This window comes from Labeo rohita, chromosome 12 (genome assembly GCF_022985175.1).
Source record: "Labeo rohita strain BAU-BD-2019 chromosome 12, IGBB_LRoh.1.0, whole genome shotgun sequence".
Classification (NCBI taxonomy): Eukaryota; Metazoa; Chordata; class Actinopteri; order Cypriniformes; family Cyprinidae; genus Labeo; species Labeo rohita.
Genome location: NC_066880.1, coordinates 16772560 through 16831123, shown reverse-complemented (window position 1 = coordinate 16831123; position 58564 = coordinate 16772560). Strand labels below are relative to the sequence as shown.

The 58564-nt window shown below is 37.0% G+C and overlaps 1 protein-coding gene across 2 annotated transcripts; it reads right to left on the bottom strand.

Annotated features, from left to right (window-relative positions):
- Positions 1-14586: 14586 nt before the first annotated feature.
- On the bottom strand, positions 14587-49262 carry thrab (thyroid hormone receptor alpha b). 2 transcript variants are annotated; one of them, XM_051124587.1, is made up of 8 exons: positions 49117-49262; positions 35987-36048; positions 34599-34699; positions 32797-32944; positions 30470-30675; positions 25398-25544; positions 23148-23406; positions 14587-22454 (listed from the first exon to the last, which is right to left on the bottom strand). In XM_051124587.1, exons 1-8 carry the CDS (start codon positions 49170-49172, stop codon positions 22204-22206), a joined length of 1230 nt encoding a protein of 409 aa, XP_050980544.1. In that variant the 5' UTR covers positions 49173-49262; the 3' UTR covers positions 14587-22203. The 2 variants fall into 2 exon arrangements, with proteins under 2 accessions (XP_050980544.1, XP_050980545.1); XM_051124588.1 differs by lacking the exon at positions 49117-49262 and adding an exon at positions 40236-40758.
- Between the last annotated feature and the right edge of the window lie 9302 nt (positions 49263-58564).

Genomic DNA, 58564 nt, shown 5'->3' with positions numbered 1-58564 from the left:
TATGTTAAATGAATAAAACATTGTACACTGATCTACACTATTTTGATGTTGCTGTGGGACACCCTCCAGGGATTAAATATCACATTATTTAATTAGTTTGATTACTCGTTACTGAAAAACGTAATGCCGTTGGTAAAGGCGTTTATTTATAACGCCATTATTCCCGTTATTCCAAAAAGGTAATAAGGAAATCATTAGAATAATCCATTCCACTGTAAAATAGCTTTATGATGGTCTGCAAATTTTATGAAGCTACACAAATACTTTTTGTGTGGAAGAAAACAAAAATAATGACTTTATTCAACTATTTCTTCTCTTATATGTCATTTTTTGCCACACGTTAATGAGAGTACCACGGCACACGAATGTGGATTACTCACACATGTGCCGTGGTACTGTCATGAACACGAAAAACTGTCACAGAAGAGAAGAAATTTTCATATGAAGTCATTATTATTTCTTGGATTTCAGCAAAAATATTCTAATTTGTGTTCTGAAGATGAACAAAGTTCTTAACGGGTTTAAAACAACATGAGGGTGAGTAATTAATGACAGAATTTTCTTTTTCTGTCTCTTTAAATATGATTAATTTTGCTTTTCATTTTTATTTTTTTGACACAGTGAATGCACAGTGTTAGTCACAACTGCTTTAGATTTTTTAAACCGTGTTTCTAGCTCTCAACGGGTGCTTTTGCACTGATTTTCATGTAGAGCAGATTTATTTGTTTGCCTTTGATTTCACCACAATCAGTCTTTGGGGACACAAATCTTGTTGTATATCAACAAATCTGTTTTATTTTTTGACAATAAAATTACACGGCCATCCAAACTGTAGCTTAAACATCAGAAAATTTGCATTTTTTATTCAAGATATCCTAAAAGGGTTCAGGTTAGTAGAAATTAACAAGATGAACTGTAGACTCTTCAGCTTACATTATTGCTCAAAATGAACATTTAAAGGGATAGTTCACCTAAAAATGAAAATTCTGTCATTAATTACTCACCCTCATGTCGTTCAAACTTGTAAGACCTTCATTCATCTTCAGAACACAAATTAAGATATTTTGATGAAATCCAAAAGCTTTCTGATCCTCCATAGACAGCAATGTTGTGGTATTCTCGTAATCTTTGCGTACACTGACGTCACATGGACTATTTTAACAATATCCTTACTACCTTTCTGGGCCTTGAACGTGGTAGTTATGTTGCTGTCTATGCAGGGTCAAAAAGCTCTCAAATTTGATTAAGAATGTCTTAATTAGTGTTCTGAAGATGAACGAAGCTCTTATGAGTTTGGAACGACATGAGAGTGAGTAATTAATGACAAAATTTTAATTTTGGGGTGAACTATCCCTTTAAGTAAAACAAACTTAATTGCATAATTTTTCTCCCCTAACTGTACCAACAAATTCAGTCTTAAACTGAAGCCTAATTCATCTTTCAATCCTTTTTAAAGCAATTCAGTCTGCTAACACTTCAAAAAATATATATTTTTAAATATATATACAATTTTATTATTATTTTTGTTTTTGGTTGCAATATCCAAAAATCTTTGAAACGAGACAAAGATATCAGTGAGATTCAGAATACATTTTTGAATGAACCATCTCTTTTAGACTTGTTTTTCAAGTTTGCCATGTTCCTCAAGTGTCTGCTAAATGACAAATTTCTCTTGATTTAAAGAATATTAAGTATTTTTTTATGGACAACATGTCAAAAAAGACCAATTAAATACAAATTGTTTGTTGAGGTGAATATATTCTCAGCACAGAAGATCCCTAATGCAACCACTAGATGGCACTAACATCAAACTAATATTTTGAGAAGCGCAAACAGGCTTTGCCTTCCGAGTCCTGATTTCAGATTCTTCCTAAGATCAGCAGCCAGTTGCAACAACCCGCTTAAGCTAAGAAACTCCTTAGCGCTAATACCCGTACAATTATTACGAAAGGGTTTTCTCAGCTTAAGGGGTTTATGAAGCTGGTATGTCCTCACATCCACTTTTAGAGCAGACTGTTACAGTAAGCAACAGACGACCTGGCCGTGTGCCTTCCCTGAAACCTATTTTTAAATTCAAATACTGGTTGATTCCAACAGATTTTCATTTCAGAAGTATCATGGCCAAGTGTCTAGGAAGCATGGGGATGCTTCCTGTTTTAATGCTTCCTGATAGCCTAGTAGAATCTGGTTTACTTGTAAAATAAATCAGCACTGATTAAACGCATCTCTCGCGATTCAACAACAGATGCACAAAGAAGATTTAAGAATGAGCATCAGAAAGAGAACACACTATACAAAGTCCCTATTCTCTCTTTCCCTTCGTATTATATAAGAGGCATAACCCAGCGCATGCAGGCATGATGTAACCTGACACAGTCTGCAGTCCTCGTGTAAACAGCCTTTGCATCCCAAAGGCTTGACCCAGTCCCAAGACCTCCTGCCTTCCGCAGTCCGTCTACCTCTCAACATCCCCACATGTCCCCCCCTTGCTTCGCCCCCCCTGTTGCGCCTAAGCTACTTATTGTTCGCAATATTCCCATACAACCATTCATAAACACTGCCTGTCGAAGTGCTTCTAAAAGTGGAGACGGGGCTGGGTTTTATAGGTTTTTCAGTGTGGTCAGGCAGTTTTAGTCACATTTTGTTCAAATTAGGTTTTGTATTTCTATTGAGAGAGCATAAAAACTTTACCTCTCCAACAGTCTAAACTTTCGTTGGCCTCTTATTTTCATCCTCTTTTGAAGGCCCACCTCTGGAACACATTTTACTCTCTAAATGGCACATCATGTTCCCTTTGCTGGTTAAGATGAAGAAAAGAAATCTATTCTTCAGCACTTGTGTCGCATTTTCCAGTAAAAATGAAAAGATGCTAAATAAAAAAAGCACAAACCTTACTAAATTTTATTTTGCTAATGATATTTGGTCATATATTCTATAAAAATAAAAGTATTATTATATATAGCCAATTTTTCTTTGCCATCTGTCTCGTTTTAAGAATGTTTGAATATTTTTACTGGAAATGAGGCAAAATTACGTACACATTTTTGCGGTGTAGAGGTAAGTAGAAGATGGAAGGATTTGGAGGCCCCATTTCCCTCTTTCTTTCACTCTCCCTCTCTGTGCATGTCCTCACTTGACCCTTGTGAGTGGAGCTGAGGAAATGTGGGGAGAGAGAGGGAGGTTCTTACATAATGGGTTTATACGTGTGCAGTTATAAACACGTGTGTGTGGGAGGGAGGAGGGAGAGAGACAGACAGACAGACAGAGTGGGGATGTGTCACAGTCAGTTTCTGTGTGTTACAACAAGGCAGCATGAAAGCTGGGAGGTCATGGGCACAGATACTTGTCTATTTTTTATTGTAAGGACAGGACATCTAGAATGTGATCAGTTGAGAGATTGTTTGCTTTTTGCTTTTTATGAACCCAAAATGAATTAGGATTTACCTTTAAATAATGTAATAAGTAGTCTTTAATGCATTAACTTAATGAATTAGTTATGAAAAAAGTAACGCAATTAAAATATTTTAATGCAGTTAAATGCCCCCAGACCTGTACATCATCTTATATTTCATACAGTTGACTGTTGACAATATGATGCAGTGCAACAACTCCACAAATGCAGTTATGCCCTAAAATTCAAGACATTGGTGCAAAAAATGCCCCTGTATGTGTTTTGTCTCATATACAGGTGCATCTCAATAAATTAGAATGTTGTGGAAAAGTTTTCAGTAATTCAACTCAAATTGTCAAACTTGTGTATTAAATTCAATGCACACAGACTGAAGTCAAAGTCTTTGGTTCTTTTAATTGTGATGATTTTGACAGTTGTCTCAGAAGACAATCATTGACACCCTTCACAAGGAGGGTAAGCCACATTCATTGCCAAAGAAGCTAGCTGTTCACAGAGTGCTGTATCCAAGCATGTTAACAGAAAGTTGTACCCATTTACAAAGAAATTTTAGAGCACTTCATGCTTCTTTCTGCTGACCAGCTTTTTAAAGATGCTGATTTCATTTTCCAGCAGGATTTGGCACCTGCCCACACTGCCACAAAAGTTGGTTAAATGACCATGGTGTTGGTGTGCTTGACTGGCCAGCAAACTCACCAGACCTGAACCATATAGAGAATCTATGGGGTATTGTCGAGAGACCAAAAAATGCAGAGGAGCTGAAGGCCACTGTCAAAGAAACCTGGGCTTCTATACCACCTCAGCAGTGCCACAGACTGATCACCTCCATGCCACGCTGAACAGAGGCAGTAATTAAAGCAAAAAGAGCCCCTACCAAGTATTGAGTACATATACAGTAAATAAACATACTTTCCAGAAGGCCGACAATTCACTAAAAATGTTTTTTATTGGTCTTATAAAATATTCTAATTTGTTGAGATAGTGAATTGGTGGGTTTTTGTTAAATGTGAGTCAAAATAATCACAATTAAAAGAACCAAACACTTAAACTACTTCAGTCTGTGTGCACTGAATTTATATAATACACAAGTTTCACAATTTGAGTTGAATTACTGAAATAAATGAATATATGAGTAGTTGATATTGTGCTATATTTTTCAACTCAATATTATGTGTTTTTGCACAATTTTGCAAAGAAAATACTACCTTTGAAGCCATAGCAGAATTGTTGCATGTCTCCAAGCAACACAGCGGTGATTCGTTTCTGAATGAATCCGCATTTTGAATGAATCATGTGAATCAATGTTTTAAAAGCCTATTTAAGGGCCATTTACTTCATTATTGGATGAATTCCGTTTGAACGAATTGAACGAATAAATGAATGACTTATAAAGACATTTACCGCCACCTGCTGGCAGATTTAGTTTCTTATTTAGAGTATGATTTCATTAAAAAAAAAAAAAAAAAAAAAAAAAAGAAAAACATAAAAGGTATAGTTCACCAAAAAAAAAAAAAAAAAAAAAAAAAAAAAAAAGTAAATTCTGTGATCATTTACTCACCCTCATGTCGTTTCAAACCTTTCTTTTGTGGAACATAAAAAAAGGTATTTTGAAGACTGTTGGTAACAAAGCTGTTTTGGTTACCAGTGACTTTCATTGTATGAACAAGAAATACTGAGATGTTTCTCAAATTATCTTCTTTTATGGTCCATATTAGTTTACATTAGGCCGTTGCAGTCTAAATGCTTATGTGTGATAAATTCTATGTTGAATCAAATAAAAAATTTCTTTCTAAAGCTGCAATTTGTAATGTCTACTCGATACTTTCTGATTTAACACAAAAATAGCTTAAAATAATCTTTTGTGGGTATTTTCACAGTCAAATTTATTTTGCGATTAATTAGATTAATTAATCGAAACATCATGCAATTAATTCGATTAATTCGATATCTTAATCTACTGATAACCTTATAGGTAATAATAATAATAATAATAATAATGTCATAAGTAACGTACTGTAAAACCACTTTCCCGTAAGAGTGGACACGCCGTGTGTAAATTTAATGAGTCTGGCTATTTTTAGCAGTAGAAAACAAGTTTGTTTTTCTGCTTGATATTGCAAACTGGTGTGTCTTACCATATTATTTTGTATCATCTTAATTATGAACACACGGGTTTGCAGTGCAAACAGTTTTACCATTTACTGCACTTTGTTATTCTTCTCGTTATATCTCAAAAGCGGCTAATGAACCAAATGTCTCGCACATTCACAGAAAACGGCTTACTTCTGTGTTAAAAAAAACAAGGTGGATACATATATACTTAAAGGGCACCTATATGCCTCTTTTTACAAGTTGTAATATAAGTCTCAGATGTCATAGAATGTGTCTGTGAATTTTCAGCTCAAAATGCCCCACAGATCATTTATTATATCATTTTGAAAATGCCTATTTTAAAGAAAGCAATGTTTCATGCATGTTTCTTTAAATGCAAATGAGCTGCTGCTCCCCGCCACTTTTCTAGAATAGGGCCGTTCCTTTGCAGCTTGTATCTCAGATATTCTGCCAAAAAAACATCTGTTCGGTTTTTATTATCATGTCTATCGCACTAAAATCATGCGTTTTAAAGCCATGTCAGTTTAAATTTCTGATATACAGTTTTCTGAGCACACACATCCAAAAGACACGTACAGAAAGCGGCTGACGCACGGCATGTGAGTAGAAATATCTTAATTTGTGTTCTGAAAATAAACAAAGGTCTTACGGGTTTGCAATGACTTGAGGGTGAGTAATTATTGACAGAATTTTCATTTTTGGGAGAACTATTCCTTTAAAGATTAGGTCTAACTCCCATATAGTAAAGCTGGTAGTATTGTAAGAAATATGCTCAAGTACCAATAATAACTGATAATAACTGAAGACCGATTCATCATTTTATATAGATTTTCCATAGTATGGACATAAATGAGTACCAGCAACTGTTTAGTTACCCACATTCTTCAAAATATCTTTTTTAATGTTTAACAGAAGAAAGATCAACTGAGGATTAACTTGAGCATGAGTAAATGATGACAACATTTTCATTTTTAAGTAACTACTGTAACCCTTTAAGTTTGGGGTGGGGATACCTGATCGTCTAAAAAATGGCAGATGAGAAAACTTGTTTGGAAAGTCTTATATTTTTGCAGTTCTTAGTGGTGCAAAAAATAAAATTTCATCCTAACATTCACACCAGAGCAACGTTTTATTGATTTAAGACTTATCAGAGATCTCAGATGTTTCTTCTAAACTTTAAAGACACAAATGAGAAATAAAACAAGACAGGTGAGAAAACTCCGTTTAGTCTCATTCCTCTGATAGGAGAAACAATCAAGATATTTTCTCTTCATGGAGCACTATTGCTGAGTGGAAAAATCCTGCTGAAGTGGAATATGTAAGAGTAAGAGAACAATATAAAAGCAGCAAAGAGGTGGGATGAGAGGCGGAGCCTCAATGTACAGTGCGAGATGGTGATTGGCTGTGCAGAAAGCTGCCTTTGTGAGGTCACTGCCTCCACAACAGCTTCCACCCACAATTGGAATCAAGCTGTGTGTCCAGTCAGCCAGCACTTTTCTCAATGAGTAACACCTACTACTGTTTCAGTCAGTAGCATCCTGCATAGACCTTTATTTAAAAGTTCTCACAATTTCATATGGGAAATGAAGAAGAAAGAAAGGAATAGTTCTCACCTGTATGATTTCCTTTTTCTGTGGAACATAAAATAAGATATTCTAAGAAATCTCTATGTCCATAAAATAGAAGTCAGTAGTGAGGGTTGAGGGTGAGGGTTTAAAGGTTTGTTTTGAAATCACGATTAACAGTTAGCATAATTGAGAAGGATAATGATGTATTATCCAGTGCTTGCGTGTGTTTATAAATTATTTACCTTGCAAATCTGATGAAATGGCCCACGTTGTGTTCCCAGATGAACGTTATAATAAACCCAAACTCACAACAACATGCAGAGATGTAAATAGTAACAGTTTGTGTAGCAGCATTTACCCTAAACAGAGCCACTCTTGAGATGCACGTACATAAGTTCCACGCATGTAAATAATTAAAGTGCATATATTAAACCTGCACTGCATACTTATTTAATTAAATCGTAGCGTTTGTGAATTCGTAAAAGCATTATGCTTTATTATGATTTTTAAATCAGTTTAACATGTGAAATGCGCCACTTCCGGTATTTTGGTGATTAATCAACACTGCTGGGATGCTGGTTAGGTATGTTTTGATGGTGGTTTATGCTGGTCCTTTGCTGGTTTATGCTGGTCATGTTGCTGGTCAAGGACCAGCATCAACCAGCAAAGGACCAGCTTAAACCAGCACCAAAACATACCTAACCAGCATCCCAGCATCAAAACACACCTACCAGCATATGCTGGTTTTTTCACCAGGGTATTTACTTACTGAAAGGAATAGTTCACCCCAAAATGAAAATTCTGTCATTAATTACTCACCCTCATATAGTTCCAAACCTGTAAGACCTTTGTTTATTTTCAGAACACAAATTAAGACATTTTTGATGAAATCTACTGAAAAAGTTCGCTCAACAAGTTCTTCTCTTCCCTGTCAGGCTCCGCCACACATTCACAAGAGTACCATGACTCACAAAGCATAGCAGAGACTGACGAGGAAGAGAAGAAATTGTTGAGTAAAGTCATTATTTCTATTTTTTGCCCACAAAAAGTACACTTGCAGCTTGATGAAATTATGGTTGAAACACTGATTTCACATTGACTATTTTATTGAACGTAGTAGTTGCAGAAGAAATTGTTGAATAAAGTCAGTATTTTTGTTTTCTTTGCGTACAAAAAGTATTCTCGTAGCTTCATAACATTACTGTTGAATCTCTGATGTCACAGACTATTTTAACAATGTCCTTTTTACGTTTCTGGGCCTTGAACGTATCAGTTGCGTTGGCATCTATGCAGGGTCAGAAAGCTCTCGGATTTCATCAAAAATATCTTAATTTGTGTTCCAAAGACCAATATGCGTGAACTAACCCTTTAAGGCCCTTTTGGTCTAATTTAGGAGCACATGAGAATGAGAAAGAAAGATTTCACCAATTGCTGATACACAACATCAAAGCTGAAAAAGTGCAGACATACTTAAATGAGAAACATATTTTCATATGAGACTTGTACTCGCAGTACAAAAGACAGATGGAACAAAAGAGAGCTGTACCTTCTTGAGAAGCACACTCGATTCACACAGTGTTCATAAGTCTGCTCTTATATCTTATAAGCGATCTGTCATTGCTATCCATCTATACAGTAAGCTGTTGAACAGAAGAAGTGAGCAGACTTTAAATGAGTCTATGTAAAAACCTGACATCCACAGAGACTCTCTCTGGCTACCGGCTCTCTGACAACCCGTCACAGACTGCAACATTTGCCAAGTCTTTGTGCTGAGGACAAATAATCAGAATTCCCCTTCAACCAAGGGCAGTTACGCTCCCTTCGCTCTTGGCATGCGGTGAACATCGCACCCCGGGTCCTCAAGAGGGATGATTTGTCATCAAGTGCTTTAGAAGTGTTACAGCTTATGCTGAGTGATAGTAAAATAACCAATACGTCAGGTGGTGTCCTGCACCTGCGACCTTGGATGAACTCTATATAGAGAGTACGGCCAGAACAGCAAAAGCAGGAGCTACTGTACAGGATAATAGCAAAAACAGACCAGGGAGTCCGGGATGTAAATTGAGTCACATATTTATTACATAAATATATAGTAAAATAGACCAGCGACAATTACCATAAAAATATCTTCCTTTAAAATCCTGACCATAAACAAAGAGTTTGAAAATCACACATTGACATTGACAAACACGCTGATTGTCTGGACCTGTCGAAAACAGCCCACCACAAGAAAACCTGACATCACACCACCCAAAAAACTAGGACTGATAGGTGCAGATAGGGGAAATGGGGGTGGTGATGGAGGTGTGGTGGAGTGAGAGGAGATCACAGTAGATATTTAGAGGTTTTGTGTGTATGTCTGTTGAGATATTCGGAGATACACATGTCCATTTGGCCCAGAACTTGCATAAGCTTTCCTGCTCCTCCGTACTAGTTGGGAATGCTTCCTAAAGACTTCCTGAACCTGATCCACTCAGCTGACGGTTGAAACATGCTGTGCCGCTGACCTCCGTATTGAACGCTACTGCAAAGCAGCTTCACATCCAGACTCACTGTATGCCTTTAGCTGCATCCAAGTGATGTGACAAGATTCCTCAAGGCCCTGTACAATTACAACGAGGTCCAGTCATAGGTTAACACACTCTCAGCTCTCTCAGCCATCCTGCGTTAGCTGGCCTCTGATTGGTTAGGACTCCTGAGTGACTGCAGACTGTAATGTTGTGATGTTTCCCAGTTGAGTTTTTAATCACAGTGAAGCCATGAGTTGTTAGGTTTTCGAAACCACAAACGCACCATTTGCACAATGTCTCTGTTAACAGTAAACAATACAATATAAAAGATCTGCATAAACACAGATTTAAATTTGGTTTGTACCTTGCCAGTAGGCCCACACAAATCAAATTAATTCAATATTTTGAATGTTTTGCTTCCAACTGCCAATTTCAGCTCTTTTAACACATTTTAACCATAATTTAATGCATTCTGCATATTTCCCCACCAAATTAGTGAGGAAAATGTGCAGGTTCTGTCTGGGCCTACATATCAGGTACATCATCCAAGAGCAGCTGAACATACGGAAACTGTGGCATGTGGCCAGCGGACCACTGAGACGGAAAACTAGCAAAAGCAGTACAAACATGACAGCAAAAACAGACATGCACATGTAATTTAGAGCCCAATGGGAACGCTAGCTTTAAATAGAGAGAAAGAAAAGACATGGACCCTTTTGTTTGCACCTGGATCACAAACTAATTTTGCAGAATGTCCAAATGTCCAGAAGCGGTGTACTGGAAATATCCTGGCAGAGTTTTTTTTTTTTCCTGTAAATCTCATTTATTGTAATTTAATAATCATGCATGCAAATTTGGAATCATCCAGTGTGTAAACATGGTTTATATGTCTTATAAGAACCAGCACAGATGCTGAAGAGCTTCAGGAGGAAACAGGGAGGAACTGAAGCACCCTTTGAGGCCTTATGAGCAAACCTGAGCAAGCCCGCACTCAAACCACTCGCCTTGACAAACATTGCATAAGCATACGTGTAGCTGTTTTATTGCATAATCTGTGTGAGGTCATTCCTTAAACTTCCTTATGTTTGGCAAGATACATTCCTTGCTGTCCATGCATAACCTTTTAACCATCTCTAAGAAACACCATGTTCTAAAAGCATAATACCCTCAGAACATCTAATCTCAAAACCCAAGCAAACGGCAAAACTCTAGTGCAAAATGTACTTGGAACGACATTTGGTTTTGTGGGTAAAGTTATATCTGAGAAATCAAGTACCGTATCACTTCAGTCTCCCCTACCCACTTTAAACAATAAGCCGAGCCCTGGAGACAGGTCTGATTGCAGGTTTGATCTCTGTGTGCACTCAATAAACTGCCATTTTGACACTTGATATTGTCTCTGGAGTCCTCGAGTGCGCTAAATTCACTCCAAGAGGCTCTCGGTTGCAAGCAAAATAAAGAAATTAGTAATAAAATAAAGCACCACCACACCAGGAAACTCTTGCAGCTGCTGCAATCAATGTGTATAAGTTCCAAAAGAACAGAAAAGACCTGTCCACCTTATGCTCCTGAATATCATTGGCTATAGTCTATCTAATAATATAGATCTATTTTGTAATACTGCATACAGTACATTTTGAACGAGGCCTCAAAAGGTGCAAAAAGGCATAACAGAAAGGCAGAAAAGCAAAGCACTAACATGTACTTGCAAAAACATACTGTACAAAACATGCGCAGCATGCAGTTTGAGCTTTTGTCTACTGCAGCCAATATCTACACTGTCTTATGGCTACACTGAGTCAGATTATAAAGTCTCAAAGAGAGACAATTTAGAGAAAAAAAGAGAAAATGAAACTTACTTTCCACTTCCATACTGATCTAATTTTGACCAAAGGCTAACACTTCAGTTTTTTTATATATATATATATATATATATTTTCTGCAGGGGGCCAATCAAACCTCACTGCTGTGATTTCGAAACTAGCTCATTATTAAAATATATTAAACTGGCTTCCAATTCCTTTAGACCTGCTGCTGCTGATTTGCTTATTGCAGTGCTAAGGTTTCTCTACACTGTGTTAAAGCTTATAATAGGGACAGGGTGAACTGAAAGCTCATTCAGATTGATTGCAGTACAGCAGTTAATTGTAACTTCCACTAAGTATGCAGGCTAAGTGCTGGCTGGCCGCTGAACATGGAGAGACTTACTCATAAAAGCTTATAGAAGTTTATAATGGAATAGTCCTGCTGGTTGCAGGAAAAGAGTTAGTGGTTACTTACTCACAGGGTTCAAAATGAACTGTTACCACACTGGCAAAAAGACGGTGAATTTTAAGAATTTACCAGAAATAAAACGATGCTGTAAATAATCCAGCGAATAATATATTGACACTTCAATATAGTAGGTGGCAGTATTGCACCGGCTGTTGCTAGTCATGAAACGGAAAAAAGATGACGCCACAGTTTGTCACTACTACTGCCACACAAATAATCTGTTTTGGCCTTGATGTTTATACAGTTGAGGTCATACGTTTGCATACACCTTGCAGAATCCACAAAATGTAAATTATTTTACCAAAATGCATGTTATTTTTTAATATTACTGAATAAGATATTTTACATAAAATGTTTAAATACAGTCCACAAGAGAAAATAATAGTCGAATTCATAAAAATGACCCCGTTCAAAAGTTTACATACGCTTGATTCTTAATACTGTGTTGTTACCTGAATGATCAACAACTGTTTTTTTTTGTTTGTTTGTTTAGTGATAGTTGGTAATGAGTCCCTTGTTTGTTTGTTGTTTCAGTATTTCTGTGTATTTCAACTCTTTCCAACAATAACTGTATGATTTTGAGATTCATCTTTTTACACTGAGGACAACTGAGAGACTCATAGGCAACTGTTACAGAAGGTTCAAACTCTCACTTATGCTGTAGAAGGAAATACAATGCATTAAGAGCCGGGGGGGTGAAAACTTTTTGAATCTTTTAAGATCAGGGTAAATGTAACTATTTTTTTGTCTTCTGGGAAACATGCAAGTCTCTTCTGTAGTTTCTAAAGGGCAGTACTTAATGAAAAAAAAATACAATATTTAGGCAAAAGAAGAAAAATGTACACATCTTCAATCTGTTCAAAAGTTTTCACCCTCCGGCTCTTAATGCATTGTTTTTCCTTCTGGAGTATCAGTGAGCGTTTGAACCTTCTGTAATAGCTGCATATGAGTCCCTCAGTTGTCCTCAGTGTGAAAAGATGGATCTCAAAGTCATACAATCATTGTTGAAAAGGGTTCAAATACACACAAATGCTGAAAAAAAAAAAACAGCTGTGAATCATTCAGGTAACAACACAGTATTAAGAATTAAATGTCAACTTTTGATTTTTATAAATTCAACCATAATTTTTCGTCTGTGGACTATAAGTAAATGTCTTTTATGTGAAATATCTTATTCAGGTCAGTACTAAATAACATGCATTTTATATGATCCCTCTTATTTTGGTAAAATAATTAACATTTTGCAGATTTTGCAAGGTGTATGTAAACATTTGACCTCAACTGTATATTGAAAATCTAATATTGTGACAGCCTTATTCCACGTCACCGCATGGGGAAAAAAGTAAAAGAATAAATGGGTTGCGCTTCGGGTATCTCGAGTTCGAGTCCCGGGTAGTATAGTTTTCCCGATCGCATACCCCGCCTCCAGTGTTGCCAAGTCTGCAATTCTTGCGGAACTGGGCTACTTTGACACTGTTTCCGCAGGCTGAAGCGACTCCAATAACATTATATTTAGCTCCTGGAATGTAAATTTTATTAGGGGAACCCAGCCAAAAAAAACGTGTATTTTTACTGGGGAACCCACACCAAACGCGACTGGGCTAGTTTTGAGTAGCAATCAGGCGGGTTTTGTTGTGAAAGCCTGGCAATCCTGCCTGCCTCTCTCTCCCAGTTTGCTTCCAGTCTACAATACTGTCCTAATAAAAGGTAAAAACGTCAAAACTAAATCTTTAAAAACACAGAAAATACTGAACTGCCTACTTGTAAACATGGAATTATTAGTAACGTTGCGAGTAATATTTTAACAGTATTCTCTAGTCTAATAGCGATAATAGTGAGTTTCTATTGCTGTTTTATGAAGCATCAGGCACATCCTGTAAGAGAAGCTGAATGAAGTGAACATGTGGAAGCTTTGGCAGTTGGTCAATGGACCACTGAGAGGAAACAGCACTAACATGACAGCAAAACAGATGTGCGCATGTGTCGGTCTGGTAATGTCGATAGAACTGCGAAAAAGATACATCTTGATACATCGACCCTTCTAACGACCTTGGCTCTTGGATGCATTTTATGTCATTTTAAAAACATCCAACATAACATGAAAGCAAACCTGAGAAAGACTGAACCGAAAGCACCCATTGTGAAACCTGACAAGCGTTGCATAAGAATCCCGAGTTAGCTTTCTTTGCATAATATCACCATCACAAATGTTTTCATGTGATTGGTTAAATGCATTTGCGTGCAACTAGTGTGCAAACATTCCTTTATGTCTCTGCATATAGTTTTCTCTCATGGCTTGGCAGAATCATCTCTGTACACAATACCAACAGTCCGTTTAATCTGACTAAACACAAAATGTTCGAACTAAACTGCCAAAAGGAAACCTGGATGACAGCTAATTTAGAGGATGCATGACCACTTTAGCCTTGAACAGCTACATGAAACAACAACCAAATCCCAGAGAAAGATCTGACTGAAATATCTCCATGTGCACGTAATTATACTTGCCATACTGAAACTATCCAGAAACGTTTTTCTATTATACACTGCCAGATTTTCGTTCCAAATAAATTGACAGCTAGTGTATAATTGCATCGGTAGATAATAACTTTGGACACCTCACACTCCTTCGAAAAAGCCCAAACGTGCAATAAAATGAAAAATGTAGAAAAAGCAGAAGTAACTAATGAATCTGTTCAGAGTTAGAGAGCAAAAAAAAAAAAAAGGTGGAATAGTTCTTCATTAGCAACAGGAAAATCATTAGTGATTCTATTTAAAGATAGACCTAAAAACAAATTATTGACCTCATTTCCCTTTCTGCTATTCTCCACTTCCCCACTTGACACCATATACTCAATGTGAACTGCTATGTTCCTTGAGAAAATATTAATTTCAAATATTTGATTCTTTACTGCATCAATAGAGCCTCAAAGCGTGTCCAAGGGGTCAGCAAATCCAGCCGCGTGGTCAATACAAAAAGCACAAAAAAAACACAAACTCACTCACATCCACCAGCAGACATATATTCACAGCACAAGAGCATGCACACAGAAAACACAAGCACAATTCCAAACCAATAACACAAATGTCAGCAAAAAATGATGGTCATCACATGATTAAACATCTCCTTTTTCATGTAAGGTTAGTCACTTTTCACTTTTATGGAAACAGGTGATGAGAATTTTTTTTTTTTTTGAAAAGTATTGTCATGTTTCACTCCCATTTGAATGTATTGCGTACTTGTAATTTGTTCAGATATTTTAAAGGTGCACTTTTTCATGATTATAAAAAGAACACTTTTATACAGAAGTATATGAAATTTGTTTAAATCAGTGTACATGTATCATTAAAGCCATTTTGAAAAGATATGACCTACTGAATGCTATTCACTTTGTGTTGTTAAAGGAATAGTTCACCCAAATATGAAAATTCTGTCATTAATTACTCACCCTCATGTCATTCCAAACCCATATGACCTAACACAAATGAAAATCTTTTTAATGAAATTAGAGCTTTCTGACCATCTATAGACAGCAACGCAACTGACACGTTGAAGTCCCAGAAAGGTAGTAAGCACATGTTTATAGTCCTATAGTCCTATAAAATAGTCTATGCCAGGGGTTTTCAAACTTTTTGGAGCCAGGGACCCCTTTTAGGGGAGAGGATTTTCCAAGGACACCCTCAAAGTTATAACAGCGTTTAAGGCTAAAGTTTATTGTGGGTGGGAATAATATACATAGTATGATTGTGTAAATGGTCCCCATTGTATATGTTCTTTTCCAGCATAATATAATTAAATTTGCCATATTTTCCGAAAAGTTGCACCAGGTCAGGGGGAAAAAACACAAATCGCATGTAAATCGCATTTTCCTATAATGTAAATACTAATAGGCCTAAATAAAACAAACGTTAGGAAACTAGACAAACACTAATGTGTATTTTATTTCCTCTCCCTCCGAATCATTTTAATTTAGTGGCATTCAAAGCAGAACATAAATATATTAGGGGTGTAATGGTTCAGAAAGTCAGGGTTCGGTTCTATAGGCCTACTACACAGAGGTGTCACGGTTTTGTTGTTGTCAATTCAATCAACTGACAGAACTGTTGCTAATTAGAAAGTGAAAGTGAAAGTAAAATGCGCATAGGCATTTACAAGCTATTTAAAAGTGAACCTCTCATTCAGCATGAATTATTTTCATTATTAAACTGTTTAGACGCTAGTGTGGTTCTTTTGTGTACGAATATCTGCTTAAAACAGCATCCTTTACATACGCTAAAAAAAGTGTTTGGAAAAACACCACAGCATTGCAGTGCTCACAACTGACTGGCAAAACCTACATAATGTACAAGTTAAACTGAGTCAACCAAATACCTTTTGAATGTTTAGTTGTCTCAAAGTGTACAAGTTTATATATCAAGTTTACAATGCTAGAACCGATATGTGTGCGGGAGGCGCCGGCGTGAACACTTGGATTCCTAATATCAGTGGAAAAAAAAATATCCTTCAGTTAAAAGTAAGATATCATTTAAAATTTGTGTAACTTCAAAATAACAGTGAAACGTTGTACTTTTGTAAAATAAAGAACACAAAATGCGCTTGCCATCTCAGCCTTTGTGAAACTCCTCCTAAAAATGAAGATACTGCCTATTTGGAAATAATTTTGCAGACCTCCTGGCTTTGCGTCACAGAACCCAGTTTGAAATCCCCTGGTCTATGTAGTGTCAGAAAACTCTCTGATCTTAATTTGTGTTCCAAAGTTGAACAAAAAACGTATAGGTTTGGAACGACATAAAGGTGAGTAAGTAACAACAGAATTTTCATTTTTAGATAAACTATCCCTTAAATCAACCTGTTGTCGAAAACATTCATTCACAGAATAAATTAATGTCTGACAGCAAATAGCGCATTCTGACAGTATCTGTCGTTAAAATATAAGCATTACATTTCATCCACACCACTAGGTGTCAGTATGCATTCAACATGGATGTTACATAAGCGCTTCAGAAAAATATAAATACTGAGTGCACCTTTAAGTAGGACAGGTTTGACTGGGTCTGGACCCACTGCATGCTTGTATATCAAAACTATGTTTTGCAGAAATATGAAGGCTTGCTGCCTTAATGTTTAGATAAGCATACATGTGTTCTCACCAGGGTTTTCACAATCTTCCCTTTGAAGCAGCCCCAAGAGTGCAGGAGAAATGTGTGTGTATGTGGCAGAAAGAGAGACTGATGAAGACTTAAGAAAAGAAGACCACAGGACAAGAACACCGAAAGCACATCTTCAACTCAGAGAGCAAAGAATGATGAGCTAACAAGAAGGCATGGCTGGAATTTTTCAACATTTATTTAAAAAAACGTTTGTTATATTTCCTTTTTTTGTCTTTTTTTTATTTTGTTGATACCTGAGAGAATCCTTCAATAGCTTTCCTTTCCAGTCTCATTTAAAACAGCTGTGGTATGGACATCATCCCCGCTCTCTGCTCACACTCTCATGGCTGGGTGCATTTTGCACATGAGCACTTCTTACATACTCACAAGCACGGTCTAATCATATGAAGATACTCACATTCAACTTCAAAGGACAGCGAAAATGAGGGCGGTGACATCACAGTGCTGAGGGCGGCCAATTAAATTTAAATGTTCAAAAATACTGCGCTTCTTTCGTTCAGTTGGGGATTCGCAAACTGTATTAAAGCTGAAGTGTGATTTGTGTGCCACTAGTGTCATTAAATGAAACTGCAGGTTTCCAAAACACTCCTCTCCTCTGCTATTGGCTGGATAAAGCTGACAGCCCCGCCTCAAACTCACGCCATTGGCTGAGTTGTTGCCGGGCCAGTGAAATGTTTTGAAAATGCCTCAGAGACACAGTGTTTACACTTTTTGGTGAAATCAGCCTAGAAATGGCTTACTTATAGTAATCTCTCTGCAATTTAACATTAAACCACTTGATTTTGAATATTAATAACTAAACACACTTCAGCTTTAAAACTGACTGACTTTGAGATACCACAGCTGAGAGGGACAAAAGGATATTAATGATATTTTCATTCTCAATGTATGAAATGCAGTTTTGTTTCTAAAAAGGTAGTACCAATCCACCGAACCATGAGAGCATTCGACGCAAACACATACATAGAAACACAAATGCAGTCTCTCGACAGCGGATGACATCGTTGGTGGAAAGTTGAACTAGTGGCCTCAAATGTTTGTGAGGTTTGACAAAGCAGGTCTCAGGCAGCAGTTAGGGCCATCCTTGCCTTGACTATGACACTGACTGATGAACAGACAAACTGACTGAGGCTCATGCAATTGCGGTGGGTGGGACTTTGGGAGGGGGAGTGTTCAGAAAGAGACATGTCCGCTAATCAGGGCTCAATGACACAGTCATCATGCTATCAGAGGGTTTAGCATTGCATAGACATTCTTGCTTCTGGGCGATTTTTGTCGTCCTCTACAGAAAAAAAAGAGATAGTACACAAAATTTGGTAAAAAAGGGCGAGAAACAAAACTAAACCACCACCAAAGCAAACAAAACCAATATCTACTGTTCTCTGAGGAAACTGATTGGCAGTAGCGAGGCCAGCTAAGTGCTTCTGGGTACCATACCCACCTACGTCTCTACCAGCAATCTGACCTACGTCTAGCTACCCTGTCGGAAAGAGCGGTTTGAGTGCGGGGCAGAGGGTTGCGGAGGCACAGGGTTGGATTGTTAATTTCATGGGGCACTTCTTCTTCATATTTGTATCGAACATGCACGTTTGCGAGTGCACAAAAGCACACGTACAGATGTGAGAAGCATTTACAGAGCTACGTAAGCAGATTTACTTTACAAAAATGGTGGGATCAGCCGGCACACGGGCTCACGCAATCTGGCCTTGACATCCAGTATGTGACGGTTGCATATGGTTAACACATAGTGATTTAATCTTTCAATATCTTTTCGTTTTGTATTTACATCCTTGGTTATGGCCAAAAAAAGTAAAGTACAAAAAAGAAGAACGAAACAAAACAAAACACAAGTATTGCACCTTGAAGGCGGGCAATATACGCTTAGTAAGCTGTTTGTGTAACATCATTTTGACAGCACTGTCCACTCTTGCTGGTGACCTGAAGTGAGGTTCTAGTTCCCGGGCTCGGTTCCAGCCCAGTCCTGTCAGCTACATTCAATACCATGAAGCGCTCTCTGCTGTCACGGATGCACGCGACTCCCTTTCCAGCCTTCCAGCCACACCGCATCCCGTCCGCTCCCATCAAGGCCCGTCACATCAGCGCAGGCGACACCGTTCGCAAATGCATGCAACTGGTGCAAATCTGAAACAGATGGGCTTTCGAGGCCGAAGTAGGGGGCCGTGTGCTTCCGCGATCGCACGACGCTCATGCGCACATACACCCCATCGTACAGTTCAACACATGCACTGGACGCACTTTGACAAGTGCCACGCAGATAAGCACTCCTCTCAAGTTCATTTAAGCTTTGTGTTGTGTGAGGTATGAGTAGATTGTGTTTCAGTTTTTTTTTTCTCTTCAGTTTCTGTTGCATTATTTCTCATGGTTTTTTCTAAGTCTTCTTTCATAAAAAAAGAAAACAAAATATAAAAAAGAAAATATTCCTGTTTCTTGTAAATTCCTCTTGATAAAAAGACGAAGGACAGATACACAGACAAACAGAGCAGTCGACTTATCATTACAAACTATAGTGAGGTGAAAAAGAGGTGAAATTCTCTAGTTTACACTGCACGCATGGTCAAAAAGTGACTACGGCTGTTGTTTTTCTCTCTTACATAGAGCAGTTAAGCATCGAAAACGAACACACACATTTCAGTTCAAAACAAAAAGAAAGAAACGAACAGCTCAAGCTCCGAGATTTGAACTCTTTGTTCTGGAGTCATTTTTTTATTTGTTTTCTGGGTTTGTAATTCTTTTATTATATCTTATTTTTTTCTATCTCTCTCAAATAAAATTAGAAGGTAAAGCAGCATCGAAACCCTTGCGTTCACTCCATCAGCCATTCGGATCCGCCGCTGCACCGCTCCTGTTCCAAGATGGAATTCCATGCTGGGTGTTTACGGAACGCTGACAGTTCCTCTCGTTCTGATTGGCTGCCTTCCTTTGCAACCTCATTATAGAGCGCCTCCTCGTCCTGGCTCTTTCATTCTGCTGCTCCTCGTTCACATTCACTCGGTGCTGCCATTCTTTGCATGGCTTGGCCGCTCCTTTGTCTCACAAAGGACAGGCCCGTTTCTGTCGGGTGTTCATCTCAAGCCACTTCTGGCTTCGAGGGGGCGGGGACACAGAGGTCTGTTCATGATTTGAAGTGTTTCGTCATTTGTTGAGAAAGAACACGACCGGGACGTTGCTCGACTTAATACTGACTCTGAGGGTGTGCTCAGGAGCACATGAAGGTGTGGCCTCTGTTTGACAGAGAGGTTGGGGGCGTGTCCTTGGAAAACATGCGACTGAGCTGGAGGAGCTGGAGGGTGGGACCCATCATGCCTTAGTGCAAAAACTCCTTAGTAGGTGCCAGGGGTTCAATCGCCTCTGAAGATTTGGCTCTTCCAAAGCTAAGTGCTCTCATTCAACTGCTAGCTTCCCCTTGTCCTCTGCCCCACCCTGAAGAAACCAGCCAACCCCTAGTTCCGTTTGCGAATTACTGCTTGGTATTGAAAAACCCATTTGGTTCAGGCCTGGCCACATCGGGTCCTTCATCTGTAGTTCTCTCCACGCCTCCTCTTCGTAGTCAGCGGCATATACGGTTTAGTTTGCCGTCTGCTGAAAACTGGCTTCCGTTCTGTCGGAAATCGAAGTGACACTTGGTCCCACACAAAAAGAAAAACATGAAACAAAAAAAGCCCATCCAGAATTGTTTTTTCTCTCAGTCCAGAGTGAAGAGACCTCCGAGAAATCTGACAGGCTACGATGAGGAATGGCAGGCCCTCCTGTCTACAGTGGTATTTTAACGTAACTGAGAAGAAACTGTGTCTGCGAGTGTTTCTATCCTGGCTGTCAGTGTGTGAGAACACGAGTGTGTGTGTGTAAGTGTGTGTAAATATGTGTGTGTGTGTGTGTGTGTGTGGCTGAGGGTAGCTGCCCTGTGTCCAGAGGTGAGGTAGAACCTGCCAGCACAGAGGCAGTCTTGGAGCCACAGCCAGCCAGAGGTGTGCCCACATTTGAGGTAAAACAAAAACAACACAAAGAAAAAACATCAACGATAGCCAGTCCGCTGTAGCCCGTCAGGAGTGCGCGCGAGTGTTCGCGCAGACTGGGCAACAGTAGCATCTGAGCGGAACACAGATGGGCTGGACTGAACTCTCAAAGCCCTGCATGGGAGTCCAGAACTACAGCACTGCAGTGCATACAGTAAAAATGAGGCATTCTAGTTTTGAGGTGTGTTTTAGTACATTTTTGTGTATGTGTGTGTGCTGGGTCTGGGAGTACGGTAATACTGGCTCCCTCCCGACAGCTGTAAAACACACAAATCAGTGCGGATTGGAGGTGTAGGGGTGCCTGGATTTCCATCTCTCTGCGTGACTTTCCTAGGACAAAGAGGGGCTCGAGGAGCCCACAAATAAGCCCAGACAACGGCAAGAATGAACCGCACATAAAGTTGCCGAGCGGCACCCCTGAATGAGCACTAAAATGGCGACCGAGAGCTTTCAACGGTCCGTGTCCTACAGAGAAGGGAGGGGGGTGTGTTCTCAAAAAGTCCCAAATCATTTTGAGTAGCTTTATTTAAATATAGCACCTGATTTGGTTAAAAAAATTCCTCCCGCTCCACACACAGGCTCAATATCGAAAAGAATCATGAGGTCTGTTAAAGAAGATCCGTGTTAGCTTGAGATAACGGGGGTTAATCTCACAAGAACGCTGAGATTGACTGACCACTTCACGACCTGGCGGAGGAATCTATATGCCAGCTGCCATCCAGTCTTAGCAGAGGGCACCTCCAGTGGTGGCGTGACAGTAGTGCAGTCTGTACATGTACAAATGCATTCAAGCTCATCATGAGTACTGCATCTGTAAGCACACTTACAGGAGTGTGTGTGTGTAGATGTATATTCTGTGTCTAAGGTGTTGGTAAACCAGTATAAGACATCATGCCGAGACAGAAGGGCCACGCGTGGGGAATTTAGTGGATGAGAGAGGGCTGAGTCTTCTCGAAGCAAAGAAAAAAACGTCGACTTAAACCCCCGTATGAAAGCCTTTCTGAGGATGACCCCTGCCAGTGCAGCTGCTGCTGGTGAGTTTGGTGCGTGGAGGGGGGTGAGACGGGTAGAGGAACACGGGTTACAAAACGTCACTGATTCTCCTGCCGTGGCTCGCTGGGACGTCACACATCCTGATCCTCGAAGACCTCCAGGAAAAGTGGGGGGAAGAGTTCAGTGGGGCATTCCACCTTCATGTGCAGGAAGCGGCTAGCGTGGCAGGCTCCGATCATGCGCAGGTCCGTCACCTTCATCAGCAGCTTGGGCCAGAAATGGGGAATGTTGTGCTTGCGATAGTTGATGTAGTGTTCAAACGCTAGGAGGTACATCTCCTGGCACTTCTCGATCTTCTCCACACACGTCAAGCCTGTTCGATCTGAAGAGACGAACCAGAGAAGATGCAAGGACAATACTTACTATATGGTCATATTCAATCTATATACAATATACAATGTATCACTGCTCTTGACGTCCTATTGCTTGTAATTAGTTTCTTATTCTTATTTAATAGCTGACTGTTTACTTCAGTTTTAATTTAGGCTAGTATTATTTTTTGTGATACTGATATTCGAGACAAATATTATGAAATTTCTATGTTATCAAAAATGTTGATATCATAAAGACCTTATTTAAAGCAAAAATAACTATACTGTGATATTATCGTGAAATAAAATTATAAATAAAAATAAAAGATTTCGGTCATATCGCCCACCCCTAGTTCCAATCTTGACCTTATGAAGAATATTAATGTTTTTTTTTTTTTTAACCTCCAGAACCCAACTGTTGTTTAGATTTTCTTGCATGCTTCAGTGCTGCTTATGTTATGCAGTTATTGTTAACCGAGTTCCTGCCTATATATACATTCTATTTCAAGTTAGCATTCTACCATAGAAGGCAGCTGCATATTTAGACAGCAGACAGTGAGGCAGCTCACTAGCTTTAGGAACAGAACCTAACAGATCTCTTAAATCCCTACCGCTGTTTGTTGCTGCTAATGCAGTTTTGAGATTACCCTTACAAGGCTGATTTTGATTTATGAGCACAATTAATATAATGTGTCCTCTCTCACCTGAGCTCATAAGCAGCACGGCCTGCAGCAGGGCCACCTCTGTGTCGTCCAGGTTGAACTGCGCCAGACTCTTGCCTAAGTCAAAGATGGCATCAGACACAACGCCCAGCCCTCCATTCTTTAGCTGCTCTCGTTTGACAGCCATCTCTCCGCTCAGGGTCAAGGTCTCGCTTTCCGGGTCATATCGAACTGCAGCACGTAAGGACATAATCTCCATACAGCAGCCCTTCAGCAAGATGATCTGATCCTCACAAGGCAGCTACAGAAATTAGAAATCACATGATAATGCAGACTTTTTTTTTTTTTCACATTTTCTGTTGTGGCATCATGAAAAAAACTTCTTGAAAGCATTTCAAATATTGCTATTATGGTTGTAAATTGATCAAAATATTTAAGTTGTATACACTATCAGTCAAAAGTTTTTGAACACTAAGATTTTTAATGTTTTTAAGTCTCACCAAGCCTGCATTTATTTGATCCAAAGTACAGCAAAAACAGTAACATTCTGAAATATTTTTACTATTTAAAATAACTGTTTTCTTTTTTAATATATTTTAAAATGTAATTTATTCACATGATTTCAAAGCTGAATTTTTAACATCATTACTCCAGTCACATGATCCTTCAGAAATCATTCTAATATTCTGATTTGCTGCTGAAAACATTTATTATTATGTTGAAAACAGCTGAGTAGAATTTTTCAGGTTTCTTTGATGAACAGAAAGTTCAGAAGAACAGCCTTTATCTGAAACAGAAATCTTTTGTAACATTACAAATCTCTTCATCATCACATCTGCTCAATTAAAAGTATCCTTGCTAAATAAAATTAGTAATTTATATAAATAAATAAATATATATATATATATTATTTCAGATAAATGCTGATCTTTGAATCTTTCTATTAATCAAAGAATCCTGAAAAAATGTGCTCAACTGTTTTAAATATTTATAATTAAAATAAAAAAAAATCTTGAACAGCAAATCCGCATATTAAAATGATTTCTGAAGGATCATGTGACACTGAAGACTGGAGTAATGATGCTGAAAATTTTGCTTTGATCACAGGAATAAATTACATTTTAAAATATATTCAGGCAGTTATTTTAAATAGCAAAAATCACAATATTACTGTTCTTTTTTAATGTTCTTTAAAAAACATTAAAAAACTTTTGACTGGTATATATATTTTTTGCATTAATTCTTCTCCTTTTCAATTGGGAAAACCCAAAAACAATTATATTGATTATAAATTATTCAAAAGAATTTAATAATATAACAATATGACAGCAACAAATGGTGTATTTAAATTGTGGGTGATTTGACTTATCAAGCTTCAATTAAACTACATATATTAAAAATATAGTCCGTTGCGTGTGTATAATCTTGTAAATAATACGCTTTTTGTGTGTGTTTGCTGACTAGTCTTTAATATTCACACAGCACAGAATGAAGCACTTATAATGTCAAACTAAATAAATGCAGTTTTAAAAAATGATAGTGTTTTACAAATTTACTTAAATGCAAGCATTCATTTGTTAACTTTGACAGGTTTAATTATATACTGGCAAAGAATGACGATCCAAACACTAAAAGGAACTGAGGAGTGAAAAAAAATGGCTAAAATGGCAGCAGACTGAAGTAATATTTACACTGATGTATAAAACGTTTCACATCATTTACAAAAGCATCAAAAAGTCAAGTATTGTTCAGCATTATGTGCTAGGTGCTTATTACAAAATGTGGAAAATACAGAAGGCATAGTGCTCAACTTAGAAAAGAGGCCGAGATACTTGTGGATGGCAGGGTAAATTTATGGTGTAGACAATAATAAATCCGTTGCCATAAGGGTGCTGTGTAGTCTACTGTGCAAGAATGTTCACACTTGCGGTTAAAGGAGAGTTGGTGAATGTTGAATATGGAGAGAATGCCACAATAGCAACGACTGATGTAATGTGGCAATATCACACACATGTTCACCAAAGCCACAACTGTACAATTCATCCTAACATGATAGATAGCATATATACGCAAACCCACCCACACTAAGATACTCCTGAAATATGTGTTAGTGTGTTCTGAAAATTTGGCAACTCTTAAAAGATGGACATCAGCATATTTTCTGCAAATTAGGCCAACGGACATTAGCGTACTGTGATTACGAGGCTTAATTTGACAAGCTAATTGCTACTGAACACAAACACTTCAAACAGGGTGTAAAATCACGAAAACAAAACCTAACAGCACACTCACCTCCGAAAACATGGGCAGTTTTTTGGCAAAGTCAACAACACGTGTGATGGCTGGGGTAATGATCTTGGTAAACTCGCTGAAGGCCTCCAAATCCACTTTGTCCCCGTCTGACGTGGGGGCCACCGGAGACTGTCCGATGTCTTCCGGCTGCAGACACAGACAGAGGGTTAACTGTGACTTTTGTAACTTTTTGTAACAGGAAAATACATATACTGATACTCCGAGCGGGATGCATGTGTGGGGTCTGGCTTTCCAGTTATGCCTTGGAAAACCACAGCGTTTGGTATCCTCAGGGTGGATTAGAGGTCAGCCATGTAAAAACTTTGGACAAACAGCCAAGTAGCCCTGGCATCCACAGCAACATTCTATGTATGCAGTTAGAGGCGTGTAACATGAGTCAGAATAGAAGTAATTATAAGTACTCAAGAGGCAGAGCTGCAATTACAGCATTACATTTTGGCCGGGGCATATATATTTTTTGAACGCGAGACACGGCTATGACTCATGGACTGCATATCTGCAGTCTGTTTCTGCTGCAATCAACACCTCTGACACAAGACTAACAAAAGAGGATATTAACATTCCCAGGAATTAAATAAGTGAAGGAAAAAGTGATGAAAAGCAATGAAAGAAGTGATGAAATTATCAAATTAAATGTCACAAATTATCTACATATGTCAACATATATATTATGGAATTATGTATATTATATAATATACATAATTAATTAAAAAATACATTTTGAAATATATGAAAACAGAATTTTTTAGTTCACAATATTACTATTTTACAGTATTTTGCTCAAATATAAATTCAGCATAAAAAAGACTTCTTTCGACAACATTTAATAAGTATACCAACCTAAATATATTACTAAAATTATAGTAAGAAATTATAAATATATACACACACATACACACTGCTGCTCAAAAGTTTAGTGTTTTAATGATTTTTAATGTTTTTAAGAGAAGAACAGTATTATTGTAAAATATTACAATCATGTTTTTTTTATTTTAATATATTTTAAAATATAATTTTTCTGTGATGCAAAGCTGAATTTTCAGCATCATTACTCCAGTCTTCAGTGTCACATGATGCTTCAGAAATCATTCTAATATGCAGATTTATTACTTTTATTATTAATATTGGAAACAGTTGTGCTGCTTAATATTTTTTTTGGAACCTATGATGCTTTTTTAGGATTTTTTGATGATTGACAATTCAAAAGAACATCATTTATTTGAAATAGAAAACTTTTTTTTAACAATATAAGTCTTTGCTTATCGATGTATTACATTCTTGGTGAATAAAAGTAATCATTTATTCAAAAAAAGACAGGATAAAAATTTACTGACCACAAACGTTTAAACGGTAGTTATATTGTTACAAAACATTTTTTATTTTAAATAAACGCTGTTCTTTTTAATGTGTTATTCATCAAAAAAATACCACAGGCTCCAAAAAAAATATTGAGCAGCACAACTGTTTCCAACATTGCTAATAAATCAGCATATTAGAATGATTTCTGAAGGATCATGTGACACGGAAGACTGGAGTAATGATGGTGAAAATTCAGCTTTGTTATCATAGTAATAAATTACATTTTAATATATATTCACATAGAAAACCGTTATTTTACACTGAAATAATATTTCAATTTTTTCTGGATTTTTCATCAAATAAATGCAGCTTTAATGAGCGTTAGAAACTTCAAAAAAACATTAGAAATCTTACTGATCCCAAACTTTTGAATACCAATGTATATAAGAAATAAATACATTTTGTAATGTCACAACCAGCACGTGTGTGAATAAACAACCCTGTCTAAAAATTTCAGTTTTAAAACGTCCATGTGGTGGACGTCACCCCTTGTGGCACAAATGTCACAGTCTCTAAAGACTTCAAACTGTGCAATCACATTGACTTCTTTGTTTTTGATAAAGCAAACAGACAGCAATAAACAAAGGCACTGAAATCAAGACAAGACTGTAGAAAAAAGTGCAGTGCTGGCATACACAAACGCTATTTTGTTTCACTGCGAGACTGTGAGAGCAAAAGGTTCGGGACGCTTCATTTGCGGTTCAAATAATTACTCTTATTAATATTACCGTTTTTAGCACTAAAGCTGATAGGAACCCTTCACGTAAAGTATACAAATCAGAAATTACAGCACAGACCGCACAGAGAGGCGACGTTTAGAAAGTAAATAAAACACAAAGGAATCTGTTCAAGGTTTCAGAATGTGCCTCTGAGGAACTTTCTGTAAGATTTGTGTGTTTGTGTTTACATGCACTGTCCCAGGACTGTTTTAACTGTGCCGCACTGGTGTATTTGTGTAAGTTTTAACAAGCATGAACCAAAGTGTGTGTCTCCTCTTTCAGGGGGGTGGGGGTAGTTCTGGATATGTCCCAACGCAGCCTTTGCCTGTAAGACCCCAGTGTAAACTATCCCCTCTGCTGGTCCACCCTGGCCTTCTCACTGCTGAGAACTTGGCACTGCGCTTTCTCACTACAGAGATCTTAAGACAGCCCAGTTGGACTACTGACAGGACAGAGTAAGTGTTCCCATGGAGAGAGAGACTGCAGTTTATCGGGGTCATTCGGGGTCTCGGCCTTGCCCTGTTATTGGAGGCATATCTTGGTAGTAAAGGTTATATAGGCTGAATTCTTTATGGACCGTTTTATAGGAGTTCTCAGCTGGCTGGGGAAGTGGTTTCTCTGTCCCCCGTGGCTGATCGTCACAGGGTCTAGCGCAAGCCGAATGTTTAGATTGGTGCGTGTCAGGGCTTTGATAGCGCTCGTAACCGCCGGGAAGGCGGCGGGTGTTTTGGTGGGACTGAGAAAACCAACTTCAGCTCTGTGATGGAGAATTTCCAAATTCCATCTTCTGCTCAAATATCGTGCATTTGCTCGCTTGAATGTTTGTAAGCTATTTTGAAGTATACAGTTGAAGTCAAAAGTTTACATACACCTTGCAGAATCTGCAAAATGTTGATTAGTTTACCAAAATAAGAGGGATCATATAGAATGCATGTTATTTTTTATTTAGTACTGACCTGTATACAACATTTTACATGAAAGACAATTACATACAGTCCACAAGAGAAAATAATACATTAATTTATAAAAATGACCCTTTTCAAAAGTTTCTGATTCTTAATACTGTGTTGTTACCTAAAAGATCCACAGCTGTGTTTTTTTTTTGTTTAGTGATAGTTGTTCATGAGTCCCTCGTTTGTCCTGAACAGTTAGAAAAACCCTTCAGGTCCCACAAATTATGTTTTTTCAGCACTTTTGTGTATTTGAATCCTTTCCAGCAATGACTGTATGATTATGAGATCCATCTTTTCACACTGAGGACAACTGAGGGACTCATATGCAACTATTTCAGAAGGTTTAAATGCTCACTGATGCTTTAGAAGGAAACACAATGCATTAAGAGCTGGGGGTGAAAACTTTTGACCAGAATGCATACATGTTTCTTATCTTGAAAATGTATATTGCCTAAATATCATATATTATATCATATATCATACATTTAGTACTGCCCTTCAGAAGCTACAGAAAATACTTGCATGCTTTCCCAGAAGAAAGCATGCAAGTGAAATTTACCCTGATATTCAAATTCAAAAGTTTTCACCCCCTTCTGTCACAGTTGCATATCAGGCCCTCAGTTGTCCTCAGTGTAAAAATATGGATCTCCAAATCATACAGTCATTGTTGGAAGGGGTTCAAATACACAAAATGCTGAAAAATCACAGAATTTGTGGGATATGAAGGATTTTTCTGAAGAACAGCAGGCAGTTTAACTGTTCAGGAGAAACAATGGACTCATGAACAACTATCACTAAAAAAAACAACAACACAGTATTATCATTCAGGTAACAACACAGTATTAACAATCAAGCATATGTAAACGTTTGGACAGGGTCATTTTTATAAATTCAAGTATCATTTTCTCTTGTGGACTATATGTAAACATCTTTTATGTGAAATATCTTATTCAGGTCAGTACTAAATTAAAAATAACATGCATTTTGTACGATCCCTCTTATTTTGGTAAAATAATTGCCATTTTGGAGATTCTGCAAGGTGTATGTAAACTTTTGACTTCAACTGTATTTCAAAGAACTGTTTTTGCAACAAAAGAAATTGGGTTCCAAATCAACACTGGACCCCATTAAAAAACTGACCTTTTTGCGATTCACAGAAGAAAAAGACAGAAAAGATAAGTGTGTGAGAAAACTCCAATAGAATTTCATTATTTTCTTTCTCTTTAAGATCAACAAGTCTCTCAGATATCCACAGCCTGTGTGCCTGTGTGTCTCCTAAACTCTTTTATATTCCATTCTCTCTTCCTTTATCCTGCCCCCCCTTCACAGTGGGTGGCATATTGTCTGAGCGAATGAGCGATTAATACTGTCTCAACTCTCTTTCCTTCCTTCTTCATAAACAGAGGCACTTTACAAAGGCCCTGCATGGCAACGCCGCATTCCTGTTATACCCGTCACTAACAGTTGCTTTAACAGTCGCTGTTGCCCGGTCACAACTGATATGTGCAGACTGGTATTGTCACTCATTACATTGATTAGCAAGCTGTGTAAACAAATGCTAATCCACACTGACAGAAAAGGCCATAGCGATGCGCTAAGCTGAAAATAAAATGTAGGATTTCTTTTTTAAAGGGACAGTTCACCCAAAAATGAAAACTCGGTCATTAATTACTCAACCTTATGTCGTTCCAAACCTGTAAGACCTTAATTATTAAGATATTTTTGATGAAATCCGAGAGCCTTTTGACCCGGAATACACAGCAATGCACCCAGAAAGGTAGTAAGGACGTCGATAAAACAGTCCATTTGACATCAGTGGTTCAATCTTAATTTTTATAATGACTTTATTCAACAATTTCTTCTCTTATGTGTCAGTCTTTGAACGTGTGTTCACAAGAGTACCAAAACGCAGGTCTTACAAATTTGGAACGACATGAGGGTGAGTAAATAATGACAGAATTTTCATTTGTCCCTTTAACTTCTGTATTTCAGGTGCATATATATCAAGGTTCTTGTTTACCAAGAATTTGCGTTTCTGTTTCCAGTGAGAGCCCTGTGCATTGGTGTGGCGGTGAGCTTCTGTCACCATACGGATCAGCTCCCACTCTGAGCTGGTGGGTTCTGGCCGATTCTTCATGGATTTGACCATCTCCTCCTTCTTCCTCTTCTCGCGGTTCTCCTCAATCAAGCGCCGCTTCGCAACACGCTTGGAGTCGTCCAGAACCACTACACCCAACACAAAAATGGGTTAATTCTTCCACTCGAGTGATGGATAAAACACATTATTCAATTTAATATATGGTTGCTTTTCCATTCAATTTTTAATTTTCAGGGCTCGACAATAAGGAGTGCCCGATGGCCCGGGGGCCAGCATGAAAGACGCTAGGGACAGTTGATGAATATGTCACTTGCATGTGTTTTTTAACCTTGATAATTTCATATTTTAAGCAATCACAGAGAGACGCGTCTCTGACGGAGAAATAGCATACAAAAGTATTACCTTTGTAGCTTTAACAATGATCAATACATAATTTATACAGTGGAGACAGATGCACCGATCGACCGGACGTATTTCAACTGCATGCAATCTTCATTCAAAATGTCATGCTTAGAATAGCGCTTGCTATTCAATTCTGTATATTATTATTTTTTAAAGAAATACGTAGTTGTTTAATTGTATACACTTAATTACTGTCCTAACCCACTCCTAACCCTTAACATACCCATTGGTAAACCTGTTTGAAATATTTAACCTAATTTATTTTCAATATATTCTATATATGAAGAGTTCAGATGCAAAACCAGCCTAAAGCCATTTCGGTCAAAAATGAGATAATGATACTGAGTGAATGCTCCTGACACATATTATACGTCCATCAAATACTTTTTCTTCAAACTCGCTAAAATACCAGCCTCAGCCCTATCAGAAGTACCAGCACTTACATAGAAACCTGTACATCTGAGCCTGATAAAAATGCATTTTTTAAAGAAAGACGTCAGATGGATTTAGCTGGTTTTGCATCTGAACTCTTCATATATTCTGGTGTTAAATTCCATTTTCTTGTAAAGAAAGACTTGTATTTTTGCAGACTTCAGTTCATTTGCCGCAGCACAGCGAGTTACGTCTGATGTGTGACACACATAAAGTGCAATAAACGGTAAAACAATTGTGCTACAAATTAGTACATTAATAAATGCAATTTTATTTGAATACAAATGTTAGTTTATAACATTCAGCAGAACAATGATCTGTTTTGCACAGCTAAATAGGTTAATGGAGTTTGCTGACATGCCTTGAACATTAAAAAAAAGATGGAAAGATTAAAAATGAATAGTTTTTGTTTTATGCTTAAATCAGATCTCCTCTAGATGGTGTTTGTCACAAAAAATGTGTTTGTTTGGGTGTGTTTTTCCCTAAGGCATCTTTTTATTTTTAATAAAATATTAATAATAATTAAACTTTTTTGAACAAACAAATAATCTTTGGACTTTAGTTAGGCTAATAGGTTTAGGAGAGGTATCGAAATTGGAATCGAGAATTGTACAATTTTATTTGGTATGTAAAATTCTGGTGTCATATAAGCTTATTTATTAAAATAAAATAAAACATGAGTCAAAAACACTGAAACAGCAACTATTTAATTTTTTTGTGGTAGGGCCAGTGAAAATTTTGACCGGGCAAGAAAAATTTGAACCACTGGCCCGACCGGGCCAGCACAGAAAAGATCCTTAGCGTTAAGCCCTGATTTTTAAAGATGTTTAGACATTTTCCTGGAAAACAAGATAAATACGGAATAACAAAATTATTCTGAGGTGCAGAATGGCAGTGACAGAACGAGTAAGAGCATCGGGGAGGGATCAAAGTAGAACCAAGACATCCATAAAACATTATAGAACAGAGGGGGAGAGAGGGAGTGACAGAGGAAGAAAAAATGTGGTCTGGGTTGAACATGTGCTGTACATATGTGCGGCATATGGACATATGTAGGGGGAACCCCAGACTGAGCACTTCAGTTTGCATAAGATTAATGTACATTCGCTGTCAGCATGCATTTGTGTATGTAAGGCGCAGGGCTGCATTTGTGATCCAGTACGGTGGGGTTCAAGCATCTGATGCAGAACTTCAAATGCGTCTGTTTTGCGTTATTTTCTAATTTAATAATTTCATTACAAATTATATTAACTTAAGACGAGCTAGAGAACAAGACAATTGTTGATGATCAGTGAACAGACTGTGTACAGTGAGACTGACTTGAGGTTCCCTTGTGTGTTTTCATTTGTCTGTGTGTGGTTTTGCATGTTTGGTGATTTTGTATGTTATTTGCATGTGTTTACGAGGTCACTCACGATCCATGGCCATGCCCACGGCGATGCATTTCTTGAAACGGCACAGCTGGCACTGGTTGCGGGTGATCTTGTCGATGATGCAGCAGCCATCGTATTTACAGGAATAAGAGGGGTGGAGGTTCTTTTGGATGGTGCGCCTGAAGAATCCCTGAGAGAAAGAAGGATGAAAAGTGTTTTTAGAGGCAGAAAGTTGTTATTTGCCACAAACTGGTTTTTGAGAGTTTTTTTGTCTCTTTTTTTTCGTTAAAAAATATTTTCAGTAGAGTTGCAAAAAGGCTAACAGTTCAGTAGTCAAAACAAATATCAGTGAAATGTAGTCTTAATGCCAAATTCAATACCACAGCAAAAAGTAACAGGCTTTTGAATGTTTACCTAGCGAATTCCTGATAATAATAAAATAAAATAAATAATTGAAAAGCAATACTGTGTATCATAATAAAACAGAAATATATATATACTACCAGTCAAACGTTTTTGAACAGTACGTTTTTAAATGAAATCTCTTGAGCTCACCAAGGCTGCATTTATTTGATTCGAAGTACAGTAAAAACTTAAAATTTTGAAATATTTTTACTATTTAAAATAACTGCTTTCTATTTGAATATAATTTAAAATGTAATTTATTACTGTGATTTCAAAGCTGAATTTTTTATCATTACTCCAGTCACATCATCCTTCAGAAATCAGAAATATTCTGATTTGCTGCTCAAAAAAACATTTATAGTATTATAATTTCTTCTATAATTTCCACCCCCAAAAATATATGTACTGACTTCAAGCTTTTGTATGGTATAATGTTACAAAAGCTTTTTAATAATAATAATAATTTTTTATTATTATTATTATTATTATTATTATATACATATAAGAATATATATAAAAATAATCCTTTTTAATTATGCCAAAAATTACTGCATTTTAAAACATACTTAAATATAAAGCATTTTAAAACATAAATAAACTGCATTTTAAAACATACTTAAATATAAAGCAGTTATTTTAAAAATATTAGTAAAAATATTTCAACAATATTACTGCTTTTTTAAATAAAAAAATGAGACTTCTTAAAAAAAATAAATAAATAAATAAAAAAAAACTTCTTAAAAACTTTTGACTGGTTGCAACTTTTTCACCGCAATTAAATTTTTGTTTTCAAAAGGGTTCAAAAAGTGCTAACATTTCAGTAGCTAATTTAAAAAACAAAAAACAAATAAATACAATTAATTCTTAATCAGCAAATAATTTCAATACAGCAAAAACTACCAGGCTTTTGAATGCATTCCTACAGAAAAATAAAATAAAATAAAATAAAATAAAATAAAATAAAATAAAATAAAATAAAATAAAATAAAATAAAATAAAATAAAATAAAACAGAGCTCAAGTTAGTCAACACTTTGTCCTGACAACCCTAGCTTGGTGTCTGATTAGAAGCCTGATTAGAAAATTAAACGTTTGTCTTTTGATGGGACCTGCAAGCTCTCAGAGCTCTTCAAATCCAAAGCCTCTTTAGGCAGGAGTCCCAGTCAAAGACTTTCACAGCACAATTGTCACTCCCAATCCACTCCCTTCATGTACAGAGAGACAGACAGTGGATAAGATGCTTGACACTGTTTTTAGCCTTGTGATTTGACAGGTTTGCAAATGATAGGAGTACAAGTTTCAAAATGACAACAGGATGTTTTGTTAAACAGATCAGACTTGCGCCAAACGTGAAGTGACAGTTTAGTCTGTATATATATGTGCAGAGCTGAGATGTCTGTTAACAGTCACTGTGTAAAAGTGATAGCAGAGATGTCCTACCTTACAGCCCTCGCAGGTGATGCAGCGGTAGTGATAGCCGGTCGCTTTGTCCCCACACACCACACATGGCTCATCCTTCTCCAGATAGCTGGGGATGTACCCTACCATACACAAAAACTCTGTTAACTCATAGCAACGAGCACAGACAACAGAAAATCAAGTCATTTATAGATTATTTACATTTGTGTTCAGAACGGCAGACACGGCTCACTTCAGACCTATCTGAGTACCTATTTAGGGCCTAGTCTTGTTAACCTTGATTGGTGAAAGCTCTGAAGAGCCCTGAGTGACTCTAAGAGAGTCACTTGACAGCAGTTAAGATCAGCTAGTGTTTCTGACACGTCTCTTTCGTCTTAAGCTAGTTAACTGCCTCCATGCAAATGTGTGAAGTCCTTTCATAGATAAGAAACAAAATACTGATTCCAATACATGCTATGGCTTACAAATTGCCCACTATTTCACTAAATATACACAACTATTCATAAGTTTGGAGTCAGTATGTTTTTTTTTTTTTAAGTCTTTTATACTCACTAAGGCTACATTTATTTAATCCAAAACACAGTAAAGAGAGTACAATTATGAGATGTGCAAAAATTAATAAAAATTCTATTCATTCAGAAACCATGCTAGTTTACTGATTTGAGGGAACAGAAATGCTACATTATCATCTGCAAATGTTACCAGCAGGTGGTGCAAAGATGGGGCTAAATAAAAATACAGACTATGTAAAGTAATTCTAAGTTTTGTAGACTTGTTTTAAACTAACTACATAATTATCATTCTTTTTAAACAGCATACCCTTTGTACCAAATGAAACAGCAATGTAGGTTAGCGTGGAATAGTAAATCTTACACCACACTGCTTTAGTGTGTTTCTTTCCCAAATGCATGTGACAGCACCAGCATTTGAGAACTATGAGGTTAGAGACGATGCTGGGACTAATCTAGTTTATTTGGCTGCTGTGGGCTGAAACAACATAAAAATGTGGCTACTGGAGGCCTGATGGGTCTAAACCAAGCGGAGATATATGTACTGAACTTTAAACCAACTTTATGGAACTTCTTCAACTGGAGAGCCAATCCTTAGACCAATACAAGGCCAATCTTAACACAGACCATTAGCCTGGGAATGTGACTGTTTTAACGTAAGTTATGATGTCCTGAAGGAATATCACTAGAACATCACATAACAACAAGTCTATTGAGCTATTTGACGCTGGAGTTGATGTGAGGATGATCACGGGGCAACTGAAAGCCCTTCCATCCCTCTGGGTTTCTCGTGTGCTTCTTAGAAATGTGCAGTCAGTGATGCATTCTGGGTGGACAGAGGAGTGGTAAGCATACTGCTGCAGCTCTCGGCAAGAGCATCCGTGTCTTTCGTGATCTTACCAGACATGCTCTTCACCGAACACTGGCTGTTCTTTCTCTTCCTTTTCGGGCCATCGAGCCACCTGGAACCAAAAAAAAAGAGAGAGACAGAAAGAAAGAGGATGTATTAGTACATTCCACATAGATGGCACACGGGAAGTCTTTGTGCTGATTCGATGGTGGCAATTCCCTGTGGTATCACTTTATATTTTTAACCAGCACAAATTCAGCTCCAAGTGCTCCAACAACATGACAACCCTGTCATTTTGATTTGAGGGCGTGAGGATCACAAAATAGAAGATAGCAAATACAGGCAACTGTCAGAGGCACGGTGCACGTGTTCCTGACACGTTCATGTCTCGATTGCAAAAGGATTGAGCCCACTCCCCTTCTCTCTTCTCAATCATTTCCTGAAACTTTCTAATTAATTTTAACATACCTAATAAAATAATAAAGGCCCAAGCACAAGATAATTCCCTATAACAAAATACCAAACATTAAAAAACAACACTGATTAAACCACAATAAAGAATAAAGAATCAAGAAGTCATTTTCAATGTGATTTGACAAAAAAGGGCTTCAGAATATTATATAAGGTTTAAAAATCATACAGTAATACAGATTTTTGTTTTTGAATAATATCTAAAATAAAACAACAACAAAAAACTATAACTAAAAAAATAAAAATAAAAATAGACCAGACCAAACCAAACAAATGGGAAAACAAAATCAAATCATAAATAAATGTAACAATAAATAAATAAATAAAATCAAACCAGACCAGACCAGACCAAAGCAAATCACACCAAACCAAACCAGGCCAAAACAAACAAAACCAGACCAGACTAAACCAAACCAAAACAAACAACTATAAAAACCAAACCAGACCAAAAAAACCAAACCAGACTAAACCAGAACAAAAAACAACCAAAATAAACCAGTACAATAAACCCAATCAAACCAAGGCCAGACCAGACCGAACCAAAACACACCAGACCAAACCAAACAACAACAACAAAAAAATCAAACCATAAATAAATAAATACCAAAACAAAACACACCATACCAAACCAGGCCAAAACAAAACAAAAAACTATAGAAAACCAAACCAAACCAAAACACACCAAACCAAACCAAACCACACCAAAACAAACCAAACTAGACCAGACCAAAACAAAAAATATATAAAAATCAAACCAGACCAAACCAAACCAAACCAAACCAAACCAAAAACAAACAAACAAACAAACAAACAAAAAAAAAACAATTCAAACCAACAAACAAATAAATACCAAAACAAAACACACCAAACCAAAACAAACCAGACCAAGGAGGTTTTTCATAAAACCAGTTTACCGAATAAGCCAGGCTTACTTCAGTTAGTGGAATTTATTTTGAGCCAAATCAAGTAAGTCTGACTAACTGAAATAAGCCTGTTTATTTGGTAAACTTGTTTTATGAAACACCCCACAAATCAACCCAAACCAAAACAAACCAGACCAAAACAATCCAAACAAAACAAAACATGACAGAAACCAAAAAATAAAACAAATCAAAAAGAAAAAAACAAAACAAAACACTATTAAAAAAGAAACAAACAAAACAAAACACTATAAACACCAAACCAAATCAAACCACAGCAAAACAAAGCAAAGCAAAACAAAATAAAATAAAATAAAACAAAACACAAAAACAAAACATTTAAAAAATGTATCTTAAAAACTATATCCAGTTTTGCAGCCCATCATTAACATCACATCATCCAGTAGTAGCAACACCCATTAAGACTGAAGAGGCAAGAACACTGACACAGACCTTCAGCACTAAAATGACCAAACATCATTAATTATCAATGAGAGTCGGCGATTTCCGGAGTCATGAGAGGCAGAGAGAGTTGCTGATGTAACAAAGCCGAGCGGGGCAAATGAGCAGTGACGCAATGCGGCGACTACCAATGAGACCGCGGACGGTGATCCGACTTACACAGCTGGACATCGTGGCTTAACAATACAGCCACTCTACGACCTCCAGCGACATATACGTGTGAACGCCACAGTCTCCAAGCACATCGCGTTTGGCTGTGATTAAAGGGCTGGAGTGGCTCAGCTCTACGCTGGGAGAAAGTAGAGTTATGTAACAAAGTGTCCAAATAATGCAGGCAAATCTGTTAGCATTCGACGCTAGTCCCTCAACACCCCTTCAACACCTCCGCTGCTGCTAACCCTAATGCTAGCTTCCTTAAATATACATCAAAAAGAGTTTGATTTTTAAAGAGAGAGCTGTTTTAAACCTCAGTGAACAGCATGTGATACTAATATGGGTGTATACGCATGATCATGAGCTGGATTTCGAGGGGAAAAACGCTTCATTAAAGGCATAAAAATTCATTTAAACATCAAAAGCTGTAGAGGTAGACATGTTTTCTGTTACATAACAGCTTGAGTTTTGCTTCCAAAAATACTGTGGAGGGACAATATCAGATATTATGTTCATGTACTTCGGTATTTACGTGGTATTCTGAGGCACTACAAGAATCCCAGTGGTATTTTTTGTTATATTTCTTAGTGTCTCGAGTTTGCCCTTTTCTCATTTGATAGAATCTTCTGGAAATTACCAAGAGAACACAAAACAAGGTTCATGTGATGTGCTCCCTCAAGCAATGGCGATGTCACACACATAAATACAAAGAAGGCCATCTTTGTTCAAAGCCATGGGGAAAAGATTATAAAAGGTTCAAAGTCTAATACTGGCTAGTGTGTTCTTTCGCTCGTCACATTGTTTTTGTCATTTGCTGTATTGATTCTGCAGCTGTGGAACGTCATTTATGAATGTCATTTAATATGTCTGACTGAGGTTCAGTCAGGACGCAGAAGCCTCTAGACTTTTCTCTCTCTCGTTCTCCCGGGCGAACGGAAATGTCACTCTAAAGCCGCGTCGTCTTCATCACAATCGCTCTGATTTGCTGTCGTGGATGGTTTTACCAATACAACTGTCAATCATCTGCTGCCCTCACGAGAACCTGCTTGTCACAAAAAAACAAACATTCAAACACAGATGGGCAACACTGTCTTCTACAACACATCTCAAGTGATAAATATTAAATACAAGATATATTTAATCACAATTCCATCACGAAAAAGCAACGTGCAAATATCCTGAGAAGATTAACAGATATACAGAGGCATAAAGCAGCAAGATAAAACAGCAAAGGCTTTTTTCCCCACTCTGACACTCACTATAAAAAGAAACCTCAGAGGGTTCTGCCTAGTCAGAAATGGATGGGAGGGGTACTTCAAAAAAATAAATAAATAACAGCCAAGTTGGCACTTGCTCTCTGCAGAAACATCAATTATTCCGGATCCAAATGGAAGAGCTACATAACTTTCCCATTAAAGGGACAGAGGACAACCACTGTAACATCTGAGAGGACAGGTTGCAATTTGCAGAGTAATACCGTGGTACGAGCCGGGAATGAGCAACTATCGTTTTGCACACAAAGCTACAAGCTCATAATCGGTCCGATCTGATAATACTAAAATAGATTCTCATTAAATTCTCAGATGCAGTAGCATACATGATTCAGGAGTATCAGAAATCTGCACGTCCAGTCAAAATCAGTCGACTGATACAGCACAGAAGATCCCAAAAAAGAAGTTAGAGCAACTGTTTCCACAGACTGGACCAGAAATAGATTTGTTTTGGGTTTTTCACAAATTTTACCAATAAATGGGTAATGTTTTTTTCATGATTTTTGATTATTTAACGCATGTTAAATAATATTAATAGTAGTAAGAATAGAAAAAAAATAACTACTACTATATTAATAATATTACAAACGATAAAAAACAACAATAATAAAACTACTACCACTAATAATGTAATTATTACAAATAATGCTAATAATAAATTAGTACTACTATTACCAATTATAATAATAACAAAAAAAACGCTACTACTACTACTACTACTAATAAAAATAATTTAACAAGTAATTTTAACATTATAATTAATATTATAAAACCAAAATACAATATTAGGATTTATAAAGATCTGGGCTAAAACCAACTTCTAGTTGATGAAATATTTTCAATTAAAAATACATTCACTGCAGAAACTGTGTAAAATCAGTTAGAAATGTTAATTTAAAAAGATTTTTCCTAAACTTTCCAGGTTTAGGCATCACAATCTGATCACGTGAACCTTGTTATTACCGTTATGAGAGCAGCATGACTAGACTTGTAGAGCGATACAGGTAGGAGAAGCGTCTCACCTGATAACGCAGTGGGATTGGAGGATGTGCATGGTGAAGACGAAACGCTCCGCTGTTCTTCAGGATTATAACTCTTCACCACATCAACGGAGCGAGCCGTATAAACACAGTCTGACTGAATTCTCTTTGATGCCTCTCTTGCATAAGTGCTCTCTCTCTCTCTCACCGCTGTTTGGCAACCCTCCCTCTCTTTTTTCCCCTCTGCCCACTGTCTAACTATGAATTTCCCGACTGTTCTTTACAAATTTTTCTAAGAATCCCTCGTGAGAGATTGTCTCTCTGGCTCTTAATCCGTCCCGTGGTCTGTGATTGGGTGTTGTGATCTCTCTTGCGGGCGGTAATCCGGGGTTAAGAGCGAGAGACGGTGAGATTGGGTGAGCGGTGTGATAAAGCAGGAGAGATGGAGCCTGAGATATGCCAGGACCCATAAACATGCCAACTGGTTCTGTCACCTCAGGTTTTTTCAGTTTTATTTACTCTGTACCTGTATGTGGTGTATTTATATCCAGCGAGGATTCATTCATCCTCTATGACAAGGCAAACACAGTGCAAGCAGTGACAGTGGGTTAATTCGGGGGAATAATATAAATAAATAAAAATGACAGAGGGAGTTTGGGGTGAAAAAGAACCATCACACTACATGACTCAACTCAGAAAGTTTGTGAGTTCAAAACTCCATCCTGAATTCAGATGCACAGTGATACACGACGTTCAAAATTCTGGGGTCAGATTTTTTTATATTTTGAAGGCTGTATTTCACTGTAAATTACACAAACAAAATTTGTCTACTATTTTTATATATGAAATTTATTCTTGTGATGGCAAATATAAATTTTCAGCAGCCATTTCTCCAGTCTTCAATACCACATCTTTCTTCTAAAAAAATTTTGATTTATTTAATGAACCCTTGCTGAAAAAAGTATACAATTCTGTGGGAACCCCAGGTATTAAGACTTGAATAGCATAATATAACAAAAATGATGTCTCTTACTGAAATATGTAGTAGAAAACCCATGAAAGATTAACATTATTTTAAAAAATCTACATTGTTTTATACATATTTTGGACTATGGGGGTGCCATTATTTCGATGATGTGAAATGGATGTATTTCTGTGAGCTACTGGCAATACCTGTTGCTATTTTTACCACAACACAAGTTGGAAAATAAAATACTGATATGATGACAACAGCTACTGAAAGAGCTTACAGGTGGTGATGGATCAGGGGTTGACCAATTATCTGCACCGATATTAAGCATTTTTATGGTTATAAGTATTGGTTATTTTCAAAACCGATTTGCTGATAAAGTAATTTAAAAGCATCTAAAGAAAGTTTTTGTTAGAGCGCTTGTTATTCTTAATTTTAACATTAATTAAAATTTTTACGCCAGACATAAATATCGGTTCAAAATATCGGTTATCGGTCTACTTGGTCTACAGGCATCGTCCACAGGCATTCTTTTCTTCTCTTCTTATCACTAGGAAAGTAGTGAAGAGTTACATCACTTATCTTGTTGCTCTTTGACTGAAAATTACAACCAAAATCGCAAAATGTGGCATCGTATCAGTATTTTTTATTCGAGTTGTGTTGTTGTAAAAATAGCAACAGGTATTGCCAGTAGCTCACCGAGTGTAGCCATTTCATGTCATTGAAATAATGGTGACCCCCAGAGTCCAAAATATGTATAAAATGATGTGGATTTTTTCAATAACGGAAGTCTTTCATAGGTTTTCTACATATTTCAGTAAGAGACATTGTTAACATTAAAATTAACCCATACAAGTCTTAATACACAGGGTTTCCTTTAAAAAATGGCATGGGAAAATTACCTTGATTAGAAATTCTTAATTCTGGTTTCAATTACTTTTCGATTAATCGTCCAGCCCTAGGATGGATATAAGCATAAGCTTAAACCAGGTGTGCCCAACCCTGTTCCTGGAGATCTACCTTCCTGCAGAGTTTAGTTCCAACCCTGATCAAACACAACTGTCTGGAATTATCAAGTGCTCCTTCAGATCCTAATTAGTTGATTTAGGTGTGTTTGATCAGGGTTGGAGCTGAACTCTGCAGGAAGGTACATCTCCAGGAACAGGGTTGAGCACCCCTGGCTTAAACCAAATGCTGCACCATTTATTTTCCCTACAAGGAGACTAAAAGCTTCCAGATATTGAGTGAAATCTGCGCTAAGAAACTTCTTTAGTGGCCGTGACATCATGACAAGCGTTGGCATGTTTACATCCTACCAGGATGGAATCTAGCGTTTCTTGTCTTTGCCATTTGTAAGCTCTTTCAGTAGCTGTGGTCTACGTAATACCTCAAAGGCATCAGGGCTAAAGTGGAAAGAACAAAGACGTGCGTCTTTAGGAAGTTTTATTCATCCACAGGCATCTTCCCATTCTTTTCTCCTCTTCTTATCACTAAGAAAAGCAGTAAAGACTTACATCGCTTCTCTTGTGTCCTTCGACTGAAAATTACAACCAAAAGCGCACAATGTGGCATCGTATCAGTATTTTATTTTTCTTGAGGTATTGGCAGTAGTCACCGAGTGCAGCCATTTCATGTCATCGACGGTCTTTCATGGGTTTTCTACTACATATTTCAGTAAGGCACATCTTTTACATAATATTAAACCATACAAGTCTTAATACCCGGGGTTTCCTTTAAAAAAAGAGAGATTGTTAATTTTGGTTTGATTACTTTTCGATTAATCGTCCAGCCCTAGGATGGATATAAACGTAGGCTTAAACCAAATGCTGTACCGTTGATTTTTCCCTACAAGGAGACTACAAACTTCCAGATATTGTGGATTTTTTAAATAATGGAAGTCTTTCATGGGTTTTCTACTACATATTTGAGTAAGAGACATCATTTACATTATATTAAGCCATACAAGTCTTAATAGCCAGGGTTTCCTTAAAAAAAAAAAACAAACTGACTGACACTTTTGTGTTTGTACATGTGTTTGTAAAGACATTTCGAAGAAATATTTCAAAGGCATGGCAGGTGAATCCAATTGTAAGGGGATTGAATTAATTATTCCCTGAAAATGAAGTGCTGAAATCAAGGCTTTGCTGTTTAAGAATCAGTAGCGGAGAGCGTCGTGATTTGAGTGGCAGGAAGCTCAGAGTCTTAGGATCTGTCAAGCCTCAAAGAAAAGTCTTATGCAAAGAGAAGTTTTGGAGTCACTCCACCTTGCGTTTCCTTCCTTCTAAATCCCTCATTGTGTGTTTGCCGTTTCCCTCTCTCTCTCTCCCTCGCTGTCTCTCTTCTCACTGCTCTCTGCCAGTTTTATGAGAGCTTATTTTAGACCCTGTCTAAATGTGATCTGGCAGCTCCCAGCTAATGTCAGAACAAAAGCCACGTGCACACTTGCAAAGAGCAGAGAAGAAAAGAAGCTGATGGGATGCCGCTAAATGTATGTAAATGTGCATTCACACCCTGTATGTGTTTGTCTAGGGGGTGCTGGCATGTCTGCATGAGAGAGTAGATGTGATAAAACAGTCCACTAGCCTGAAACTCATGTGACTCCAGCTGGAGGGATGGTGGCACCGTTGTCTAAACCGCTTCTACCAATATGTGTCCTTGCATGTATTAGTGCCACACTGCACTTTGTGAATCTCTCAGTAGATGAGAACTGCATGCTTAGTGTTATAATATCTGTATGTTGGTGCAGGGACATCACATTATGCTGTAGATGTTGTAGAACAGAAGGTGTGAAGGAAATAGTGATACAGATGTGCAAAGTTACTGAGGTTACTTGAGGTTCCTTGAGGTTATTTTTTATAAAGTTTGCAAGTCTAATATTTGTAAAAAAGTATAATTTTTCAACCTCATTTTCAATCTCTGTGAAAAACTGGACTTGTACTTGCAGAAATGGAAGTAAATGCCCACTGCTGTGATTGGTTAACTTCACTGCACCATACCCATGCTCTTATTTACAGCATGTCATGTGTTTTGATACTTGAGATTGCAAGTGCTGTGATAAAGCTAGGGGTGGGCGATATGACTGAATTATCATGATATGAGTATTTTTATTTCATGGTAACAATATATATTACAATATAGTTATTTTTGCTTTATTATACCAAAATGTTTGATTTCTTGTCACCACTGTCAATATCACAAAAAACTATATAATAAAACACAAGCTCACTGAAGCCAAGTAAACAGTCAGTGATTAAATAAGAATAAGAAACTAATTTCTAGTAATAAGAAAAAACTACAGTAGAACTAATAAATAAAAAATGCTACTTACCATACATTGTATAAAGTAATGATAATAATAATACTTTATTGTCAGACAAGTCTGAAATTTTTCTCACATAACAGTAGGCGTGTTTCCATTACAGATTTGCGCAAAACTTTAGCGATATTTTATAAATGACGATAAAAAAGTACTGCGAAATGATGTTTCCATCAACCGACGTTATGCAACTAAAACGTGATTTGTTTCTCTTGCGATAAGTCATGGCAACGGATTTTGGTGGGATTTGGACAGATTTTGGCTTTATTTAATTGAAAGACGCATATGCGTGCATCTTTACAGGAGCAGCGCCCTTATACTTGAGAGCAGCTACGTATGAAGTGTTTCTTGGAGTTTATAGTACATTGAAGAATGATCATATGCCTGTTCACGTCATGTGACCTGTAAATGCGGAAAAGCTGTTTCCATTGCAGTTTTGTGAAATATTCCTTTTTTGAATTGGCTGAAAAACCACCTGTGTAGAGTGTAGAGTAGTAACCTGCTGTATTTACAGGAATAACCCTGGAAACCACTATATTACTGCTATCCCAAAAGCGCCACCTACTGTCAAAAAGTGAATTTACATTTTCATTCAAGATTCAGGCAGTGTTGATAAAATGAACAGATTGCCGGAAGTATTGTCATCGCACTATGCATCTAGGCTCTAAATTGGAGGGAAATCTGCGGCAATTTAGAAAAATTAGAAGCTCCTCTGAATATTGCGGAGTTTGGTTGATTTCACATTAAACTATGTGACTGCAAAATCACGAAATCCTAGAAGGACTGATTATTACTGTATTTGCATTACAAAAGATGTTGCAGCTTAAGTAGGTTTAAGAAATTACATTGTTTCTCATTCATTTGCCAATCGTTAATCATTACCAAATGTAACCAAAGTAAAAGACGGCAACATAGTACTTGCTTCTGCTAAATGCTTGGAATATAAAATTAAAAAGGACTATGCTGCTGCTAAAGAGAAGAAAGATCCTGTAGCAGATCGAGGCAGGTGGTGCTGGGGAGGAGGAGGGCTAAGACAAAGACATGCATAGAGTGCAGTTATTATATTTGATGGATGTGTTCTGGTTATATAGAGAAAAAGTAATGAGTATGTGAATCCGATTGGCTGTAAATGTTAAACTGAGTGCGAATAGAGATTCATGGCTAAACGAATCATTTAATAATTTATTTTGCAGGTTTTGCCAATCTTCAACCAAAAGGTCTTGGTTATTTGGTGATTCCCCAGTTACTAAAACTGAATTGCAAAAACTAAAACTGAAACTGAACATGAAATAAAAACTAAAACTAAACTGAAATTCAAACATCTTGGAGAAAAATATATGGAAAAAGCAAACTCATCATGAACTCACTTAGGGTAAAGGCCTCAGTGCTCTGCAGGCACCGTGTCTGTCTGATTAAGGTGGATTACACCTTTTCAGAGGATAGACATGCTGTACGTCTAACAGCAGGAAAATCCTGTCAATTGAATTTATGCAAATCTAGGAGCTTTTAAAAATAAATGGTGAAGATCCAAAAAAAAAAATGATGTCAGGCAGGACAGATTAAAACCATGTACAAGCATTTGCTTCTTCTGACCATTGTGGCACATTGACTCAAACAGGCATGCATTTGCATAAACACAAAGCGCATGTGAACATGCCTGTTTCTTCTCCACATATCAAGTTTGAAATCAGCCCAGACATCTGTGGAACGCCCTGATACAGTTCGTTTACCACAATCTATACGATATGGTTGGAGACAGTTTGAAATAAAACTTAGCTGTAATAGTTCCAAACTGCCAACAAACATCAAATATAACCTTAATCAAGTGATTCTGTTTGGAACATACTCTAATTAGTGATGTGGGTTAAAATTCTATTAGTTAGGACATCGACACCAGCTCCACCAATGGCGTGAGTTTGGGGCGGAGCTAAATGTCTAGTTAAATAATGGCAAATATGAGTGTTTAAAGCTGGTTCTCCCTCGCTTGGAAAAGAAACATCTGAACCCCCATGGACATGAGGTTTGGAAAGGTGATTGGGAGGCGGTTAGTAGAATTGGCGAGGAAGCAAGAGAGCGAGTAATGAAAGTAAGGGAAGAAGAAATCAGCTCGATTAAGATGAACGGAACCGTGTGATTGCTACTCCCGCTCTTTGATTTAACCCAGAATGCTGTGCTCCGTGATCAGCTAATCTACTGACAGGTGGCCTCTGTGTAATTAAGCTGAAGGGCCCTCGTTTAATCGCTTCTTGATCGAGCACGCTGGGAATCTGACCCCGCATTCCTGGGGTCTTGTCCATTATATGCGCGCACACACACACACATACACACAAACACGGATCTGCAGCAAGACAAAGTCGTGTTGGGGTCCTGATGTACAGCCTTGTGTGGTGGCTCGTTTTCCTAATGATGCTTCTGTGTTAATTAATGCACAAACTAATAAGTGTGCTGAGCAGGCTGAAAACCTTTCACCTGTTCTCAAGCATCATTGATTTAATGATGGTTAATCCTGAACATGTATAGACTAATTAGAGGATGATGCATTAAGTGGGGTGGAAAGTGGAAAAAAAAAAACATGCCATGCCTTCAGACATACGTTTATTAGTATTTATATATATATATATATATATATATATATATATATATATATATATAGACCATTTCGTCAGATGTAAACATACTGGTCCCGATACACTTCCTGTTTCTTTTTTTTTTAACTTTACACAAACATCACAAAAAAATACAACCAACATAACATTTGACTGGATGAAAATGTTACATTAGCACCTTTAAGATGTATTTGTATATGTGACATAAAAAAAAAAAAAAAAAACAGGAAGTGCTTCTGGACCAGTGTTGTTTACATCTAGCGAAATGGTCTATACATATATATATATATATATATATATATATATATATATATATATATATATATATATATATATATATATATATATATATATATATATATATATATAATATAGTATTATATAGTATATTATATATATATATATTATATATAGTATATGATATCTTAGTATATAATTTGTTAGTCAAAAGTTTACATACACCTTGTACAATGTTAATTATTTTACCAAAATAAGAGGAATCCATCAAAATGCATGATTTTTTTTATGTAGTACTGACCTGAATAAGATATTTCACATAAAATATAGTCCACAAGAGAAGATAATCACTGAATTTATAAAAATGACCCCGTTCAACAGTTTACATATGCTTGATTCTTGATACCGTGTTGTTACCTGAATGATCCACCTGATTTTTGTTTGTTTTTTTGTTTTTTAAGATACATGTTTTCACACTGAGGACAACTGAGACTCAACTGATGCTTTAGAAGGAAACACAATGCATTAGGAGCAGGGGGTGAAAACTTTTGAATTTGAAGATCAGGGTAAATTTAACCTATTTTGTCTTCTGAAAAAGATCTTCTGTAGCTTCTGAAGGGCAGTACTAAATAAAAAACATATATGATATTTGGGTAAAGTAAGAAAAATATACACATCTTCATTTTGGTAAAATAATTAACATTTTTGCAGATTCCACAAGGTGTATGTAAACTTTTGACTTCAACTGTATAAAGTACTAAAATAACTTTTTTAGGATTATATATATATATATATATATATATATATATATAGTATATAGCACAAAAATAGTTTAGTATTATATACAAGTATAGCATTTATTAATATTTCTGACTAGTATATAATTTTATATTTTCAGTTTTCATTTTAATTATAGTTTAATTTCTAATTTATAATTCTTTGATGTATAATTTTTTTTTAGATTTACGTTTATATCTAAAGAAAATACTGAATAATAATAATTAACACACACAATCTCACTAATAGCCACACTAACTGGCCAACTAGTCATCCATTGTGACAAAGTAACAACACACCTCTCCACAACAAATCATTAGGTATCTGTGCTTAGCGAAGTGGAAAAGCAACACTAGATGTGCTAAATAAAGATATCACCCAAGGACTGATCACACATTAGACATTTCACACACACACACTGAAAAGGAAGACTTGATGTGTTCTGCTAACTGGCAGAAACACTGCTATTGGCTTTAAAACAAGCTCTTTTTAGAACGTGAGGGGGCAGTCTGTACTGTCCTGCTAAACCAAAAACCTACACTGCAGCACGTACACGTGTGTGTGTATGTGTGTTTGCGTGTAATATTTGAGAGTGTGCTGACTTTTGACAGTAACAGGCATTCTCAAAGGCTTTAGTGAACGTTCCTGCTGGCTCCAGACCTTATATAAAATGTGTGTGCAGAGTAGATGCTGAGGTAAAGGCTGGTCTCTTAGCGTCTGCCTTTAGACTCAAAAGCACGGCTTAGAGCCAGCACCACACTCACTGTGAGATGTACACACACAAATGGAACCAGTTACTGGGAAAACTGAATTATGTAGGAGACTGTGTGCATTGACCAGAAAATTTAAGTTTCCCGAAGCATCACTACGTGAAATAAAATTCGATAAACACACACACATATAAGCAAGGAGCGCAGGCAACTTTACACCAAAACATTAAACTTTAGCATTATGATTAACGCCGTAGCTTTACTAATGAGTCTGGACTCTCTTGTGGGATAATAGTAACAGGCTCACCGTTTCTCTTCTCCCTCTGATTGGTTTGGGTCTTGCTCCTTGGGCATGTGTTCCATTCACCTTATTTCCATCCAGCAGCCAATCATGTGAGACTGAGGCGGGCCCCACCCTCGAATGCACGCCTGTCATTCGCGGGTTGTGATGAGTCAGACAGTCATCGGACGGCTCTGTGGAGCGACGCTCACAAACCAAGCCCACCGCACTCTCCAACTCAGACGGCCAGTGATAATGCAGCAATATGTGATGAGGTCTGTAAAAAAACAGAGAATCAAAATTAGCATGTGCAGTAATTAATGCAGAAAAACAATGATGAAAAAACAATTCGAGATCACAACATAAGTGTTGCTTTCGTTGCAAAACTTTTTTGTTTTATAGGGAGCGCAAAGTTTCTAGGGTGAACCCAAGTTTTCTTGGGGGAGTGCAAAAATATAATTGTTTATCCAATTAATATTTTTTATGGGGTTCCATACAAACTAAAAAAGTGAAGCCAAAGATTTGTTATTTATAATTTATATATAATTAATGTGTTTATAATTAATATATTTTGTTTGTTTTTTTCATATCATTTTCACCACTAGGATCACTAAAATTGAGAGTTTACAAATAAAAGTAATCTTGTATCAATGTATTAAAAAATAATGCCATGCAAAAATAATGGCATGACCCTCACAAACTTTGGCAAATCTAAATATAGTGGATTCAGTCAACTGTATTTATTTATTATTTACTTATTTTTTGAGTAGAAAATCTAAAAACTGGCAAAACAATAAATAAAACATAAATAAAACAATAATAATAAAATTAATTAATTAATTAAAAAATAAACTAAATATGTGACCCACGACCACAAAACCAGTCATAAGGGTCAAAAATTAAGCTGAGATATATTTACAGTAGGAATTTTATAAAATATCTTCATGGAACATGATCTTTACTTAATATCCTAATGATTTTTGGCATAAAAGACAAATCAATAATTTTGACCCATGCAATGTATTTTTGGCTATTGCAACAAATTTACCCGAGCGACTTAAGACTGGTTTTGTGGTCCAGGGTCACAAAACAAAGCAAAACAAATAAAATACTCCTTTATAATAACTCTGGTCTACATTCTAGTCTGAAACTGAGTGTCACATGTGTGTGCATCCCCCTCTTCTTTTCACTGTCTGTCCCATGTGACATGCTACCCATGAGTTCTCCAGAGCATAGCCGGCTCACTGGAGACAGCGAGCGCACTTTCCAGGAGACAACTATGATTAGAAAAGACCTAATCCCATCTCTTTTTTTACCACATACTCTGTGCAAACCCAGGAGCTCACGTGTGCCACTAGGCTGCTCTTTCACTTCTTTGGCAGCAGTGATGTGTCTTAAAACCTGTGTAAATCACAAGGCCTCAACTGCCTCGATAATCTGGATTAGGTTGGTAGGATATTGAGGAAAAACGATTATTGCGATTCCACAGGACTACTATTTGATTCTGATGAGCTGGACCACTCTACCTGGATATGTCATGGGCTACAGTCTTTAAACTGTGTAGACTTAAGGGATGTCTGTGTATGCAGACTGTTAAAATTGACACTTAAGTCTAAACATAACAGATGAGATTAGGCATTGGAAGTCAACACATAAAAGCAAATTAGGGATTTGGCAACACAACAAATCAGTATCCAAATTTAGTCTCTGTTTTGTCGTTGTCACAGGTCAGCAAGGTCAGACTATGAGTCCAAAAAAAGCCACTGATCCTAGATTCTTTTTCAAGCTGGGTGGTATACTGGTTGTGAGAATACAGAATAAGGCAATACTGTTTACAGACACAAAGTAGTTATAATGTTGTGTGTGCTTCTGAAAAAAGCAACAACAGAGAGTGAGCAGCTGCAAAAAAAGCAAGATCCTGCTCTGACAGATACTGTGTGCTTTCCTTAGAGCATAACTTATGTTTCACAGGTATATTCACACCCGTGACTTGTCCTGACAGCAAACAAGTCTAGATTTTACATCAAAAAGAAAGCAAGGACCGAAATTTGGACTAAAATATCTTTTATTACTGTGTATAATACTGAAATATTTGTTGCTGGATGTTATATGTAGGTTTAAAAATCTAAACGCAGGTGTATGTGATATACATCGTCTATGATAATATCATAATATCAGAAGTTCACTTCCAGAACAACCATTCACAAATAATTTACTCACCCCATTGTCATCAAAGATGTTCATGTCTTTCTGTCTTTAGTCGTGAAGAAACTATGGTTTTTGAGGAAAACATTTCAGCGTTTTTCTCCATATAATGGACTTCATTGGTGCCCCGATTTTGAACTTCCAAAATGTAGTTTAAATGCAGCTTCAAAGGGCTCTAAACGATTCCAGCTGAGGAAGAAGGGTCTTATAAATAAAAATTTGTATACTTTTTTACGCACAAAAGCTCGTGTAGCACAGGCTCTGGGACGTGCGTTCATGACGCTACTTACTATTGAATCATGTCGAAAGGTCACGCGGAGCTACAGACCCAGTGTTTACAAAGCGAACTCGCAAAGACTAAGGAAGTGCAAGTAAGTCAAACGCTGTTTACAAACAAAAAGGTACAACGATGTTGGATGATTCTGAAGTTGTAGAAGAAAATAAAATGGAGTTTTTCACCATACTCCTTTTTTAGCCGGTGTACACAGACGATGAATTTAGACGTGATTCGTAGTAGTGATGGAAAGTTCAGATCATTTTACCGACTCGGACCTTTGAGTCTCAACAAACGTTGATCACACTACAAACAAGACAAAACTATAATGCTATAAGAAATAGAAACGATTCATTCATTGTTTACCTGGGTCTTCAGTCTATGATTAGCTCACCTCACCTCTTATCTGACAAGTTTTCGGGTTTGAGTCTTTCGTTTATCACGTGACAGCCCCATAAGATTCGAACCTGAAGACTCGAATCAGGTGAACTAATTCCAGTACAGAACTTAATAGGATGGTGCGCATGCGCGACTGAACAAATCACTCCCCGGGACGACTCGTTCTTCCTGAGTCACATTAATGATTGGTTCAAAATGAACGAATCGTTCAAGAACGACCCATCACTAATTCGTAGCATCGTTGACGTGCCTCCCAAAGCCTGTGCTACACGAGCTTTTGTGCTTAAAAAGTATACAAAGTTTTATTTTTCGAAAAAATGACCGATCAATTCGCTAGATAAGACCCTTCTTCTTCAGCTGGGATCATTTAGAGCCCTTTGAAGCTGCATTTAAACTACATTTTTTTAAAATCAGGGCACCAATGAAGAAAATGGAGAAAAATCCTTCACAACTGAAGACAGAAAGACATGAACATGACAATGGGGTGAGTAAATTATTCATAAATTGTTGTTCTGGAAATGAACTTCTCCTTTAAAAGAAAGAAGAAGAAACAATTTGACATTATCGAGTATATCACAAAAACCAAACAAAAACATACTCAGTGAGTGCACGCATATGCTCTTCGTATTTAGAGTTTACACTTAGTCTATTAAAATACATTTAAAATTCCACATTAAGATGTGACTTTTTGTTTTTTATAGTTATATCATCTGATAAAGTATATCATACAAAGAGTACTGTTTGTTTTTCTCCAAATATCAGTATGATTGCAAATGTGATACCAATTTTATAAAGCAGTCCAATAAACAAGAAGTTAATATTAATAGATGCACATGTTCCTGTTTTTGCTCTGTTTCGTCAACAAAAATAGTTTGAAACAAAGCCACAGCAAAACTGTTTTGCATTTCTGAGCGACACATGGAAGTGTTTCGTTACTGAATCAATCAGCTGTTTGAATGAATCAGTTAAACGAATGACTCAATGACTCACTCATGCAGTGATTTAATACTGATGCAATATACTGATTTAATGTGACTGTTAACAATCTTACTATTAGAATTTACTGATTTAATTTAGGAATTTGACCCAAAAGATGATGCATACATTTAATTAGTTTAGAAAAACTGGCCATATAAAGGTAAAAATCCATTTAAACTTATTGGAAAAATTTCTGTTACTCCTGCGAACAAACCACTGCACAGAATATGAAAAATATTCCTATACCAGCACAATAACATGCTCAGCAAAATATTGTCTAATTAACGTTATTAACAAAATTCCAGAAAATATTGAGACATTATTTTTTTATTATCGCACAAGCAACTGTATTTTTATGAGCAGTAACTGTAAAGGACTACTGTAATGTAATTATATTCAGATGAGAGAAAAAGTGTTCCTCCAACTTTTTACTAGTTTACATTTAGTCTGTACTAAATGCACCCTGAATTACAAACCAAAAGAAGCAAAAAAAAAAGATGTTTTGAAGAATGTTCATGCTGCACTCTTCATACAATAAAGGTGGATGGGGACTGGGGCTGTCAAGCTATAAAAAGGCATAACAAAACTAAAGTAGTCAGGGAATCTTCAGGATTTTTAAAATCAAATTTAAGCAATGATTGTAAAGGACTTCTGTAATATAATTATATTCAGATGAGTGAAAATGTGTTCCTCCGACTTTTTTCCAGTTTATATTTAGCCTGTGCTTTTGTGTTTATTTATTTTCATTTTAATTGAGTGATTACAACTTCTGCTTTTCTTTGGCACATAATATACAGCCTAGACTACACAAATAAATTCACTATAATTGATTTAACAACCTTCGATTTTCACATATTTTGGGAAACAACACTGAAATTATATTGTTGAATAAAAATAGGCTTTTTAAAAATCAAATTAAATGTTTAATCAAAGAAAGAATCAAATTGCAGCCCTACTTTAATTATTTGGAGATTATCCATATTTAAAAGATCAGATAAGCGGCAAAACCATTTAATCTGCATAGGATGCCATGAATACTGCATCTAAAAGTGGAAGTAGAAATTATTAGCCTAAAAAAAATGGCCTGTAGAAAATACCAAAATAATTTGTATATCATAATTTGCCATCAGTCTAAAAATTCAGAGATATGATTTTTGGCTCACATCACCCAGCCCTAATTCTTTTTACAAAAGCAGTCTTGCCTCTTCTACAAAGTTGTCTTAAGTGAAAACTGATATATCAAGGCAAATTGACAAAGCGAACTGCTGACAGATGTGTATGCGTAAGTGTACATCGAAGTTTCTATTATGCTCTCAGTTACTAAGCGCACTCCCCAAACACAAACCGACGTGGAACATGCCGTACGGGCCCTCTGAATCCATCTATGAATGGGTGGCTCTGGACCAGGGAGGGGAATTAGATCGTTTTATTGTGTGTGAAGAGAAAGAAAAGGATCTGGCGTCTTAAGCTCAAAGCTTGAGAAAGCACGACTACAGAGCCGAGTGCCGCGGGACTCCATGATACTCGGATACTGATACGGTGGGGATACGCTTGCATCCAACGGCCTGCATTCTGACTGCAGAGGGGCTCGGTGATTCAAGCGCATGGCTAGTGTGTGACGCAACCCTTTGACAATGAAGCCAAGAGGACATTTGTTCTGCATTAGTTAATGCTCAGCTGGCCTATCATCTTTCATCGGACTTGCCTGTTCGCATATTCGCCAGCCTAACAGGCCTTTTCATCTGCCAGTCCGTCTGATGCGTGTTAAAGCGTGTTCCCGTCGATTGTGTGTGGAGTTAAGTATGTGTGTAAATGTTTTTAAGCGGGTTATTACTAAAACAACAATGACTCTCTGTGGGACTGCTGCAACTAATCTCAATAATTAGTCTCCAATGATTAACAAAGGATTCAAGAGGATTATGACTTATGAAAGAGAAGCTCACAACATACAGTACTTTAAATGGCGACATGCCTCCTGATTCGTGGATGGCCCTTCGAGGGATTGTTCAACCAAAATCGAAAGTTCTGTCTTCATTTTTTTCACTCATGTCATTACAAACATGTATTTTCTTGCGTGGAGCAAAAGGAAAAAAATAAAAAGACATTTTGAAGAATGTTCAAGCTGCACTCTTCATACAATGAAAGTGGATGGGGACTGGAGCTGTCAAGCTCTAAAAAGGCATAAAAACAACCTTTTAGGCATAAAAGGCATAAAAAGCAGACCTTTTAAGATGTGCACAAATAAAATTAATACTATGTAAGTGGGAAAAGGCAATGTCTATGGTACCATGTTAAACTATAAAATGACTAAAAATAACTAATTTTAGGAAAACAGTCAAAACTCAGAAGTATCAATTATTAGTATACATTCTTTTAAATAATTATTATCAATCAATTATATTAATTTACTAACTTAAAATATATAAATATATCTTAGTGTCTTAAATGTTTAGATTATGCATCAGCTTATTGTCAGTTCAGCTGCTCACATTTACAACTGCGTGTTTGCTGCGTAAAAATATTGGTAAATTTTCATTGGTCGCATTGGTCGGGCTGATTGAAAATGCACATTCATTCTTTGCCAGTAGTTGGCGCTTTTGAAACAGCTGAAATAATGCAGTTTCCAGACTCAAAACCTGACTTTGAATATGCAGCGCTCATATTTATTCAATGAAATCAGAGCCTTTTGGTGTTTAATGGTCAAATAAAATGATATCGCAATTCTGTTTTTTCCATTCCCAAATTTAAGACCTAATTAAATTATAATTAAGACTTTGCTGTACCATTTAAGACTTTTTATGGCCTTAAATTTGATCCGCAGAAACCCTGATAGCCCTCATTTTTTAGTTTTCAAAAGTCAAAGAATCACTTTATTTTAATCACAAAATTTTAGTTGTTATTCATTGCATATCTTGCTTGAAATTGTCTTATTTGGTCACCATTTACTTTCTATTTACCATATACTGTTTAGAAGGTAACTGTTACTCTTAACAGCTCTCACTTGCTCTAGTGGTGATGTAAAATTATTCTTGACAACCATTTCCAGCATTTAGTACATTTTTTTAAATGCATGCAAAGCACAACAATTATCAATACTTAGCAGTCTAAAAGGATTTATAAAATGCTTTTCGATTGATCCCTTCCTGTAAACTCATGCGGATTTGGACAGCAAAAAAGGGGTTAATATGGAAAAGAGCAGCTTAAACATTCTGCTGAATGTCTTCTTTTGTGTTATACAGAAGAAAGACAGTCACAAGGTTCTCAAGAAACATGAGGATGAGTCACTGAATTTTGAGTCAACTACAAAGCCCTTTAAGACTACAACATATAAACGGACAGTCTAGTCACTGCCCAGGCTTGTATACTGTAGGAGGTCCACCTCTCCCTCCTGTGCAGTCAAGGTCAAAGTCATAAAGCCCCATACAATCAAACATACGGGATCTATAAACTAAGCTTTACAAGCCATGGTTCCTGTTAAACATGCAACTGAGCAAGAACAGGGACAGAAGGGAGACCAGAAGAAAGAGAAAGAACACAGCAGATTAAGTTTAATTCAGCATAGGGCCATAAACAAAGAAAAAAAATGAGAGGTAGTGTTTGTTAATGATGACTGTTTGTTTTAGTGTGTATGTGTGTGTGAGTGTTGTAAAAAGTGCAAAGGGAGCCAAAAACGCACAAAGGCCACATAAATTTTAAAGTGGAGCATTGCAGGTATCTTTGACACTGCACCTGTGTACGTAAGCCAAATGTGTGCGGGGAGCGGGTATGTTTTGCCTGTGAAGGGGCAACGCTTGACATATATGTTGACACAGTGCATACATTGGATATAAAAACTGCAGCAGGTGCAGCTGAGGAAGGTTTTCGGCCTCATTTTTCTTGCTGTAAGTTTGTCGCTGTTTTCTGCATTCTCAAATGCGGCACTAAAACTTTTTAATTGGCAAGAAGAAAGTGGACTCTGTTTCTCTCTCCCTCTGTTTTCCCACTTTCTTCTTGCCCTTAATTCAACGCTTTAAAAAGCTGGTTTGAAAGCAGCATGAAAAAGAATATTTAGTAAGTATGTTGCAGAGTGAAACAGCCTCTGTTAATTAGCCAATCTCTCTCACTCTTTCTCTTTCTTCAACCAGGACAGTAAGCTAAAGTATTGCTAAAATTATTTTGGAAGTACAATTATATTATATAAACATTTTTACATCACAACAGCGGTATGGTTGGTTAAAAGATGGTTATTCATCTGGTGGTCTAGGTCGGCCGGTATACTTATGAACAGCTAATGACAGAGCACTGATGATCCAGGAGATAAAGATTCCCGACTGTGATTTGATATAATCTCGGTAAAGGCCACATTGTGCAGATGCCATTATGCCAGTCAGAGCACACCATCCTTTAATAAATGTTTCACAAAGAAGGCAACGCAAGCTGAGATCCTTATATAACCAATCAACTTGCCGCCTTCGAAAAAAGAGCATTTTTTTTATGTCAAAGGCTTTGAAAAATGCTACTTTGCTTGATTGCCGATCTCAGCCTAACTAAAAGATCTAATGCGGCAATCACACACATGCTTGCTGAGTAGCACTTTTCAGGTTAAAATAAAACTGAAGAAACACCTTTCTCATGATTGTGTTCCTGAAATACCTTCAGGTCTGTGAACAGCCTTTAAAGTCAGATGTGGTGACAGGTTTAGCTTACAGCTTGGCACAAAAGAAGTTCTAGACTTCCAGAACAAAAATTTACAGATGATTTACTCACCCCTTTGTCATCCAAGATGCTCATGTCTTTCTTCAGTCGTAAAGAAATGATGTTTTTTGAGAAAAAAAACTTTTCAGGATTTCTCTCCATGAAGTAGACTATGGTGTCCGCAAGTTTGAACTTTCATAATGCAGTATAAATGCAGGTTTAAATGATCTAAACGATCCCAGTCGAGAAAGAAGGGTCTTATCGAGTGAAACAATTAGTCATTTTCTTTTTTTAAATGTACAATTTATATACTTCTTAACCTCATACGCTCTTCTTGTCAAGCTCTGTGTATTTAGGTTCATGACAGTTACGGTTGGTCGAAAAACGCCCATCTCATTTTCTTCTTTAACTTCAAAATCATCCTACATCGCTGTTTTACCTTTTTTTTAATAAAGGGCGTTTGATCTTCTTTGCACGTTCACTTTGCAGACACTGGGTCGGTACTTCTGCCACGATGTAGGACGATTTTGAAATTGGAGGAGAAGTTCACGCAGAGCTAGACAAGATGAGCGTTTGAGGTTAAAAAGTATATAAATTGTCAATTTTTTAAAAAAAATAACTAGACCCTTCTTCCTTGGCTGGAACCCAGTTTAGAGCCATTTGAAGCTGCATTTAAACAGCATTATGGAAGTTAAAACTCGAAGGCACCATAGAAGTCCACTATATCCTGAAATCCTGAAATGTTTTCCTCAAAAAACAATTTCTTTACGACTGAGGAAAGAAAGACATGAACATCTTGGGTGACAAGGGGCTGAGTATTGTAAATTACCTGTATATTTTTTGTTCTGGAAGTGAAGTTTTCATCTGCGTGGTTAAATGCAACAAAAATCTTTTCAAGTATGTGACCCTGGACCACAAAACCAGTCATAAGGGTCAATTTTTGGA

Excerpts from the sequence above, each read along its gene's own strand:
- thrab (XM_051124587.1), bottom strand. The coding sequence starts at position 49,172 with ATGGAACACATGCCCAAGGAGCAAGACCCAAACCAATCAGAGGGAGAA. Across the intron at positions 25,545-30,469 it reads AACAGAAACGCAAATTCTTG|CCGGAAGACATCGGACAGTC; the intron begins GTAAACAAGAAC and ends CTGTGTCTGCAG. Across the intron at positions 23,407-25,397 it reads AACTGCCCATGTTTTCGGAG|CTGCCTTGTGAGGATCAGAT; the intron begins GTGAGTGTGCTG and ends TAATTTCTGTAG.